The following is a 60,948-nucleotide window of genomic DNA, read 5'->3' as shown; positions in this document are numbered from 1 at the left end:
TTATGATGAATTACCTTCTATTTAATTTAAAAATATGTTTAAATTTCAACTAAAATCTTAGATGTTATTCTACTCCACCAATATTTTTTTTATAATTTAAAACTTTTACTTTTTAAAAATTTATTTGATTGATCAGTAAATTCGATGTTAGTTTATAATATTTATTTATAAAAATTAATAAGTTAAATATATCCGTTTAAGATTTATTAATTTAATTTAATGAATTGTTTGAAATTTTCATTGAATAAATGTAAATAAATTTGAAATGCATAATAATATTAAATTTTAAGTTAATTTGACAGTGTCACAACCCACTAAGTCAAAGTAAGCACGCGCCTCGAAACATCACGAGCGAGGGGACCTTCCTAAATTTTTTATTTCTTAAAAGAGTTGAAATTTCTTTTCATCGTCAAACTAGTACCACATATCCGAGATCTCATTTTAGTAGCTGTTGGATGATCATCATATATTCATATGTTACATTACATACTAGACGACCCTGGGACAGGATCTGAGATTCAAATTTTGATAAAATCAAGATAAATATTTCTTTTATGTGTTAGTCATTATTCTAAAAGTTAATAGCCGTCCATAATTTATCTCCTTCGTATTGACCATGAGACAGGTTGACGAGGACGCTAGGGACGAATGTATTCATCTTTTATCATCAATTACATACAAGACGATGGATTAATTTGAACAGGAAGGTAAAGCGATTAAGGTCAATGATTTCTGTAGTTTTTTTTTGAAATATTTATATTTATTTATTTGTATTTCATTTTTTCCTAATTTAATAGAGAGGACTAGATTGAAAATCCGGATAAATTGTGGGTGAAAAAGAAGTTCCCCGGTCATTTTATTTCGAGAATAATTCGCATCAAGGATTTTATGTCTCTTTTTGTTCACGATACAGGATTCGAGTCCCTACCATAGCAATATGGTCCACCTAAACAGGTGGTGGCCACTCTGATCTAGATGGGTCTGACAGATGCAACCAATAAAAAGACTCGATCCTGTTCAGCGGGGAACGTTCCACCGTCGTGCTCATCGAATTGTTCAACGTCTCTTTCTCTATGTATTTTTATTTATATTTAAAACGTTTTGTTTTTCTTCTCCTATTCGTTTTTCTTTCTCTATGTATTTTCGTGCAGAAAGAAGAAACCACACAGAAAAGGAGAGGCGGATCAGCTTGCAAAGTTCGATAATCGGCGGCAGGAGCTCCGTTGCACCGCCGGCCGGCGGACGCCTCGACGCTGTCCTCCACCCCCGCTTCTGAGGGAGGAGGAAGTTTTGATAGGGGCTGTTTCTTTTGACTGTTCGGACCTGCTTGGCTACTTGTTCTTCTTTCTAGGGTTTCTGGTAGTTTGACGTTTGTGAGGGTACTCCCTTTGTTATTGTTCAGCTTTTTGATTCAAAATTTGCCTCTTTGTTTTTTTTCCAGACCGGTGGATATGTCAGGGCCACTTGACCGATTCGCGAGGCCTTGTAAGTTGTTGTTAGCATAATTTTCCCTATTTTCAGCTCGTAAGTTTGTTTTTTTTCCTATTTTCTTCTGCTAAACTTCCATAGCTAAGTTCTTGTTGTCGTGGATTTGGTAGATCTAGAAACATGAACAGAAGGGGGAAAACATGAGGTCCATTGGATTTCCTCTAAAAGATAGAATAATATGTGTTTTCCTCTTCAAATAAATTTAAAATAATTAACTGAGCTTCTGCTTCCTTGAAGTGAAGAATTTCATATCTAGTCTAGCACGGTGGTCCTGATAGTGCTAACCTTCTTAACTGCCTCTGCTGCAAATTTTGGATTAGGAGTTTATTGACGACCATAAGTGAAATTGTCTTCATTTAGGCCATGTGCTTCTGTTTGTTTGACCTCCTTCATGTGTTAGTGTCCCCTGTTTCAACCTATAGTTACTTTGCTTTCTGAACCTTTTTGGTGGTGGCAATCATAAGTTTCATCACGGATTTGCACTTGATCAACTGAAATTTTAAATAATTTGCTATACAGTGCACCAATTTGGCCTGTGATGCTTTCAATGATTACTGGATGCAAAATTTTATCACTTTGATGAGCTTGAAGATAAGGTTTGACTGCGCCACCTTTCAGCAGTTAATATAGTGGTCTGTGATTGAAGCCCTTGTTGCCTGGGCCACTATGGGCATCATTACAACACCTGTGGACATAATTAGATGCTACTAAGAACATACAATCACTAACCAGTCACGATTCAATTTATTCATTGATTATAAACATAACAAAGATCTTGATGATTTTGCACACTTTGTCAAAAACTTAGATTTGGTTTAACTTCTCGGATCAAAGAGTTAGAAAGTTGGTTTGGTTGCTTTCTCATCCTTTGCCGACAAATCAGTTTGACATTGTTGACATGTTTTCTGGAATTAGACTGACTTAAGCACCATTATCAGGTAAAAGGGTTATAAAATATGATGCAGTTTGGTATCTATACATATCTGCATACTTTGCTTCTTATGAAATTTGTTATGTTTGATGCACGAGTTTCCTTCCAATGGATAAATGTATTTTGACATAGACATTATCACTGATTTTTGTTGGACTTGCAGGTTTTGAGGGGTTCTCCAATCATGAAAAGAAATCAGATGTCGAGAACTCAGAAGATGAGAGGAAGACAAAAATCGGATCTTTGAAGAAAAGAGCAATAAGTGCATCTACTAAATTCAGACATTCTTTGAGGCGAAGGAGTAGAAAGAAACTTGATAAGCTCACTAGCACTATTCCAATCGAGGATGTTAGAGACATTGAAGAGCTACGAGCTGTTGATGCATTTCGCCAGTCCTTAATTCAGGATGAGTTGCTACCATTGAAGCATGATGATTATCATATGTTGTTGAGGTAACCTACCTTATCCTTATAAACAGTGCTAATACAGAAAGGGAAGGTTCTTTGCAATCAACAATTGAACTAGGGTATATAGTAACTGATAACAGTCCCTAAAATATGTGAAATGACATGTTCAAGTAAATTATATATGATTATTCTCTCTATAATTTATTTTTCTCTATGTGTCCCCTATACATGTATCTAGTCCTGTCTGCCATTTTTTAAGCTAGGGTTTCCTATTCCCTTGTTTCCTAGGAGCACTCTGCTAGCCACTACTTCTATGCTGTTGAGCTTTGGTGATCTTCTTCCAATGCAATTGGCTCCTACGGTTGCCTTCCAACAAGTTTTATGTAGTGTCTCAAGCTAGAGCAGGTGTCTTGATGTTGTCGACTTCTTGACACATGGCATATAATGTTGTCTCAACCATTTTGGGGCTAGAAGAAATGAGATTTTGATAGTTAGAATAAGTAAAATTAATAGACTGAAATCCTGGTCAAGTTCAGATATTGACATTATTTTGCTGTGTTTTCTGGAAACTTTCAGTTAGTGTTGTGCTAATTATACTGCAAGAAGTGACATTATACAGTCATAAAATTGTTTGCCGTAACTTGAAACTGCCAATCTTATTGCTGCTGAAACTGATTCTTCTATCCTTAGTTCCTTACTGTCTTATTTTCATTTTGAAGTTATTTTTTATTTTCTTACTTACTAATGGCATGTTTACCTTTAGATTTCTGAAAGCACGGAAATTTGATATTGAGAAAGCGAAGCGCATGTGGTCAGAAATGCTTAAATGGAGGCAAGAATTTGGTACCGATACTATTATTGAGGTAATGAGCAAATTGATCAATTCTCATGAATTGGAATTTTGAATCTATAAAGTCAATACCTTCATAAAATCATATGTATGTTCCTTCTCCTATTCAAAAGTGTTTAAATATTCAAAAGTGTTCAATATTACTTAGGTCTAGACATCTGAAATTGGAATCTTGACGAGCAACAAAAATATTTTCCTCTGTTTTCAACTAAATTGGCTATTCAGATGTGAATTTTATGTTAGCAATAGTTAAACATGTTTAATCATAAACATTGCAATCTCTCTTCTCCTTCACCCTCTTCTAAGAAGACCATTGTTCTCTTCTCCCATATCTATCCTCACCATAGTATTCAATCCTTGCTATTCATAACATGATGAATCCCATTTTAAACATTAAGATGAAACAAAGTGATCTTTTGTTTAGATAATTGTAGGTGACAATTTACCAGAAGTACAAAATTGATTAAATTCTGTAAAAGCAACTCATCTGATGACACTTTCTGCCTCATGGAACTTTCATGATTTATATTAATCTCCAAAATGCCACTTTTCTAGTTCAAAGATTTTCTGTCAAGTCCTGTTGTATTATAGCTAATTATGGAAGGTACTGTTGACCTTTCTGATCCACATGGTGATTCTTGTCAATCCATACTGTGCCTATTTGTAAATTTATATGCCAAGCTATTTGTGTCTACTTAGCCTCCTTTGATTGTTTATGATTGGATGAAAAAATGACACAAATCTATAATATTCTTGACATAGTGTACAATTGTAATCTAGAGTTGCAGGCCATGCCCCTTCTATCCATTTCCTCTTTGTTTTTTCAGCCTCTTGCTTCAACCCATATTTAATCTTTGCTCTGTAACAAATATTAAGGTGGGAGGTCTGGTTTAGTTTATCAGTATGTGGATGTTTGTTGAAAACCGCAGTTATTTGATATAAATATCTTCATCAGGATTTTGATTATTCAGAGATAGATGAGGTTTTAAAGTACTATCCACAAGGTTATCATGGCGTGGATAAAGAGGGGAGACCTGTTTACATTGAAAGGCTTGGAAAAGTTGATGCAAATAAGCTAATGCAAGTGACAACTATGGATCGATACATAAAATATCACGTGAAAGAGTTTGAAAGGTGTTTCTTAATTAGGTTTCCAGCTTGTTCAATTGCAGCAAAACGCCACATTGATTCAAATACAACCATTCTAGATGTGCAAGGAGTGGTATGTTTGAATATTTTACATAATTAATGATATATTACTCCAGTTGCCTACTTATGGTTTACTGAGAACTTACCTGTCAATACTTATGTTATATTTCATTAGGGTATGAAAAACTTCACCAAGGCTGCACGAGATCTGATTATACGTTTGCAAAAAATTGACAACGATAATTACCCAGAGGTATATAAATTCTTTACACACTTATGCACCACGCACTATCATGCTCAAATTTTATTCTCCTTTCTCATTTTTCTTAATACACTGCATTTTAACTTAGAAATCTATTTGACAACTGCTTTCTCATTTTGTCAATTTATTTCATTTTAACTTTGGTTTCAATTTAACAACCGTTAATTTGCTGCAGACATTGTGCCAAATGTTTATCATTAATGCTGGTTCAGGTTTTAGGCTATTATGGAATTCTGTGAAATCATTCCTCGATCCTAGAACGACTTCTAAAATTCATGTAAGTGAAACGAGACAATGCAGCAGCTAACACTAACATATTGTGTTTAGATCTGGGTATATAAATTGCATACTCTTCTTCAGGTTCTTGGAACTAAATACCAGAACAAGCTGCTTGACATAATCGATTCGAGGTCGCTTTCCTTGTTTGTGAATTATTAGCCCTGTTTATCTTAATTTACAGTACTCTCTCTCTCTCTCTCTCTCTCTCATGTCCTGAAAAGTGGTTTCTGGATTCTCTAGGGAGTTGCCAGAATTTCTTGGTGGTAGCTGTAGTTGTGTTGAACATGGAGGATGCCTGAGATCTGATCGAGGTCCATGGAAAGACCCTGACATATCAAAGGTTCTTTTCTATTATCTTTCTATTCACACGCCCATGCGCACACTTGTAAGAATTAAGACCCGCTAGGTTGTATAACATTATTTGATGGTTTGGACTTTGGATTTTGAGCAGATGATTCTTCATGGCGAAGCACAATGTGCTAGGCAAATTGTAACTGTTTCAAATAGTGAGGGGAAGATTATTGCCTATGCTAAGCCAAGATACCCGCTTGTAAGAATTAAGAACTGCAAAAAATACCTGCCTTTGTCAGCATGTTTTCAGTTACTAAAGGTCTTTTGGTTTAAATTCCAGGTAAAAGGAAGCGATACATCTACTGCAGAGTCTGGCTCAGATGCTGAAGACACAGCTTATCCAAGAAAGTCTGGCAACTATTTTAATAATCCTCCGCTAACCCCTGTTCGTGAAGAGGTAAGCTCTAGTTTCTTGCAGGTTGACTAGGTCCTGATTCCTTTTATTTCTAAACACCACAAACAAGAGAATTCCATGAATTTTTCCGAGACTTGAGAATATATTATTTTATAAGGAATTTTTATGCCAATCTATTATGAAGAATTTTTATGCTCAGAGGAACTAGAAAAGAATAGGATAGGTGATGTGATGGAATACAGGAAAAAGCTCAGAGCACAGGTTTGTAACATTGAAGTCTAACATGATTTGACTAAAGGGGAGTTAGAATAACAATTTGTTGGTGGAAGGTAGCAAGGCATAATAATTGATGATTGGAGTTAAAGAGTCAAACATTAGCTAATTTGCAGCAGACTAAATGAGAAAGGCATAACAATAAGTGAAAGAGTGACTGGAATATTTGAGATTTAGTTGGGGTATTGGGTTGTATTAGTAATACATCTAATTTAATCACTCAAAATGATAAAGCTATATTTAATATTGTTTTGAAACTGAACTAGACTGACAAATTGGAATCACGTAAGTTGGAGAGAGTAGTTCTGATGAATTGCAAAAGAAAAGGAAAAGGTATACTTTTTTATTGTTGCCAGCATGATTGCTTTATGGTTTATCTTTCAGGTTCCAACATACGTGGTATTATTGTTTGCTTGTAGTGAGAGAACCTTTATGTTACTATTGTGCATTTATAAATGTTTTCTGTTACTTGATTAACACTCCTGGGACTGTACATATACTCAGAATTAAACTATTATCTATCCCTCCATAAGAAAAATCTCTATTCTGTTGACATCTGCAGAATATTCTCTATTAGGTTATTAGTTTTTCAAGTCATGGCATATTGTATATAAGAAATCCTTGAAAATCTCTTGATTAAATTTATATTCTGAGTCTTTGATTAAAAAAAGGGTATAGCTAGCATGTTTAAGAGTGATACATGCATCCATAACTCTATATAGGAGGTCCTAGGTCTAGAGGGACACACTCAGTAATGCCATTATACTACTGTACTAGCTCTATACTTGCTACTTAACTAATGGCCTTCTTAAACAATAGCAACCATGCATTAGCCTCTTTGTAAATAATCATCTCTAACTTTTGGTGTTGGCACAAATTAATTAAGTTACTTTAAAATAATATGCAGGCAAAAATTACAGGAAAGGCAAGCACCACATCTGGTGTCTCTTCTGAGTACGAAGACTGTGTCCCAATGGTTGACAAGGCAGTAGATGTAGGATGGAATAGTCAAAATTCTAGTTCAACACATTATTCAGCTAATGGTCAGTGAGCTAATTGCTAATCTCAAAACTATTTTTAACAGTGATAGTATCTTATGTTGTTCAACAATGAAAAATAAGCATTATATATTAAGTTCAGAGGTACACGATTATCCAATATGCCATTTTATATTTGTATTGTGAAAAATCATTTGAGTTATTCCCTTCCCCTAACTACTCCCTTCAGCGTATATATATGTGTTATTTTACATCATTTTACAATGTTACTTCCTTGTGATGTTTATATTTATGAATAGACCCTATATTTATGAATAGACCCCATCTATTTATAATTAGATCTCTGTCACAAGCTAGTTTTAAAATGTTGTAAAACCTCAGCTTGTTACATTATGTATTTTGTTCTAAGGCCTTTCAAAGATTTAGTCAATGAATATGCTAACTGAAACTATTCTACACCATATGTAATTAGGGGCCTAACATCATATGTAGTCACTCATCAAATATGGTAACTGAAACTATTCTACACCATATGTAATTAGGGCCCTAACATCATATGTAGTCACTCAACAAATATGGTAACTGATTTTACATTTTGTCACATTGTGTATTTAGGTTCCTTACTCCATATGTATATTTTGACCTATATCTAACTATAGTATTAACTCTGGATATACCCCTTTAATAGTCCTTTCTTTTCATATTCTTGTTGCAATTTGAGCATAACTCCCCTTAAGGTCAATTAACACATGCTTAATTCAGCTATGTATTAATGTAGTTTATTATTTTCCCATGCAATATAAAGTCTTCTTGGCTAATTAGAGTAGCTTGCTTGTTCCAGGTAGATTCCCATTGTTGGACAGGGGGAAGACTTCAGAAGGATTAAAGGCTCAAATTATCACATGGCTTGCTGCCTTCATTATGACACTTTACACTATGCTCTGTTCAGTCATTAGTCTAAACAAAAAGTTTCAACATAAAAGGGCAGAGTTTGATCAATACTATCCTGAATTTGATCTGGATCCTATGACTAAAGAGGAATTTCGACCCCCTTCTCCTTCCCCTGCTTACAAAGAAGTAGATCTGCTTTCATCAGTTTTAAAAAGGTTGGGAGAACTGGAAGAAAAGGTTGATGAGCTTCAAACAAAACCTACTAAAATGCCTCACGAAAAAGAGGAATTGCTTGATGCTGCTGTTCGTCGTGTGGATGCACTAGAAGCTGAGCTCATTTCTACTAAAAAGGTGCGTTTATACTTTTTGTTCTGGATTACCACAACTAGCATATCAAAATAAATGTAATCGAACTTCGGTTTCAATTCAAGCAGTAGGCACAAAATAAATGTTTCTTGGAGAAAGCTGTATCATCCAACATTTCCCATCTAATATTGCATAGTAATGCTTCTCAGAAAGTCAGGTTGATTAATGAATATATGTTGTTCCAGTACTTGAACCTCCAGCAGTGTTTCACCTTATGCTTATATCTTCATGTTCTTCTCTTTCTAATTCATCCTCCTCCTTCGAGTCATGCTTGTCCCAATTTTTTATCTTATTCCTCCAATGAGTTTTATGTAAATCTACATTACTAGTTCATATTCTATTTCTAATTCAGTCATTCCTTGATAAACTTTGGCAGCAGTTCTTTTTTTTGTTGTTAAGGAAAACAATACTTACATATACTTGCTCAAATAGGGATTTGAGGTGATTAATGCATTTAATACTCTTAAACAGGTATTTGGCATAATTATTTATTAAAATGCTTGTTTATAATGTTTCTTCCAATCAAAGAGTTGCAGCTGAGAAAACAAATATGATTGCTGATGTTTTCTAATCCCTAATCAAAGTGATGGCATGACCTATCTATCTATCCAAAGTGCTGATGCTATGACTCCTCCATCTAAGAACTCACTTCACGTATTTTGCTTTAATATTTAGATTCTAATGCTACAAGATTTTCTCAAATTCATGCAGCATTCTGTTTTATATTTGGTGGTCATGCAATCAAATTATGCATCAATATACACATTTATCATCATTAATTGTGTCTGAGCAGGCTCTATATGAAGCTTTGATGAGACAAGAGGAGTTGCTTGCATATATTGACCAGCAAAGGGAGGCTAAGTTTCGGGTAAGTTACATCGTAATATGGTCTGCGCCTTTAAAAAATTTACCTTTTGGCATCTATGATCCTCAAACTAATTCAATTGTGAACATTCTCCTCAGTGTACGACATTGAGATGTTGTATTCTATCCTTGTAAATTTCCAGACAGATCTGAGCATTGGTAGTTTCTATGAGTTATCAAGATATAAACTGGTGTCTGATTAGATGGAAAAATATTCACCAACTCTAAGTGGAATCAACATTTCAAAACACATGGTCGCTCATTCATTTGCATTGTACTGCTATACTTCTTGCGATTTCCTGACCGTAACAATTCCCCTGTTTTGCAGAAGAAGAAATTTTCATTGTGTTTCTGAAGCCCGACGTCAGCTTAGATCGAAACACAGGCGGAAAAGGACCACTGCAGTTTGTTCAATATCTATATATAATAAATACAAGGCATATGTATATGATATATTTGATTAAGACTGAACTCCTTAATGCCGATATATATGTAATTTATAAGCTTGTTCTCTCTTCTGACCCACGGGAGTTGCCTATCGTAACTAGTGTGAAATCGTGTACTATGCATCCTACGTGACTACGTCAAGTAAATTCTACCTTCGATCTGTAGTTGCAGCGCGATTGTGTTTCGTACAGATGCGTCTCAAGTGATATCCCTAGTCTCCTAAAACTTCATCCTTTATGTTCTTATTCAACAGATTAGAAATGATATTTCCTTGTGCCCTCGAATAAACTATAGTTGGGATGAGCACAGTTGGTTTGCGAGGAGCTGGAAGCGGCCGAGGAGGCCATTCATTGAGACAGTTTGCAGAGGGCGACAATCGAAATGCTTCTTTCCTCTCAGAGGTATATTCGAAGCTTTTACTTCTCTGTTTACGCTTCTTACAAGGATGGTCTTCCTCGTTTATGGTTCACATGTGACAAACTATGTATGATAATAATTAAGCTTTTATCTCACTAAGTGAGGTTAGTGAAGTTGATTATATTGATCTTTTTACGGACTGTGACTTTACACATGTGTAGTGTCGTTTGGTAGAAGACCCGCAGTAGATCCACATAGAGGCATGTGAAGTGTAGGGCTACCTAATTATTATACTATTTGGAATTGTACCCATCTAATTAAAAGGATGTTTGACTTATTAAACATCTATATGAATTTTTGAGGCATTTTGAACAAGAAGTCAACTGTTGGGTTGTTCGTCCAAAGTCAATTTCCCAACTGTGTTGGGTGCAACCACCTAACCACTGTTTAGGAGAAGGTGAGGGAAGGTGAGGGAGGATAAAAAAGGAGAAGGAAAATTGAAATTTAGGAGGAAGTGAGCTATGGAAAGAAAGATAAGGTAAGAAAGAGTAAGTTTTAATCTTTTTTTACCCATGAAATGAAAGATTTTTTTTTACATTTTGATTTGGGATCCAAGGAAGGGTAAGGGGAACTATAAAAATTTGTATTCTAATTTTATTTCTATTTTATTATATTATTTCTCAAAATTATTGTTTTAGGTATTTTTTGCGCTGCGATGAAAAACACTTGCACATCTCGACTCACACTGCCCGACTCGCACCGTCCGACGCTCGCATTCCATCGACGTCGATTTTGAGGCTGACGTTGACTTTAATAAATGAGCTATAATTGTTTGAATGCGTAAGTTTTAATCAATAAATGTATGTAAGATGTACTAAGTTATTGAATGCGTAAGCCTTTGTCCCCTCGGATGGGTCTAGTAGCTAGCGCATGAGATGTTGCCACAATGAGGTCTGAGGTTTGAATCTCGGCAAAGCCGAGGTAAATGTCTCCCTCATGTGCTAATCACTATTCCAAATGCTAGTAGCCGCCCGTGATTTATCTCCTCCGTGTTGACCCTGGGACGAGTTGACGGGGGGTTGGGGGCGAGCATATTCACCTTTTGCCACAATTGAATGCGTAAGCCTTTAACAAAAGTGAGGATAATTTTATAACTTTATATATTTAACTTTCATTATGTTCACTTTCCTCCTAAATACGGTTACACATTATGTTAATGAAACTTTCCTCCCTTTATAATAAAAAGAATATAAATATTTTACTTCCCTTTCTTTTCCTCCCCCTCCCCTCTCTCTCCTTTACTCACCCCATTCAAACATAAGGTAAATCATAACTACCTTTATCCATACCTTTCTGCATTTGGTCATTGGGATTCGCTACTCTTCCATCCTCATCGCCTTTCGCGGCAATAAAAATATTCGTTTGAGGAATCTCTAATATTTTTGAAGTTTGTATTTGCGATCACCGTGAAATCTCAGACAATTGATGGTAAAATTGTGGCTAATAAAGATTGCGACCACTATGAATTGCTTGCGGTTTGCTTGCAAAATCATAACGGGACGCGATGGTGAAATTCCAAGTGTGGGTGCGAAATTACGGTCAGACATGATCAGTATTTCATAATTATTTGGCTTAAACGCCTTTTACCACACGAATACTACCATATTAAATATTTTTTATTCAATTCTAGTAAAACAAAATGGATGCAATAAATGGAAGATATTTTTAAAATAAGTATATTGTTTTATATAAATAGAGAAGTTAGGTGTCCTATTTTATATAAATAGGAAGGTCAACATTAATTATTTTTTAAATATAAATTATATAATAAAAATAATTTCCCTATCCATCTAAGCCATTCCAAATCTCCAGCCGTACACTTGTCAAAATTGATGACCAACAGCTAAATCATTCATGGCGTTGACTATGCTGACTTCCTGCACCGGTCCTATGGAGAGTCAACGGGTCCCGCCATGAAGATCGTACGCGGACGGTTTCAACTGGTCGGACAAGCCGCCCCGTCTGCTCGTCTGGAGTCTCTTCGCCGTCAACCCTCACCGCGTTCTCCACATGTGATCGATGATAACTCGTCCTTCCGCCGCTCCGCCGACCGCCAGTGGGAAAGATCTCAGAAAGTCAACTTTGTCTGGTATATAAACGGCTCTGCTCTCTGTCGAGATCCAAATCGACTCACCGAGTTCCGGATTTGATCCTGATATGGCCGTCGGAGAGTGGCGTCGAGGCCCGACCATCGGCCGTGGCTCCGCCGCCGCCGTCTCTGCGGCGGTGGCGTCCCCCTCCGGCATCGTATTTGCCGTCAAGTATGCCGACGTGTTCGCCTCGGCTCCTCTGCAACGAGAGCAGGGGATCCTCTCCTCCCTCCGGCACCACCCCAACATCGTCTCCTACCTCGGCTTCGAGGTCGCCGATGGAGTCTACAACCTCTTCCTCGAGTATGCTTCTCTCGGTTCCCTCTCCGACCGCATAGAGGCTCGCGGCGGCCGCCTCGAAGAGCCGGAGATCCGCTCCTACGCCGGCGACCTCCTCCGCGGCTTGGCCCACCTCCACGCCGCCGGCGTCGCGCACCGCGACGTCAAGAGCCGGAATGTCCTCGTCTTCGCCGGAGGCCTCGCGAAGCTCGCGGACTTCGGGTGCGCGCGGCGGACCGCAGCGCCGCCGCTTTCGGGGACGCCGATGTACATGGCGCCGGAGGCCGCGCGCGGGGAGGCGCAGGGCTTGCCCGCCGACGTGTGGGCGCTCGGGTGCACGGTCATAGAAATGGCGACCGGGCGGCCGCCGTGGCCGGACGTCGCCGACCCGGTGGCGGCTCTTCACCGCTCCGGGTTCACCGGCGACGTCCCCGAGTGCCCCGGGTGGTTGTCGGCCGAGGCGAGGGACTTCGTGGGGAAGTGCTTGAAGAGGGACGCAAAAGGGCGGTGGACGGCGGAGCAACTGCTTCATCACCCGTTCGTGGCGAAGACGATGAACTCGCCGGAAAACGCCTCCACCCCAACAGATCAAATCCGGGTATCCCCGAAGAGCACGCTGGAGCAGAGCATGTGGCCGGACTCCGAAGAAGAAGAGCACCACTACGACAGCCCGGAGGAGAGGCTCCGGCTTCTCGCCGGCAGCGCCTCTCCGGCGATCAACTGGGGAAGCGACGACAACTGGATCACAGTAAGGTCCGACGAGATGCAATCTCCGGCAGCGACAGCAGAAGATGACGACGAACTCAGCGCATCAGAAGGAACCGAACCCTCTTTCTTCGATTCAATTCAAGTTCCAGATAACAGAAACGATCCATTTCTTGTAGAATCGATGACGAATGAAATTGTAGAACGCAGTCAATCCCCTGTGTTCGTCGTCAACAGTGATAGTAAAAATTCAATCTTTATGTCAAGCTTGCCGCACTTGTTCCTTTTTTTGTTTTCCTATATAGTTATGAATTCTTTCAAGCGAATAGTGAAAGCATATTCCGGCGAGCCAGCTAAAGAGGAAACAGAGCGTGATTTAGGTGATTAGCTTAAGTTGGAATTAATGGTCCGTATAATTAATAAGAAAAGGTGTTAACGAGGAAGACCGACCACAACCACAGGCCACAGCAGGCGTAAGCTGGACACAGTTGGAGATGCGCCGTCGGCGCACGTTTACCTTTTGCTCGTGACCAACTTTGTTTCCTTCTTTTTCTTTCTTTGATAATTCAAGTTTTTTAAAATCCATCTGACAAATCCGGAGTACAATTGGCGTTGATGGTGTCCTTCATCCGATTGGGTTGCTTCTTCCTTTAGAGCTATGGCAGTAGCACCAAATTAAAGCACGTCAGTTGGAGGTCAACATTATCGGCGTGATCCTCCGATGATCAAATTTACGTGCATATGCGAGAGAGCGAGCCATTAAAAAAAGAATAATACCCTTCGTGTGATAGAAGACCTATCTAGTCCTAAAAGAGCCACTTAAGTGACTACATGAGTCAAGTATCGTTCGACCGTAAGCACAGGATATCACATTAAGGACGAAAACCATTGAACCGTACCTCTAACTTTATGGAGTCATTAACCAGATGTCGCCCTTAGAATGGACAATCTTGTTAGAGTTGGTCTCACGTCAAGGTCAAGGGATGTCGAAGGTTGAGGTTAAAAAGAGTTCACTCGATGGAATCATTATGGATGCATGGTTAAAAGAGGTTGGGGCTCGATGGGGCCTATAAATACGGAGGGTGCTGGCCAATGTGGACGACGACCCGATAAGATTTACCCGGGATGCATCTTATAATTAACCTTTAGAATATTCATTATATTTGAAATTCGAGCTTTATTCTATATAGATAATTGATTGACAAAGTCTTCGACTTGATTTATTAGTTAAGTTTAATGGCGTTCTTCTTTCATATTTTCCTTTCAATTTTGATTATAAGTGATCATATTGTGCGTGTGAAATGATGCATCTTCACGAAACACGAATTCATAAGTCAACGTCAACGCGTGGGCGTTGACGTTTGGTACGACGTCTAGAAAATTGGGCAGGTGGGACTTAAAGGAATTGGAAGCTCCTAGTTCGGATTGAGCCGGAGTCGAGCGTTCACTTCAACTTTCTTTCTTTTCCCACGAGTCGACGTTTGACACGAAGCGGGGGACAAGGTCAAACAATGTCAGCGAAGCAGGTCGTTTGGCCGGCGATCTGGCTCCTAGAGTTGTCGTCGCGACGGTGTAAATCCGCCACGTGTACATCAACGACGACAAGACAGATCCGAGATGGATTTGCTCTCTTCCGGTCAACTGCATGCCGCGTTTGCATTGCCCGAGCAAGTCGTCGGTGTTGTTGCGGGAAAGCTGAGTTGAGAATCATTATCCTTTAAGAAAGTTTACACAATATAATAAATTTAAAATTTATGTATATATTTATTATTTATAATATCATAATTTTTCACACTTACTTAAATTATTAAAAATGATTATAATTTTAATTTATTAATTGTTATTATTGAATATTTTTGGTTTTGGTTAATAATATAAGTCAAAATTAGAGATACACAAGCATGTAACGCATGCCTCGTCAGCGATTGGTTGCCTGGTTGGTAGCCACCTCATCGAGCGTGCCGGCGCCGACCACCGGCTGCGAGTTGCCAGCTGTCCTTGTCCTCGGCCTTCCACTATTCAAATTAATCACACCCACACCAACCTCTCTCTCAATTCAAAATATCGATTAAATTAAATATTTTTAAATAAGTTGGATCGAATTTATTTTATCTTGAAATTGAATAAATTAAATCGATATAAAATCCATTAATCTATCGAATATTTGAATTAACTAAAAAATTATGGAACCATCGCAATAACGACCTCCCAAATTGTCCACTATCATTAAGAGAGATAAAACGAAAAAGTCTCAGTGGCAAGTGTCTATGCGAGGACACTAAAATCCTTTATTGAGTTTTAATCCCTAACCATTATAACTTTATTCTACGTACTTATCACTGAACTATGCCCCAGAAGGTAATATTCGGATCAACTAACTATGAATCAATTGATAACAACAATAATTAAGGTTTATTCTACACAAATAGGTCAGCTATATAATCTTTTTACAATATGAACTCTATCTCCTATTATATCATCATCTATATTTAAATAAATTTTTTCTTATTTTATTATTACTAATCAAGTTTTTTTTTGTCATTCTCTTTCTCATTTGATATACATGTTTGTCATAGTTTCAAATCGTCTAACTGGAGTATTTATTGATCGTCTAAGTACATATTCATATCATTTTAAACGTGTCTCTCGAAATTTTTTCTCAATAGATATAACTCTAATTTTTTTTTTCTAATGTTTTCATTTTTTATTTTGATAACATCAACAATTAAAAAAAAATTACAAAAATGAAATTTGACCAAATTTTAGGAGGGTAACCTAGAAAACACAAGACTGGCACCTAAATAAAAGTGACACCCTCAGCAGCCCAACTAATAACACAATTAACAGCCCAAAAGCAAAAAACTTAAATTCCAACGTAATTTTACCCCCCAAAAATTACACCTTTAACAGCCCAATTTTTTTTTAAAAAAATAATAATAATACAAGAGGAAAATTTAGTAAAATTGGATTTTGTAATTTTATATATAATAATTGAATAGTATATGATTTATCAGTCAAGTTATAAGTTATATAATCTGATTCAAATATATCAATCGAATATTTAAAATATACATTTTGATTTAATTGATTTATAGATTAAAAAAAAGCTATTTTGTTAAACAAAATTGAAATTTTAAATTAACTAAAACCGAACTTTTAAATTCTATCAGTTATATCGATTAATTCAATTTAACATAGAATTCCGAAAAACATAGAATACAGTCACCATGAGCAGTTTATTTAGATTCAGCATGATTTCATAAACTTGTAAAAGGTTAAAATTTGCAAAACTATGAGCAGTTTATTTAGATTCAGATTTGCTTTTATTTTTGTTTTGAGGAACAAAAACTTGCATTTCAGTAGAAAATTTCTAATTGTTGGAGACTCTTTGGTTCCTGCAACTACTCACTCTCTTCTACCGTGATGATCCAGTTGTATTGATGATTGATTGGAATTTTGAGCCCCGCTAATCGTTATGGCTACTGTGATTACTGGATGTGAGCCATTCGTGTCCGGCCCAGTAAAGAAAAGGTTGGGCTCGGTACCTGATGTGTTTAGAGCTCGAATTCAGAATCGAGAGGTGCTCGGGCGGTGCTGTGGTCAGATGTTGGGTTTTTAGTTCAGATTTTTTTAGTTTTTTTTCCTGATGTCCTCTTGGTATGCCTTTCATCATGTGAATTCATCGGAAAAAAATTATCATCTAAATTATCTCAATTCTGTGCCTAAAATATTTTTTTTTAATATTTTTTTATCTTACCAATGTATTTAATTAGATTTTTTTCTTTATAACTTTGATCCTGAGTAAAGAAAAAACTTAATTAAGTACATTGATAAAGTAAAAAAAAATTGGAGACAATTTAGATAATAATTTTCTCGGATGAATTCACTCGATAAACAAGATCACGGTTACGCCGGGACAAGGCTGGTAAATTTATTTCTAAATTTACCGGGAATAACTTCTTTTCTTAATGTATTTTCAAAAGGTTTTAAAGCACAACTACCAACTGTTCCAGTAAACTACCAGTTTCAATAGATTCTGTAAAATCTATTGTATTCATCGCACGTGCTTAAAATTAGAAGCGTGTTCTTCTCTCTTATTTTCTATAAGCATCCTTCAAAAGGAAAGAAAATTTACAAAGTTTTCGGAATCGAAGAAAAAACTAAACAACTCTTTATTATGTTTTTTTAAAGAATGATCTTCACAGAACTTACCTTCACCAACTTAGACCTAAAAAATCTAATAAATTCATCACACGTGCTCTGTTTTTTAAGCGTATTTTGCTCCTGTATGTTTATAAACATCCTTTAGATGAAGAACAGCAGAGAGCCCAACAAAACTTTGCATCAAACAATTGTCTATCTTTATTTAATTTCTTCAATGTTGCTGAAGAAAGAAGAGTTGGAAACGTACAAAAGTTTATGAATCACAGAAGAAACTAACGACTTTGTAAGGAAGATTGAACTACTGCTGATAATTCAAAAAGCAGCGGATTTAATTCACCGGCAGCTGGAAAAGATTAGTTCTTTAATGGAAGCTCCATCTGTTTCATCCTGCAGATCGATCAAGGTGAGATTGATTGGATAAGCACGCCGGCTCTGACTTCGATCCAGCCGGAATCTGCGTCGGGAGGAGAGGACGCCCAATTAGGCGCCGCCGGCGACGAGAGCTCCAGGATTCGATCCGTTGGAGACGGATCGCATGAATCTGCCGGAATATTCTCCTCTACCATCGGGGAAGATGAAGCGTGGATTGGAGTAGAACTGGCAGGAGGCGGGGAAAGCAAGGAAGGTATTTCCAGCACATTCGTCGGAGAGGCTCCGAGCGGAGTAGTGCATTGCCATGGTGCACCGGCGATGTCCTCGACGGCGTCGGTCGAAGTAACGAATGGATGTCTCAGCAGCATCTCGGCCGTCCATCTCTGGGCAGGGTCTTTGGCGAAGCAGAGTCTGAGGAAATCCTTCCCTTTTTGGGATAAATCCGCAGGGATCTCCGGCGAAGCGTCGCTGAAGGCGATTTTGAAGAGTAACCCCCACGCGTCCCCGTCGGGCGGATTCGGCCACGGCGGCCGACCGGTAGCCATCTCCAGCACCGCGCACCCGAGCGCCCAAATGTCTCCCGGCGCTCCGTGCTCTTCTCTGGCCGCTGCCTCCGGCGACATATACAGCGGAGTGCCGCGGAAACCTTTGGCGCGGTCGTCGGCCTTCTTGGAGAGGCCGAAATCGGATATTTTGACGGCGCCACCGTCGAACACTAGAACATTCTGCAGCTTGACGTCGCAGTGGGCGTAGCCGCATTCGTGGATGTAATTCAGCCCGAGGAGTATTGCTCTGGCGTAGCGCCGGACGGCGGGCTCGGGGAACCGGCCGCCGGAGCGCAGCAGGAGGTCACGGAGCGAGCCGCCGCCGGCGTACTCGAGGAAAATATTGTAAGACTCCTCTGTGCAGGAGGAGACCACGTCGGAGTAGAAACAGCGAATCAAGTAAGGGCAGCCGTCGAGGCGGGAGAGGACGGCTTCCTCGTTGCGGAGGACGGCGGAGGCGGAGAGCGGCGTGGACTTAACGGCCATCAACGGAGGCAGAGGATGATCCCCTGAGAGCAGGCGGACGTGGGCGAGGCTGACGGTGGCGAAGCTGCCGCGGCCGAGGACTTCTCCGCGGCTCCAGTCCATGATGCCAAGACCGACGAGACGCCGAGTTAACAAGTTTGCGATGGCGTCTCTTCTCCATGGAGGCGTTTATATATATATACGTTCGGAAACGAGTCGACGTCACTTAACTGAAAATGAAAATTCGAATAATCAAATATTTGCTAGATTTGTTTTCCAAGATATTTAATTCGACAAATCCAATCAGGATTAGGAGTTCCAAAAATAGAATGAATTAATTCCTAAAATGATTAGGAGACGGTTCCTTCGTTTATTACCGTTAGGAAATCTGGTAAATCTGTCCGATTACAGATGGAATTCCTGGATTCTCAGGCAATTTGGATCGCGTTAGGATTTAATTAGGGAATTCTTCGAATGAGTTCCACTCTGTTTGGGATTGGCGGAATTCTCCCTATAAATAATGCTGCCGCATTCACTCTGCAATTCCATTCGCAGCTTTATTCTTCTTCTTCTGCTTCTTCTTCCGCTTCCGCCGCTAGAGACAGAGATGGCCACCGGCTTCCTCCAACGCACGCTGCCGGCCCTGTGGACGCCTAAGCGACAGCGAACAGAGCGCCCTCGTCCTTCGCCTCCGCCGCCTTCTTCTCTCCTCGACGAAGACGAGCAGGACTGCTCCTCGGGCTCCTCTTGCTATCGCGCGCCTTAGATAGCGGCGGAGTGTTCTCCTCGTACAGAGCACTCGGAGGCCACAATTCCAGCCACCGGAAGCGCCCAGCGGTGATATCCGGAGCAGTGGCGAAGAAGAAGCCGCACGAGTGCTCGGTGTGCCGCGTGTCATTCCCGACAGGGCAAGCGCTGGGTGGGCACATGAGGTCCCACTTCAATGGCGGCCGCCGACAAGCCACGTCGAGGAAATCGTTGGCCATTTCATAGATGTTTCGTCTGAAAATACAATTCATATCTTGTTTTGTTGTTCGTTGGTAGTTATGCCATCTGAAGCGAATGCCTTCAAACAGATAGATACATTAATTGTTACTTTTGTGATCTTCATATACTCCATTAATTGCCTTTTGTTGTTTGTTCCTATTTGATACAGACATTTATTAGCTACTGTAGCATTGTGCTTGCTTAAACTTCTGTTGAGTTTATAAGAATAACTGCCGTTGTCTTTGATTATTTCATTTTAGGATGTTAATCATCTGATGAGTTTCGTTAAGCTTCTTAATTTCTTGCTAATTAATTGCATAAATCTCTTGTTCATCGATGCTAATTTGAGACGTTTGATTAACTATAAATTCAAAATTATAGACAAAAGAAAATCTCCAACTTATAAAATCAAGTTTGTGAATAGATTATTTATAAAAAAATTTCACAAGTGTGTAGTTATCTTTGCATATAAATATATCATACCTTTTCTATTTTCTTGAATTAAATGAATATAATCATAAATGAACGTGTTTATTTTATAGGATCACAAAACAAATGGTTCATTTATAATCTTAGAAAAAACATAAAAATTAAAATTTTACTATGTGGGTTCTAGAGTATCTAAAGGTCACAAAGGGACCGAGAAGAATGTCAGGTTCAAGTTAGTTTTAAGTCCTCTTTCATTTTAAATGCGAAGGCCACGGCCCGTGGGCTTTGGCTTATTTAGTTGAATGGTGTCTTGCTATTCAAACATGAATGAAAGAGATGGCTGGTTTTCCTCAGTTCCGGATAAATTTGAAAGTGTTTGCGATAATTCGCGAAGCTTTACAATAAAAAATCTACTATAAATGATAGAGAAATAAACTACCAACCTTCCAAAGAGAATCTATAGTTCGATTTGATTTTAATCGAAAATGGAAAATAATGTCATCCTAGAATCTTGGAAAAGACGGCACAGGAGTATTCCTTGTAATCTCTATAGTGATCAAAGAAAAAGTTGAAAAATTGCACATGAATTGGATATAAAGTAGTTGTTCTTTATTGCCCTTTCACCGTCAGTCATTCCCTTTCCATGTAATTGATCCACACAGTGGTGATGACCTCAATGAAAGTGGAAAGGAGAAGATCAATCCACAATCTTTCTTTATCTCATTGCCCTTTATTCGGTCTCCGGGTTGGAATCGGTTGGGTTGGATTGGGTCGGGTCGGTTCGACTACGGTTAGAGATGGAACTATCATTTTTCGAACTACTCTCGAGCAAGTTCAATTTGATCAATTGGTCCAATGCTATATTCAAACTTTGCGAGGGATTTCCATTGAAAAGATCCTAAATAAAAGTTGCACCTAAAGTGTTTTGGAATATTTTCGCCGATCTTATCCTCTTCAAAATATGTTGACACATTATCTTTGTTCTACTCTAATCCTAATTGCCTGTCCATTCTATCTATAAATATGTGTCCTGGTTATCCTCCATGTTACTACTACTTTCGACACGCCTAGCTAGCTATGGAGAAGTTAGCTAGATCTCAAGTAGCCAAGGGGTTGCTCCTCCTCATTCTAGTCCTCGTCATTCCCTTCCTATCCTCTTCGCTAAGGAGATTCTATTTGTACATCCTTCTTAACATCCTTATCGTTGTACTATGCGTCGAGGCTGGATTCCTCAAGGCCATCTCTAGGCATCATGAGGAAAAAATATCATATGGCAATGCAACAGGGGCTCCGATGGCGGGAGAAGCCATCGCGAAGCTAGCAAAGAAGTCCCCAGTGCTGAAGGCCTCCAAGGTCGCGCCAAGAGCTCAATCTCTAAAGCGTTGCTCGTCAAGACCAAGTCTCTTCTTCATCGGAGGATTTGAGGGATCAGAGAAGAGAGTGCATGCAACGAAACAAGAAGAAAAGGTTGAGGTCGAGATCAGGGACATCATAAGCAAGCAAGAGCTGTTTACTAAGGCAGAAGCTTTCATCGGCAACTTCTACGAGCAGCTCAAGATGCAAAGAGAGGAATCATGGAAGAAGATTCATGAGCTCTACCATAAAACTTTCTAAAAGTTAGCTAGATATCGCTGGATCATGTTATTTTAATTTCGATATTTCCGGTGATTAAACAAGAAAAGAGATCAGAAGCACCAATAATTTTTATTTGGTGTTCTAATCTCATTCTTTCACTATAAGATTAGAATGAATGGTACAAGCATATTTATGATGCCATAAAAACAATACTTTTCACAATACTTAATTATCTTTGATTATGCAAAACTGTTTTGTCCTTGATCATTACACAAATAATTTACTTAACAAGAATATTATGAACGTTATATAACCAACAAAGCTTAAATGAACAAATTTCCTTCTTTCCTAGGTACAAACTCCAGAGAGCAGACACCGAACCGATCTAGGAAGTGAAGCTGATCGAGATTGTAAGAGCAGATCGTGAAACATTTTAGCCAGGTTCAATCTTTCAACGCAATTACAAACACTTGCTACACACACACAGATTATGCACAGATCACTATTTTATAAAAATACTCTACATATTTCATTGGAAAAGATAGTTTTGTAACCTATAGTCGTAATGGGACATCGACATCGGAAGGTGGCGATGATCGGCCATGTTTGCTGGGGATCGGAGTGTTCCTGCGAGACTGGCGCTTAGTTGGTACCAGTACGCTATCACAGTCTTTCTCGTCATCGGATGCTAAAATATCTTCATTCTCCTCGTCATCTTTGAACACGGGGTGAAGGTATGCATTTGATAAGTATGCTTTTAAGTTTAGGTTCGGCTCCCGGGCATGTTCTAATGTATCTTTCATCATTGCTTCCTGAAAGGAAAATAAACACGAAAATGTCTTGTCAGAACCGTAAAGATTGAGCTGTTAACTGCATTGTGAATATTGTGAGCAAAACAATAACATTAAAGAATCATATGATATCATAAAACAAAGAAGATTTGTTCGTTTAGTTTCATTTTTCATCAAATTGACATGGTAACACCAGTTGTGACAAAAGAGTTGTCTATATATTAAGAGGGTGGGTATCCACTCCCAAATGACTAAGCATTTGGAACGGACTCCATCTCAATTCAACAGATACAAGAAAACTTAAAATTGTTGATCATAATTTCATACCCTATCAGTTTTAACTATTGTTTCTTCTTAATGAAGAAAGCAGATCTATATATAGCCCAATGAACGACATGACATTTCTTGAGGAATGCATCTGAAAATCTAAAATGAATTTTCATTAGTTAAAGTCGTCCTTTTTAAGGGCGCATTTTCAGACCCTGCACTTTCCTAGTTTTTTCTTCAGCATGCCTCAGAAAAGCACACTGACCCTTGCCCGGGAAAGCATGGCAAGATTATCCATTATAGTATGCAATTTCTCATTTTTATTGAGTGAGCAAGTTAAATTGGTAGGAGGAGATTTAGGTTGGTAAATTTATCAAGTACAAGTTTTTTTTTTCAGAGCCTTAACCATGATCTGATGAACGATTGAGATCTATAAATGAATACTGCCTGTAAACAATGTAAATTTGCAACAAATATCAATTGAAATGATTCAAGCAATCAAAAAACTGCAGGTAAAAGATACCTGAAGTGGATATCTAACAAAAGCAGGTTCATAACGATTCTTGCAATATCTATGAAACCATATAGTCAAAATAGGAAGCGCAATGAGGAAGGGTGTTGAATCAACAGCTTTCTTTGTACTTAAGAGTCCAAATAGAAGAAGTTGAGATATGATCAGTGCAGTGATAATGCGTCCATGAACATCTGGCCAAAATGCTGCTGCACTCTCATATTCTTGGTTATACACATTAATAATCTATATCACAAGAATAATATACATCAGAATAAATTTAGTAGAGTAATGAGATGGAAAATTTTTGATTGAATAGATACAAAATATGTATTCTAGGAAACAGAAAACCACTAGCTACAGATGTGTAAATTGTAATGCATCATACAAATTGAAGAGACAATTATGGTCTGGTTTTGTAGTTTGTAGCTCGCTCTGTATCAGGACACTGACATGAGTAGAAGTACTTTTCCCCCTTTCATAGTGGCAGGAACCCAATTGAAGTTGACAAGTCAAGTAATTAATTAGAAGCAAGAGCCAAATGATAAATAATAAATAAGCCTCTGTAAGTTATTTGATCTCATGAATACTTAGACAGGGCACTTTATTTATAATGATGCTAAAAAAAGTGTTCGAGGGATAAGAGGAAGGGAAGGTTGCTAAATTATGGTAGAAGAGGGAGTAAAGTGGGCAACTGTGTTGTGCAAATAGAAGCAGTAACAATAATCCAGTTATGTTCTCTTTCATCTCACTGAGAGGTTCCCCCCTTCTCAACAATGGTAGGAAAAACTTTCGAGACAGCAGTTGGGCAAGTAAAAAATCTATGTGCGGATCTTGGTCCTGCAGTGCAATATCCTCATAAAATTGGCACAATGGCTCTTCCATCTTTCCACCAAACTCTCCCTTAGGTGTATTCAAGGCTGCTCTTAGAAAGTGTCCATGACATGCTATGCCTCTCATGGGCAAGCTTGTGGCTCATTGGGTCCAGACTGCTGCCACCCCTAACAGGAGGAAAAAGAAGCTTTGATGACTGTTTTTGACATCTGAAAGTTCCAGATATAGCCCATATACATAACCTCTGAAATGCCAACCAGCTCAGTTGATAAGGAGGCTAAGAGTTGTTGTCAAGGTCTTGATTTCAAAATCTACCAGCCCACCTATATCTTTGAGTGAAATTTATACTTTTTTCTTCAAAAAAAAATTCCTACATTTCCAGTAAATGGATATGTAGAAACGGAAAAATGAGGAAAAATATCATTCTCCAACAGCTGGCATTTTACTGGATTTCTGATGCAGTCATGTGCCTAACTGAGAACCAGAACATATAGAAGTATTTTTGCAATATGCCAGTGGGCCAAAGTACTATCCGGAAGCAATTAAACGAAAATCTAATATATGAAGAAAAAAAAAAGATATAAAATAAGGTAAGATGGTATAGAAATGTTCAAAGGATCAATATAATTTATAGTTTGACAAGCTCTTTTAAAAAAAAGGTACATCGGCTACCTTAGCGGCCCCCCTAGTGCCGGCCCCACGGATATGGAGGGAGGTTCATGCAGATACACAGGTCATAGGCGCATGGCGTGGTAAACCCTAGGTCGTCAGTTCCTGAGAATCGACCCCTAGCCATTACGCCAGAGATACCATGCGCCCACCGTCTGCGCTACGCCCTGGGGGCTTGACAAGCTCTTTAAAGTGGAAGGTGTGAGTGGAGGAGAAAAACCAAAGAAAAATATAGTGGAGGAGAAAAACCAAAGAAAAATATGGTGTATGTGATTAAAAGTTCATAGTGATAAAATGTTGCATAAAGTTCAATGCAGGTTAAAGGACATGTTGCTAACTCCAAATATGCTGGCCTAGAAGACTTGATATTGATCATTGGGCTGCCTCAGTAACATATAACCTTTTTTTATTGTGCCTTGATAGCCTGACATTCCAGGACGAAATCATTTGAGATCTTTGTCTAAATAAAATATTCAATGCATGTTACACCAGTCCCATTTTATCTCATCTCTTTCTGCTTATATATCCTCATATCCTGATGGAAGTGAAACAACACAATAGACAGCAGCTACCAAGTATATTATTGAAGATGGATAGTGCTACTTCATTGTTAAAGAGAAGATCTCATGTCCCAAGTTCATGGGTCTATACTATATATCATTTTGTACAACGGAAAGAAATTAGTAATGAAATTGAACATGATGTAGAGAAAATAACTAGTTAATTGGCATAAACTTAACAATAATAACTTCACAATTGCTCACCTGATGACGAAAGACAACATATGCCAGAGCAAAAAATACTAGTATGAATGGAAGTAAGAAAGGTGTGACAGCAGAATAGACAAGACCAAGCAAGAAATACAGCTGTATCTGAGGCTCAGATGTAGAAAACTCAATGCTTCCTGGATCCATTGCTTCTTCTCTGTCCTTTTCTGTCTTTACCAAAAAGAAATTCTTCAAGTGGAAGATTATAAGAGACTTCAATCTAAGAATCTCCCCAGCAATTCCAGCCCAACCATCAGCCATGATAAAAGAGATGAAAAAAGATGCTTTCTGTGGAATGGATACACCTATAGTCTTTGGGATTCTGCATAGCAGAGCATGCTTCAACTTAGGTTCAGAAAAATAAAGATTTAAATCTTCAAAAGTGTCTGATACAACAAGAACTAGTGGATTAAATTGCAGCATGAACAGATTTTCAGAATTTTATCAGGTTGGCCAATTAATGTCAGGTGTCATGTAGAATGTACATTGCATTCAAGAATAATTTAATATACTTTTATTCAGTGAGACCTAACACTGGAATTGTTAGCAGAAAAAGTCATAATATTGTACACGGTACACCGCATAGACATGTAATTCACGATTACAGTATCATCAAAATGTCAAAGCAATAGATGTCCCTTTGTTGATTATGCACGCCCAAGAGAGAGTCATTTCACAATGTGGGGCTAAAGGGTGGAGTTTCTTCTCCTCCCTTCCTCTTTGCTCCATCTTAACATACTTCCTCAAACCCAACAAAGTTAAAAGTGATGCTTTTTAGCAAGGAACTGTCTTGTACCATATCAAGCACTAAGGGAGTATAATTCCAACCTCAAATGCCAAGCCAATAAGGTTGGGGTCCTTTTTACAACCAAAAGATCCTTAATTAGCAATGAAGGAATGTAGAAGGTAGAGTTTCATCCTTTCCTCTCTTCCTCTTTACTCCATATAACGCATAATGCATACTCATATCAAATACTAGTTGGCAGTTGGATTAATAGTGGGGCCAGTTGATGCAACAACACAGGGTACTTGTTGGTCAAAAGGAGAAAAATAGGGGCGTTATGCAGTCGAGGAGAAGAGAAGTGAGGTGCAATCAGCAAAGAAGATTACTACTGAAGGGGCAACAAAGAGAATTATTACTGAATGGCAGAGAATAAACATAAAGGCAAGCAAGTAAATGAAAACAGACAGAAAGATCAAATCGTGGAAGATAGGAGACATATAAAAAACATAGATATCAAAAATGAAAATAAAAATCACAAGGCTTTTGACTCATATGACTAGTACACCAGTGTGTAGATTAATTCAAAACCATGCACCAGCAAATAACAGCACCTGTGATTTGAAGGATTGACCAATGTTTGGGAAAACAATTTGATTGGAGCCATTTCATTCAATTAAATTACTTTTTTATTATATTAACTAAAGCTTTCTTTGAACTCCTCAACCATGCCAACCTTATTTTCTCATGTTATCATATACTGAAATTGCACCTAATTTCTGTTGAATACTAATTTTTCATGTTATCCTTTTTAGTACTATATCCATCTTAGCATTCTCATCTCTGCTATATTATTTATATTTGTAGGTGGTGCTTCTTAATAGTCCAACCTGAATCAATTAATATGATGGAACAAGCATTTTCCTTCTAGCCAAAAGGGAAGACAACATGAATCTATTAAATATAATGGATCCCACATTTTCCTTTTAGCCAAAGGAGCATATAAAACTCTTCTTGTTTCAACTATCATTTGTTTCCAATTAATCATATATCCATAAACATTTTCTTGTTGAACACTAGATTCAAGGTAACTAGAACTCTTACAAGAATTTCATGTTTGTCTTATTTATTCTCTTGATTGTTTTCTTATTATTGGTCCATGTATTCAATTTTAGTTCTACTTAGCTTGAAACCTTATATTTCTTAAGTTTAGATCAGTATGTTTAGTACCTACTATTTTAGGTTCATCAATAACTTAATGTGCCAGTGGTATGCAACTTTAAAGTGCCAGTTCTATCAATATAAAAAGATATGCAAAAACAAAATATAATTTTACAGAAACATCATTGAATTGATTTTTAAACACAAGTATAGAACATACTCAGTTGCTGACTGATGAATAAAACTACGCAGTTGTTGCATCGCTGTTCCAGCAATTATGCTCACTAAGAATACGTTCACTATCAGAAAGAGGTAATATTTAGATGCAGCGCGTCTCTGGAGAGAGGACAGGGAAACAAGTCCTTCGAACTTTGACATAATCATCAATATTGTTGGCAGAAGTATAAGAAAGATCTTCAGAGCAATTCCTGGGAGAAAACCTTGGATGAATGATTTGATGACAGGCCTGTGTAATATCCAACCTGATGTAAGTAGAAACAGAAAAAGCATAGTTTCACCATGAATCTACTCAAGCTAATACCTACTTCATTTAAGTTGTAACTTTTATCTAGGCAAGTATTCTGCACAAAAATTTACATTCATGATAATCCTATTGACCAGAATAATATTTAGAGATCCAACAAATAATAACAACCAAGCCTTTATCCCACTAGGTAAGGTCGGTTATATGGATCCGCCTACGTCATTAGGCTCGATCCCCTACTATATCCTATCTATATTTAAATGAATTTTATCCAACAAACAACTAGAAATAATTTCAAAAAATATATATAACATCAGTGGAGAAGAGGTGGAAATGACTTTAACTCCATAGGCATGTGTCAAACCTACAAACTGAAAGAACACAAAATTACATGTCCAACTAGTATATTCGAAGTGATTCATAAAGTTCCTTTTTCCGCATCCCAAAAAGTCTGAAAAATAATCATCTATGTTAACTATACATTGTTAATATGATGTCCGGCTGAAATGTTAATGTGTATTCTATGCATGCTTGGTGAAAGTTTTGATTCATATTCAGTATTAATGAGCAATGACTAAAACCACAATACAAAGACCTCCAACTGAAGTTCTAGAGTTTATCCTTTCATTCTAGTTTCAGTTTAAGCAATCACAGATACATATTAGAAATCATAAACGAGGAACTTATACTTCTAAGTTTTATTCTGTTAACAATGCATTTTAGGAAAAGAAGTTTCATAATTAAGTCTAGAAGCTTGTGGTTTAGAGATTATTATGTTCACATCTCAAACTTAAAATTTCAAATTCAACTAAACTATGACCATCTCCAATTCTTGGAGATCTCCTAATGTGTTTTTTAGGAGGAATATTAGAAATCATAAACAAGGAACTCCATATTCTAATATAGATTATGTTAACGATGAATAAGTCTGGAAATTTATGGTTTAGAAATTCTAGGTCCATCTCTCAAGCTTAAGTTTCAAATGCTTCAACTAAACTATGATCACCTCCAATTCTTAGAGATCGCCTAATGTATCTGTAGGAGGAATAAGATGGCTTGGGTTCTTTCATAACTGTGGAGTATGGTGTATAATAAACCCAAAATGACTAAATAGCCAGAAAGCCAAGCAGTAATTGTACTCACACTTCAATTAAAGGCTTCAAAAATGGAGCTACCTTCTCAATACCCTCAATATTTGCGAGGGATTGAACAAATGCAACTGGAATTGTAAAGAAGAATATAAGAAAGAAGAAAGCAACAGCCACTATCAATCGTCTGACTGTAATGGAAACAAAAGGAATGGCTAGGTTATGCCAATAAACATCGCGTGGTTCTGGAGCCCATTCAGTCAACCACAATGTGGGATTTCTAGTTTGTTGTGTCTGTGCACAAACAGCAGCTCCCCATCGTGTTCGGAAGGAAACAAACGCAGCTGGCATGACAAACTTGGGCATCTTTACTATCTTCTCACGTTCAGCAGCTTCCTGAGAATATATATTTAACAGCAAAAGAGGCAAACTAAATTAAAATGAAAGAGCAGACGCTCTATTGAATTTAATTGGACAACTAAATTCAACAAAAGTATATAATATATTTTAAGATGATAGAATAGAATCCAACAGCATGCAACATTTGTTAGTTCTCAAAACACAAGAATATCAATCTTATGAATTTCAAGCAATATCAACCATATTGGTCAATACAATTACAAACTAGTATTTTATTGAAGTTTATTAGCTGTATATATATGTGTATATATTAGCTAATATAGCTGTCAATTATATTAATTATAGTTTCCTAAAATAGGCTCTTCCCTACGAAGATTCCTAGTTTTGTATATAAATATGCCTCACTCTTTAATAAAGTAATAATTTTTTTTTCAAACAACATAGTATCAAAGCCTTACAAATTCGAAATTAGGGTTCCATCTCAGCTGTAACCTTCATCAACTCGCCGCCCATTAGCAGTTGTGTCTCAATCTTCCTCCTCCTTCCTGATTGATTCGCTAATCGTGGGGTTCACAACTTCTGGCAGGGACGCGAACGTACACGCCCGTGCGTAGGTTTGTCCGTGTCTTGTTAGTTTGAAGCTTCCTTCGGATTCTTCTCTTATTTGACTTCTTTTGGATAAAGTCTTATGGCTGAAAATAAGTCTTCCATTGTGATGGATGTGGTGTCTGTGATGTCTAAAATCACTGACTATAAGCTAAATAATTCAAATTGTTCGTCTTTATCTACTAAGTATTGATAAAGATGATCGTTTGACTGATGATTTTCCTAAAGATAATTCGAAGCAAACATGGCTTAGAGAGGATGCTCACTTGTTCCTTCATATTCGGAATTGTATTGATAGTGAGATAATTGGTTAATCAATTACTGTGAATTTGTTAAAGAACCGATGGATTATTTGGAATTTTTATACTCTGGAAAAGGGAATCTCTTCTCCCGCATGTATGAGGTTTGCAAAGCCTTTTACAGTGTGGAAAACCAAGATAAGCCTATGATCAATTATTTTAGGGCGTTCAAGAAAACGCATGAGGAGTTTAATACGCAGCTGCCATTTAGCCCTGAAGTGAAGTTCAACAACACCAACGAGAGCAGATGGCTATCATGAACTTTCTCACTGGCCTATCTCCGACTATGAGTCTACTAAGTCACAAGTTTTCTCCAGTTCTAAGGTCCCCACTTTACAAGATGTACTTAGTCGTCTTTTTTGTATACAAAGTACCGTATCCGTTCTGCTTAGTGGTGCTTTAATAAGTCGTAATACTAATTATGTGCCTAGAAACTAATATCAATGAAAACAAAGAAGGTGACTCACAACACTTCGAAACTTGGCCGCCGAATTCTAGTGGTATTGTGTGCAACTACTGTCGCTACAAAAATCAACAAAAACACTTGGCTCATATTGCGTCTACTAATGATGCCTCTGATAAATTGGTCCTTATCTCTAAATGAATTTGTCAAATTCTCACAATATTAAGAATCACTCAAGTCTTCATCTTCCTCAGTCACTACTATTGCTGATTCAGGTAAACATATCTTCTTTTCTCATCCTCCAAATGGGGCATTGATTCTGGTGTCACGAATCATATGAGACGTAATCCTAGTCTCTTTTCTACTTTTCAATCCAAAGCTCACACTCTTACCGTTACTTTAACTGATGGGTCTCCATCATATGTTCGTGGGTATGGTACTATCAATCCTACCCCTTTACTTCTTCTTTCCTCTGTCTTACATTTACCTAATTTATCCTTTAATTTGCTCTATGTTAGTCAACTAATTCGTAATCTTAAGTGTTGCATCTCATTTTTTTCCTGATCATTGTTTATTTTAGGAACGTTTGACAAAAAATTATTCGTAAAGGACACGAGTCTGGAGGCCTTTACATTCTTCACACATCACTCCCAAATTCTTTTATTGGCTCGAGTGTCACTTCTCCGTTTGAGGCTCATTGTAGGTTGGGTCATCCATCTCTCCCTTTACTCCAGAAGCTTTATCCACAATATAGTAAGGTATCTTCATTATATTGTGAGTCGTGTTAGTTTGCAAAACATCACCATCTTAGTTCGAGTCCTAGAGTAAATAAACGTGCTACCTTTTGAATTAGTTCATTTTGCTATTTAAGGTCCTTGTCATATTTTGTCTAAACATGGATTTAGATATTTTGTTACTTTTGTGAATAATTATTCTTTTGTAACTTGGTTATATTTAATGAAAAGTCGTTTTGAGTGATTTTCTTTTTTGTGCATTTTGTGCTTTAAAACTCAGTTTAATATATCCATATGTACTTTACGAAGTGATAATGCCCAAGAATATACATCTGATTTATTCCAATCTTATATGGATCAAAATGACATGTTTCATTAAACCTCTTGTGTTAGTACTCCATCCCAAAATGATATGGCAGAACGTAAAAATATACATCTTTTTAAAACCGCACTAGCCCTTTTATTTTAAATGAATGTTCCCAAACTTTTTTGGGTTGATGCAATTTCTACATCATTTCTCATTAACCGCATGTCATCCTCTCTTCTTCATAGTGAGATCCTTTACAAAATCTTTTTTCCCAATAAGTCATCATTTCCTATTAGCCCTATGATATTTAGTAGCACTTGTTTTGTTCGGGATGTTCGTCTGCATATCACTAAATTAGATCCTAAGTCTTTGAAGTGTATCTTCCTTGGTTATTCTCGAGGTTATAGATGTTATTGTCCCAATATTAACAAATATCTTGTCTCAATTAATGTTATCTTCATAGAAGACACCTTATTTCTAGTCCTCACCTAGTCCGACTCGTCAAAAGAAGGATGATGATTTGTTGGTGTATTCTATCACATCCCCCGCATCCGTCTCGAAACCGACTCCGGTTAAGCCTCCTATTATTCAAGTCTACTCCCGTCAACCTCTTGATTCATGTCCTGCACCTACTCCTTCGTCATCAGATCCATTCCCAAGTGATGATCTTCCTATTGCGTTACGAAAAGGTAAACGTCAATACTTATCCTACTTCTTTTGTTTCTTATAACAGCTTATCGTCTTCCACTTATTCTTTTATTGCTTCACTTAACTATATCTCTATTCCTAAACTATTCATGAGGCAATATCTCATCCTGGTTAGAAAGATGCAATGATAGAGGCGGTGAATGCTTTATATGACAATGTCACTTGAGACTTAGTCGATCTACCTTCAGGAAACAAACTATAGGATGCAAATGGATATCCGCAGTTAAAGTCAATCTGAATGGGTCACTGGCCACTTGCCAGATTGAAAGTCTATTTTATCGCAGGGGCTATGCTCAGATCTATGGTGTGGACTATTTTGACACTTTTTCTCATGTTGCAAAATTGACATCTATTCAATTGTTTATTTCAATGGTCGCTACTCATTATTGGCCTTTACATCAACTTGATATCAAGAATGCCTTCATGAGGTGTATATAGATCAACCTCCTGGTTTTGTTGCTCAGGGAGAGTTAGGGCGAGTTTGCCGTCTTTGAAAATCTTTGTATGGTTTGAAACAAAGTCCTCGTACTTGATTTGGAATATTTAGTCAGGTTGTTGGAAAATTTGATATGATGAAAAGCAAGTCTAACCATTATGTGTTCTACAAGTAGTAGGAGCTTGTATCATTCTATTAGTTGTATATGTGGATGATATTGATACTACAAAAATCTCATCTCTTAAATCTTTCATTCATACTCAATTTCACATGAAAGATTGAGGTACTAAAGTATTTCTTGGGTGTTGATGTTATAAGGTATAAAAAAGGTATATTTCTATCCCTATTAACTGAGACAAAAATTGGGGACAAAGTTTTGTAATGCTCCAACCTCCAAGGACTCAGAACATGCACCTCACATGAGATGGGGAACTATTTGAACGTTCTTGAGATATCGAAGGTTAGTTGGGAAGTTGAATTACCTTACCGTGACTTTTCCAAATATTGCATATTCGATTAGTGTTATCAGTTAATTTATGTCACCTCCAACAGTTTATCATTGGGCAGAGCAAATTTTGCGTTACTTAAAAGGAGCACCCGGACGGGGTATCATATATGCAAATCACGGGCACACTCATATTGAATGTTTTTTAGATGCAGATCGGGTAGGTTCCAAAATGGATAGAAGATCTACTTCAGTTATTATATCTTTCTTGGAAGGAATTTAGTCGCATGGAAGAGTAAAAAGCAAAACGTTGTATTACGATCCAATGCAGAGTCAGAATATAGGGATATGACATAATCTATGTGTGAGATAATATGGATACATCAACTCTTGACTGAAGTACGAATTAAAATTTCAGAACTAGCAAAATTATGGTGTGATAACCAAGTCGCTCTTCATATTGCATCAAATCCTCTATTTTATTAGCAAACTAAGGGCATTGAAATTGATTGTCATTTTGTTCATAAGAAAATTCAACAAAACTTGATTTCTACAGGATATATAAAAACTGGAGAGCAACTAGGGAACATCTTCACAAAAGATTTAAATGGGGTTTAGGTTGATTATCTTTGTAACAAGTTGAGCATGATTAATCATTGTGCAAAAGGCGGGTCCCGCCGCCCAGCGGCCCCCTAGGCCTGGCCCCACAGGGATCCTAGGAGGAGATAAATCAGCGGTGAATGCTGGCCCGGATAAAGCGTGGTGTCTCCGGAATTTAACACAGCCGGCCCAGATTATTCATCCAGTGCGCGTCCGTGGACCTTCGACCCTACGACAGAGCATGATTAATCATGCTCCAACTTGAGGGGGAGTATTAGTTGTATATATCTGCATATATTAGCTAATATAGATATCAATTACCTTAATTATAGTTTCCTAAGATGGGTTCTTTCCTAAGATAAATTTTTAATTTTGTATATAAATATGCCTCACTCTTCAATAAAGTTATGAATTATTTTTATCTCAAACAACAAATTTCAACGAATGATAGGCACACCATACAAAACAGGGTGGACACTATCCACAGTAGTTTATCTACCAGGTAGCACCCTAATATTTCATGCAAATTAGTTTATTACTTAGTACCTCAACTAGATCTATGTAGTTGTGCTTTGCATTTAGGGAAAGAGAGAGTTGTCAAGTTTTTTAACCTTTCTAAAGGAAAATGATGTGTGTAAATTATGCATATTTATAGGCATTGTTTATCCTACATTACTTATATTTTATGAATATAATTTACATTATCGTACCCTATTTTATTATTTTGTCATTGCTTTTACTCCTTTGATTCGAAGATCTAGTCTTTTCGTATTTTGATTGACATGATGTATTTTTAGAGCAAAAATAGAACATATTGAACATTAGAGCAAGCTTGGAGAGACTTCAGCAAAGCCAAGGTCGTGTCTTACTTCACCAAGGTCGTGCCTTACTTCACGAAGGCTTCCATGGTTCGGTCGTGTCTCAAATGCACGATCGTGTTTCTCGAATGAAATCAGGGCTAAAACGATGCTAAAACTAAGCCAAAAGCCTCCCACACGGACAGACCACGCTAAAAAGCATGGCTATGTCAAAAACAAAGTATGCCCAGAACTAATCATGGCACAGCTGTGCATCCCAGGCACAGCCGTGTCAAATTCTAGATTGCAACTAAAAGTAAAATGGTCATAACTTTCAGCTCAGTTAGAGTTATGAGTAGTGCAACCTATCAAAAGTTAGATCATTTCAAGATCTACAACTTTGTCCAACTCGAGAAAACCGGATGTAAGGGGTGAAAAATCCATTTTAGCGGAGTCCAACAGATGGAGTGGATCTAGAAATTTTGGGAAGGTATAAAAGGGTCAAGCAAACCCTTGCTTGACTCATCTTAGACCAGAGGAGCCTTCCCCGGAGCAAGAATTTTATCCGAAAAGATTAGCAACACATTGATAAGAATACTCTCCTCTCTATTTCATATATTGAGTTGTAGATTACTATTTTTCTATTTGTATTTCCTTCTCCATGAAGTAGATATCTGGATTCTAGGATGTAGACTATGATGTGATGTTAATGTGTGAACTATGTATTTGGTCATTTCCCTATGACATGTTTATGCCTTGTTCCTATTTGATGAAATGCGTGTATATGTGAATGTGATGAATTGTGGTGGATTGGTCACCTTCTAGAGGAGAAGCTCTAGATTGTATGACTGTGGGCCAAGGAATCCCAAAAAGCGGACTTTCTAGAACAATTCTCTTGAAAGGAGGTCAATTCGCTACAAGGGGATTACTAATTAGAGGTTAATGAGATTTTTCCAATTTAGTGTTAGAAAGTGAATTGTGTAATATAAACTGTATGGCAAAGGGACCCTATCTGACAAGGGGTATCCCTTAACCGGACTTTCTAGTGTTATCTCTTTACTTAATAGCATTGATGTTAGAATTTTAATGGTTTCCCAATTTAATGTTAGAAAGTGACTTGTGTAATCTAGACTGTATGACCGGGGGCCCTCATGTGACAAGGATATCTCTTTATCCAGACATTCTATGTTACCTCTTTACTTTATAATATTAGAAATGGTGTAAACACTCCGGTGCAACTTTCATGGGTTCATATTAGTAATTTGGTTAAAATCCCTACAAGTGTGTAGACATGGAGGTAAGAAAGTAAACAATACATAGGACATCAACTAGCAATGTAGTGAACCTGAAATCCTAGAATCATTCCCAAATCTAACTTGTCCCTTCGACTGCTTGCCTTCCTAGACCTTCTCTGCTCTAGGCCCTCTCTCAAACCTTTTTCTCTCCCCCTCTCACACACACACTCTCTCTCTCTTAATCTCTTGCTCTCAAGTCTTCACACATCCTTTGATTGTTTTGATAACTTACTTTACGAACTTGACTAGTGCTTAATCAACTGGATTTGATATTTTATTACTCGACAACATAACTATGCACTTGCGGTTACAAAGAACAAGGGGAAAAACCTACCTGAAGAAAAAGGTTCCTTTGCAACAAAAAAAAAACACCAATATATATCCACAAAAGTGAGGCTGAAAAATCAGAGAAAAGCAACAAAAGTTAGCCTATATTGTTGTCAAAAACAATGTGATCTCTATCCAACCAGATAGACCAGATGAACATTAAGACCGAGGAGAAACAAGCTAGCTGATTTAGATGCATGATTTGTCAGAAAAGGTGATTTGTCAGGGAAGCCCACAGATCGCCAATGCACCAAACAAGTGGATGCATTCCAAGTTTCCAACTATCCAAGAAAAGGTGATCAATATCCTTGGTGTCATAAGAGAAAAAATAACAAGAATAACAACCTGCTAATAAAAATTCTTTATTGTTTTAAAAATTCTAACAATCTCCTGATAAAAAAATCTTCATTGTTTTAAAAATTCTAGCAACCTTCTAATAAATATAAAAGCCTTTTATTTAAAAATAGCAAGAATAAAAATCAAACATAAACTAAGCCACAATGGTTACTGTAATCGGAGAGTAATGAAGGGAGAGAAAGTACTAAATCCACACAAGCTATATGAGAACAGTGTAAATTCAATGAGACCTAAATTCAACAAAGCAAAGTCCTGTGATATATCAAGTTCTTAGGATGAAGCAGGGAAAAGGTTAGGGGACAGGTGACATGAGGAGACAAACACTGGAGAAGTAGCATAGTTCATTCCAAAACTTTATAGGCCCATTGTTGTCGACTGAGTAACTTACACTGATGTTGACAGCTCTGCTTGGATGCCTACAACAACATAAGTGAGAGAGAATCCATGAATGGATTGCTAAGGTCAAGTTTTGTCAAGGATTTGGGGATGTTGACTTAACAGTAGGTTTATCTCTCAAGATGAGTGTTTAGAGAAAATTTGGATCGTATCTGCCCACAGAAAGGCACGTATCATACTCTCCTGGTTATGTTTGTCTGACAGTTGGATTTTCTCAACTCCAGACTATACATGTCCTATTTATGGAGCTCAAATCAGAGTGGTGGCGTGACCCATGTAACTATCAGTCTGCTGAGTGCCAACAGCAGGTTGGAAAATGTGAGGAAGCATTAGAACATCGGGTTATTGTCAGGAGGTCTTGGTGAGTTCAGTTATGCAAAAAGTAATCTGGGAAATGTCTTGACATGAAGATTGGAAGAAATTGCTTACTGATTTCCTTGAACTGATCTCCACATGATTGTATGTGATTGGTCTGGCTCTAAGCAACATCTACCAAGGTTCAAAATCTTAAGCCGTGTCAAAGTTTCGGTGTTTGAATTTTGGTATTGTGCCGACGTTCCAATGCACGGTGCCAGCAGTGAATTGGAGGATGAAGGAGATAGAAGATGAAACCAAATGAGAGATTATTGTTCCAAATATCGAGTTTTGGTAACTTATCAGAATCATACGTTTTGAATGTTTTGTCCGGCATGGTATGAGATTCCAAACCACGGGATCTACAAGCCACATGTCATTATCTGCACCCTTAAGTGTTTCCTCCCGCTACTTGCGGTTTGTAAAGCTTCTAAGATGATTGATAAATAAAATTTCATCTGCAATGATACAAATGAATTCTCCTCTTTCTTCCTCCACATTTTTCTTCTTTTTCCTATCTCTAGCCAATCAAAGTCAGCAGCTAAAGTATGCCACCAATAGCATTTTCAGTGTGTTCATGACACTCTTTAACATGTCTACTTGCAGGGGACTAAGACCTTCAAAGTCAGCAGATCAGGGATTCTACCAATAGCATTGTAACTGTGTTTAATTGCACCCGGACATGTCTACCTATCAGGACTAAGACCTAAACATGGCAAGGTTGCAACCCTCAAGATAAACACCACAAGACCACTGCAGTTGTTGATAAGGGATTGTGTGCAGAGCACCTTAGCTTCAAGATAGAGTATGAACTTGGATAAACATTTACATTCAACTGAAGTATGGAATGATCAATATGACAATATTTAGACTAAAGCAACCAGACATCTTATTACTCAGTATCTAAAAATTAGGAGAAAAATCCTAGTTACAGTAAGATATCATTATTAAGCAAAAGTACTATAATAAAAGAGAAGCATCCAATAAAGGATCCAATGAATATCACTTACTTTGTCAGAGAGCTTATCGATCTTAGATGTGTAATATTCAATTGCATCCACCTTGTCACCCCACAGTCCCAGAAAACCAGTCTGTTAAAATGAGAACAAAAAGTGTCATGGATCCAATAACTTCTGGATGCATGTGTTTATACAGACGCAGCTAAAATAAAAAAAATCAGAATTCATTCAAAAGAAAAGGAGTGAAACCATCCTTCAAATAACCTTGCAAGTAGGCCTTTGTGATGGATTGCGTTCATATCTCAATTGATAGAAGTCTAGCCAGTTAACCATTTTTTTCTTCTCTTCAACCAGCTTAGCAAGGGTATTTGCATTATACACAACCTATACAAACAATAAGATAGAAAGTTTAAAACTTTTTTCACAACGAGATAGCTTCATATAATTCTTTTATCAATCATATGGTATATACACTCATCTTCTCTTTACCATATTTGTATCACTGCACTTCTGTAGATTTCTAATGAGCCCAGTGAACCAAAGTCAATATCTTCATACTTAGTGCTAAATTTAAGTGGAAGTGGAATGTGATACTTCTAGTAACAAGATGAATCCACAATTAGTGTCTTCACTGGGGTATCCTAGGCTGAAATATTTAGATCCAAAAATCTGGTATTTTGACTTTTGTTGGTCCTCTAGGCATTCATTATACATCTTATTAATCAGTATAAAAGTCAAAATTAGCAACAATTTATATGAGCAGAAAGGAATTAATTGAACTCACATGTTCATCATGCATGCATGCATGCACTCCCCTCAAGTAATTATTTTCAGGTCCCTTTTTTTTTCACTTTGTGGCGACATATGATAGGATTTCACTTATCCAACTAATTTACAAATTAATTGACATATGTTAACCATACAACAATGAGGAGAAAGCTAAGAGCAAAAGATGTTGAGATTCAAGAAAACAAAATCTCTGAAAAAGAAAACGAGAATGATTACCAATTTTTGGCAAAATAATAATTATCTCTCTCTGATATCACCATGAAATAACACATTAAATTTATGCTTAGATTACTGTTAATCCAGATAGCTGATATGCCACACGAAATGCACATTTCATCAAAATTTGGACCATTTTCAGAAAACACAGTTAATCTATGTAGTTTGAATTGATTCTATCATCACTATACAAAGCTCCTATACATAATCTAGAGCTACCCAATCAACAAGGATTTAACAGTTTAAAGGAAATGCGACCTCAAAGATCATTTGACCAAACACATCAAATGATCAAAGCTATAATTCACGCAATACACAATCTTTTGAGCATCCATGATGATGATTAAAGCACCAACTCAAAATCTGCAAAACCATAGGTGCACTTCCTAGTTCTAAATTATGGATCAATGACTCAAATACAACAGCAGCACCAGTTATGAAAGTTGCCTATAGACATGTAATGGCCAAACCCGAATCTCTTTATTAACTCATACCAAACACTTTAATCATCAAATTGCATCAATTGCATCAAACACTTTAAGGCATATGCAGATATTAGTTACATAAAGCTATGCACTACATCATGATGATGGTGCTCATCCATATTCAACAAGCTCAGTTGTGTTAGGAATACCTGATGGGTTAAATAGTGATCACGATGATTGACAAGGAAAAAATGTTCAACAAGCTCATCAACTGACTCATCTGGATCAGGTGGCACATTACGAACAAGGACCTGAAATGTTTAATTCCAAAGTCAATTTCCAAGTAAGAGAAGAAAACAAGGGAACTCACACTAGTGAAATTTTTATCTTTTGGTCTCAACCATCAATATTTTTAAATGTTACTGCAGCACTCCGAAATATATAAATATATAGGTCGAGTATGTACACAAACATGTGCTCATGATCAATGGCAAAGTTACGTAGTACCACAAATAATGATACATTTACTAAGTCACTGCACATGGCTAAATCAACATGAATGACCATCAACTTTTTCTGGTAACAATTTTTTTTAAGCTGGATTGGTCAACGAGTTAACTAGAAAACTAATTGTCAATCAAAACTGGTTGAAACAATAGAAAACATCCAGATGACATGGATTTGTTACCCATTCAACCAGGAAATAATTAGAAAACATCCAGTTGAAATGGATTTGTGACCCATTCAACCAGGAAAATCATTAAAAAAGCATCCAGATGAAATTGATGAGTGACACATTCAACCAGGAAATCATGACCCAGGGGAGTTCATGGTTAAACCGTTCAGTCAGATTTCAAAACACAATAAAAAAACCTTGACGTGTTGCTAGAGATTGAATGAACTTCAGAAATGCAGAACCCCATTTAAACATGAAAAAAGACAAATTAGATAATGATGAAATGGATTTGTTACCCATTCAACCAGGAAATAATTAGAAAACATCCAGTTGAAATGGATTTGTGACCCATTCAACCAGGAAAATCATTAAAAAAGCATCCAGATGAAATCGATGAGTGACACATTCAACCAGAAAATCATGACCCAGGGAGTTCATGATTAAACCCTTCAGTCAGATTTCAAAACACAATAAAAAAAACCTTGACGTGTTGCTAGAGATTGAATGAACTTCAGAAATGCAGAACCCCATTCAAACATGAAAAAAAGACAAATTAGATCATGACGAATATTGGCCAACAGAACTAAGAATTTCTGCTAATGATAATTAAGAGACACCAAGTGATTAATCATCAAAGACTAGCTAATAGCAAAAACAGAGACAAAATGAGAATTTTCTCTAAGATATCAGTACTCAAGAAAATTGTGTGGCAAAGCAATTTGAAGAGATCTTGAATGTGCTTACAGTGAACTGATCAGGACGGCGTTTCACTGACGCAAGAAAATGTAACCTCATTGATGCAACAATGTCATACTCCTTATTCAAAACATAACATGTCCAAAACGTAAAGGCATATGCCATAACCACATGGGCCCAAAACCTGTAGCAAAAATGTGCATGTTGAAGACAAAATGATATTGTCAACCAAAGGCAAACATAAACTCAAAGGTGAGTCAAGCAAAAAACTGGCAGTTTCTACAAGCAAAACATGCATTGTAAAGTAATCAAGAGAAAAGAAATAAAGGTATATCTTCGTGATAACAATAGAAAGATGGATGTTTGATTTGCGACTAATTGTAAATAAATACAAATAGTTGACAGAACGCATGATGTAATTCTACCAGCTTCAAGATAGAGCTTTCATTGGAAGCTGATTTGCCAAAAAAGCTGATCCGGCTTGTCATCAAGGCCATAGTTTTCGAAGGGTACAAACAGCATTTCTTTCATATCTCAAATTTGTGACTAACATAATGTGCTGAAATTGGCAGGCATTTCTTACATTTAAATTAGTATCAAGGTATAAAATATGATTTTGTGCATTACTTTCATGCTAAATTCGGGTGCCCTAATGGGAATAGTACGCTTCCATCATCGTATTGTGCCGACACTTGCACAATTTGACATGCATTGGGCATGTTCGGACACACTTCGGCACGCATTAAAGTATATTGAGATGAATTTAGATGAGTTTTCCTAGTTTATTTCCTCCTAAAACTAAGATTACAACAACTAATAATTGTACCCAATACTCATCATGCTTCAACATGTATTAAAGAATGGTGAGATGATTTAGACAAGTACTACTCATATGATCTTTTCTACTTTTTAATAAGATTATCAATAAGATAGCTAAACTAAAAATAATTTGTTCTCTTTTTTTGATTTGATGCGCGTAGAGATGAAAATATAAAAGTTTTCCTTCTATAATCTTTTAAATAAACATAATACAAAAAACTAAAAAATGTTATTTGAATTCATCTTGACACATGTCGAAGTATATCGAGCCACGGCAAGATACAGTACGCATCAACACAATTGACACGGACTACACAAACTACTAGGTCAATAGTATCAAATTTTAATAATTTGTCAACACAGTGCATTTCCACTGTGCCCTAGCACGACATGAGATTTTAAACCATATTAGGATTATGATTATATAATTAAATTGTCAACATTATGATATGGAACCACGCAAGCTTTCATATCATAGGAACTCTATGGGAGGAGTGGAGTCTAATTGATGAGCCAGTTATCTTTTATACTCCTTGAAAGTTATTCACCATCTTTGCAAGCCTTTGGTTCCTGTGATATCTTCAAAAATAATGTTCTATTGAAGACCAAATTATGCACACGTTTCATCAAATGTTCCATTTGGTGGGACTGGACCATTTATTCTAAAGCTCTCCTTCAAGCCGAAGCATGGATATCAATAGATATAGTTCAGTCTCACCAAAAGAAAGTCTCATCAAAAGAAAAGCTAGTCTTACAGGCATGTTTGATGAAACCTTATGAGGTATGATGATTGGTGTGTGTGTGCGCGCGCGCGCGTAAACTTTCCATTATCCCTTTCTATTGAATTAATTTGTATTTTCCTTTACATTCCTTTAACCAGTCAGATGTAAAACATACATAAACTAGGAAATTTTAACTGATATGTTGATAGAATCATAACTTCTCACCTCTGTGACCCTGAAGAGACATTGGATATTGATAGTTTGTCAATGTCACTGTACTCTAAGCTCTTCGAATCTTCTAGTTCAGTACTAGTCCAGTTTACAGGCACAAGAACACCAAATGCCAGGACTGCAATGGGAATAAAGATTTTAAGTCTGCAAAAAAAAAAAAAAAAAGGAAAACAGATGAGCACTTGAAAGGGGATTGAAGACAAAAGAAACTAATACATAATATAAGTTGTAAGCAATTGTGTGAAAAATAGTCAAATAATACATCACAAAGCATCAGAAATACAGAAATTTTGAAAATAGGAAAGTTGCCAAAAAATGTGTTTTACACAACGTAATGTGAAAATCTGAATCATGCAGTCTCATGCAAACCAAACGTCCTAATCTTATGTGCAACAATAATTAATTAAATATCATGATCCAAAATGTGATTCCCTTTGGTAATCTAATGTTCCATGAACAAAATGTCTCCTAGGGTTGGAAGACAATGATGAACCCAGTAGGAATATGATCCATGACGCATGATTGTGACCACACATACCATTTGAAGTACTTAAAACCAAGGCCAAAAAATGCACAAAGTAATCTCATGACCTTTCCTAGCAAAAAGAGAAAATAAGATGAGAAAAATTTATATTTTTTTATGCAAAAGAAGACGAAAGTCCTCTTTAAATAATCTCATGACTATTTTTTTTGTGAAAAGTCATTTATATATATAAACAGATTTTTGTTTGCTCAATTTGTTTAACGTTGAAGCTAAGAGGCTCCATGTCCTTTGGTCTCACATGGGCAAATGTGGTGGGACATTATAAATATAAATACAAATTCTTCTTTTTTCTAAGAGCTCAAGGTCTTGGGACAAGCGGTTAGTCAATCAACAAAAAAAATGGTATCAAAGCAGGGAGAGAGAATAGGGTTCAAATCCTACCTATGTCAGACAAAAGTCCATACTTCTAGGTCACGATGAGCATGATGGGACGTGGTGCATCTTAAAAAAAACTCATAGCACTCACAAGTCACAACTTGATCTCTAATTGATTTAATATATCAACTGTAAAATCTGTGTAACATTAGATAGCATATTAATTCACAAGTATCACACCAGATATAACTATATTAGTATTATAATGATAATCAACAATAACAAATGAAATAAATCCAAAACTTAGCTGAATACCCAATCAAGTATATTCGCAAGAAAACAGCAGAGTCAAGTCCTGCATGGTCTATAAGCTCTGGTTCAGGCATCTTGAGAGCGGCAGGTATCCATTCCAGAAATCGCAAGTATGACCTCCAATTGAAATTGACAAACTTTTGGCCAAATGTTCCAGCATGGGTTGGGCTGCTTCTTGAACCTTTAAGATACCATTTTGAAAAATAAACCCTGTCATTTACTGGCTGGAGCCTTAGAACAGCAAAGGCCACAAGGAATGCAAAGGCGGTTAGCAAGTTAATGGCTGCCGCAAGCCCTATGTCAGCAATTGTGGCCATAACTAACTCCTACGAGACTGAATTCCTGTGAATATATGTCATTTAAAAGTAAATTTAGAAAGCATTTCATTAACTATATATATAAAAAAACTAATGATATATTGATTCAGCCACAAACAATATATAATTTTTCTCCCCTTTCAATAATAAATACTAGGACATTTAGCGTACAAATATTCACATATGATATTTACTATAGCTACTTTAGCATTATAAAATTTGAAAAAATAAACAAGAAGTAACATTCGGTGGATGGTATTTGTGTAACAGTAGGTGTTGCTCCATTGAAAGCTGCATTCTAGTATCGAAATCAGCCTTTTTAATCCAAAATTCCAAGGAGCTACATTGTTGTTCGTCAGCCCAAATTAGTGCAAGCCCAGCACAATGGAGCCGCCTTTTTAACAAGTTAATAGACCAAAATCAAAATAACTAGCCTGATTTAGGATATTTACTTTATTTGCATAAAAGGAAAAGGCAGGAATTATAAATCAACTTCTACAAACAATACATCCAGAAGCATGAACACAAATAAAATCAGATAAAAACAAGCAGAGTTAATAAATGGCAATAGTTTTATCCAGAGATAATGCACTGCAAGTATAGCCTGCTTCCACAATATTTGACACTAGATAAGTACCAGAGAGAACTATAACCCCACAAATACTGATAATAAATGCAGACCCATTGATACATTTGATGCCAAAGAACTGCGAAGACTTTGTTCGAAACTCCAGATTTTAAAGCCATAAAACCCTGAAAGTACGACACAGATCAGACAGAAAGAGAAGGCTTCACTTGGATAGGTCTCCTTTGCTTGTTAGACTTTGAAAGTAGCTTATGCTTATTAAACAAATTTTGACTCATATTTGATTTCCTGTTAGATATCTTATTATTCCTACTCAGAAACCTTGCGTCTATTAGAAATATTAGTTTACTACTCAATTTGTTTAAGTAGTATGAGGTCTCTGTTAAACCTAAAAAAATCACCATTGTTTGCTTTCAAGCTATTAATTTCATTAGACACTTTCTTCTCCAAACAACAACATAGAAACGAGAAAAATCAGAAAGGGGAAAAAACATAGAAAGTGATTTGTAAAGCTGCTGTTCTTGAAGTCTGTCCAATAGGTTCTTCAGGATTTGCAGTTGGGCAAGAAATTATGCTAAAAGTTCTTGAATAAAAGACATTTGAAATGGAATCTATCATGTAAATGTCTACTAACAATTGCATTGAGGACCTGAGTATTTGTTTGATGACAGACATCAGGACACGGAAGATTTTAAGAACACTTTCTAAATTTCTTCAAACACAAACACAGAAAAACATCATAAACCTCCAAAACTTATGAGTCATTTTTTGCCAAAATGCTTTTCAGTATAACAAAATGCATAATGAAGACTTATGCTTTCTCATTATTTGCTGGCACAATATGTTAACCTCAGCAATGACTACAAACAAAAGATTTCAGCATCCGTCAAATTCCTATTTCGTATTTGTTTAATAGCTTTGGGTATAACCACGATATCAAGGTTGCTATCTGGACTTAGAACCTTAGAAATGATCCAAATTGACATAATTCTAAATAGAATCTAAATTAGACTAGGATCTTAGATCATATGAACATGCGATGCAATCTAAGTCTACTTGGAATTCTTACAAAGGATCTTTGTCCATTCAGCTATTCATTCTGAATCTTGATATTTATCATAACAAATATTTTTGTCATATTATGTGAAAAAATCTTCCATTATGTAAGATTCTTTTTATCTCCCACGTCGAAGAATCATTTTAATTATTATCGTTATCATTCATTTTATAACTATTATTAATCTTATAGAAGTTATTACTTGTTATATAATTATAGAACACTAAGGATTCTATTGTATTTTTATATAACTGCAATTTGTATGATTTTTTTATGGTCATGATATTGGAATGGTAGTGTCCCAACTGTTCATACTAATTCTAAATATATATATTATATAAGTAAATATTAATTAAGTTTAGGATCTGAAGATCCTCCAATCCGAACCTTTGGACCTTTTCAAGGTTGTCAAGATCAACATCTTCCCTAGAAACGGCAAAGGATTATAAGTTCAGATTATATGAGCATAAGATCATAAATTGAAATAAAGTATTTTTAGAACTATATTTGGCATTTATAATTTCTCATTTCTATTAAGTTTTAGTATATGATAATAATATTATCTACATTTCATTAAAATACAATAAGGCCTAATGAAAATTATTCATATGGTAGATAAATTTAACAATGGGATATAATTCTTGAAGTGTGATATCTTTATGTAACAAGTAGCAATTATAAGATGAATGATAACTGTACAATAGCTAAACTAAAATATATAAACACTTTTTTTAGTTAGTTAAAAGAATCTCATAATTATTTTTTTAAAAAAAAATATGCCACTAAAACATTGCCTAATTTCAGTAAATAGAATTTCTACAAGAAGGTAATTTATTCCATTTAGTTGAGCGTCATCAGAAGTGAGATCCTACAACCGAAAGATGAGGAATCATAGAAGAATTGTAGATTCATAAGATCCTAGGCCAATTTAGATCCTACCTAGATTTAGATTGTTTAGGTCAATTTGAAATCGTACGTCCTAAGGTCCATATCACAATTGTGACTACCATATTGTTGTAACTTTCTATGGTGATAACACATAGTTCTTATCCCTATGCAATGAGCACAGTGCTGAATCACTTACTGGTTGCTGCTAGAACAAAACTATAAATTCTTCCTACAAATCAAAAATTTCTTGAAGGATCTTAACCAAAGACAATCAGCATGAGGCATGCACATGTACCAGTCAGGAATGTTATCATGAGGCATGAGGTATGTACTCATGTAGACACGTAGGTCTCATCACACTTACAAAACTGCTAAAAGTACCAGATGTCTCATAATTCACACTTCACAACCCCACAATTGACATCAAATGTGCTTAATAAGGAAAAAGATTACGGTCAAAACTTCTGAATTAGTGTTGACAGTTTAAACCTTTCAATAAGCACTTTGAGCCATAAACTAAATGTAGTCAGGACTCAGGACTGCTGTCACACTAAGTAGTTGTACTTCTCTTGAATTGATTATCCAATCACTAACGGAAAGGGCAATGGTTGAAGAAATTCAATGCTAAATTCAGATTAGGTGAATATTCCTACAAATATGAAGCACTGATGGTGACAGATAATTCACAAATATCAGTCTTTCCAATATGACACGAAACAGTGTCTCTCATGTGCATTATCTCTTGCTGTACTTCATGTATTCTTCATGTGTGAATACAGGTAAGCATAGACTCACAGAAACTATTCTTAGTCATTCACTCAGACAAATTCTAACTCCGAGAAAGGAAATTGAGAGTCAATTTTCAAAACCTAAACCAATCACCAAATAGTATGTCAAATTCCCCAACAAAGAGTCTGTCAACTTTGGCTCCTACTTTCATACAAATTCGTTCCGAAAAATTCCTTCCTCGTGTCCGTAAGAACAAGCCAATTTTTTAGATATTCTGCACACGTAGGTAACCGAATATTATAAACATATCATTATATCACCCTCAAAGCTATAAACCAAAAAGCAACATCTGCATACTAAAAACATCAAAAACTGGTTTGACTTTTTTTTTCATTTCAATTTTTTTTTTCAAAAATTTGAGGAGGCAAATGGGAAACACTGAAAGATCCACTACAAAACAAGATGCAGAGAGCGCGTAAAACGGCCGCGTACCCTAGGATGAGTAAATCGGACGCGCAGAACTCAGCTTCCTCTTCCAAACCAGCCGCGATCTGTTCTTCCCCAGCACCAAACCTTTCCTCCTCCTCCAGCAACTCGCCAGAAACTCAAATCCGATCAAGAACAGCGCTTGATGGCGTTCCGTTCGACAAAGAAGAAGAAAATGGGAAATCAGTAAAGTAGAGATCTTCGGGTTCGGAAAGTCGATTTGGTAGCCAGCAGAGAGAGAGGAAACCGAAACAGATATTTAACGCCGTCAATCCATTTGGACTCCCATTTGAACGCTTTTTACTTTCCATTTATTTTGTTTATATCGCGTGCAGTGCCAACAATTTATCAATTGCTATTAAATGATCGAGTTGCGTTAAATATACTCTTTTTTTTAAAAAAGTTAATATTAATTAAATTAACGAGTTTAATGTCGGCAGGAGATATCTGAGTAATTTCCGTGAGGACACGTGGAAAGAGAGTATAAAAGAGAAAAAATAAAAATAACTTTAAAAAAATTAATTCTATTTTATTTTATTTTTTAAATCAAAATTCTTCCAGCCATTCTCCTAAATAGGCAGATGGTGTGATAAATAATAGGTAGGAGTGTAATTGAGTCGAGTCGAATTTTTAGATGTTTGAGTTTGATTCGTTTATAATTGAACCGAGCTCGAGCTTTATTTAACGAATATATTCATGACTCATGAGCTTATTCGAGCTTTTATCAAGTCTAACGAACATAATAAATATAAATTATAAATTTAAATATTTATTAAAAATTAAATTATATATTTTAAAAAAATTATAATATTCTGGTTAAAATTTATAATTTTATTCTAATAAATAAATTTAATACATTTGTCTATATTTTTCATAAATAGAGTGTAAAATCTATAAAATCAATATTAAAATTATTATTTTTTTATTTAAAAGTTGATTTATGAGTTTAACGAACATGTTCACGAGCTAACGAGCTGAATATTGTGAAACTTGAGCTTAATTTGTTTATCTAAGCTAGTCTCATTAAACGAGCTCAAACAAATTTTTATCGAATCGAACTTTGAATAATTTACGAGCGGTTTGACTTATTTACACCCCTAATAATAAGACGTTTTTATCCTGTAATCAAAGTTTAAAATCTACAATGCTCATGTACGTGATATTTAAACAACTAATGATATTGGTAGGTCACGTCAGAAGCCATCTGACTTATTTTATTTAGTAGCCCCAATAAGAAATTGAATCATCAATCTCAAAATTAGTGAGTGTAAATTGATTCCTCCTAAAGAAAGCAAATGATACAATGCTCTTAACTATATATTATATTTAAGAGGTGTTGTAAGATAATCGTTTTATGATTTATATTTATTTATTGAATAAATAAAATTTTATTAATTGAGTATATGTTTTTTATATGTATGATTTAATCTTAAACTCATTTATTGAATATTCACTGATCCTGTCTGAACATTGAATCAACGGACGCTGGGCACGTGGCGCTCTCCGAACTGCTGACGTGGATCTCCGACTGGCCGTATGGACCTTCAGCGAACCTGCAAGGAAGTCGGGCCGGGAAGGGGTTCCCGGCGACGACCCTCCGACGCTCAAGTCAGGCAAGTGGACAACAAAGAAGTGACTCTCAATGTTAGAGAATGCATACCTCTGGCGAAGTGTGAGGCTCCTTATATAGAGCTGTGAAGGGGCTCAAGCACACATACCGAGGCGAATACGTGTCCTCAGCTCATACCTCAGTATGGGCTTGTTAGAAAAGCTTACCTGACACCATACTGCTACAGTCCGAGTACATCTCTGATGGGACAGCGGAACCCTCTGTCATAAGATCCTGTGTATGGCCTGATCGTCGAACATACCCGCTGTCAGAAGATGTTCCCTTGTCCTTTTCCCCTTTTACCCCATACCGAGCGTCCGGCCGGTAGGCGGTTCCCTCACGTCCGGTCGGTCGTATGCGCTGGTCCACTAGGGAGATTCCCGGTCGTGTGCTCTGTGGATTGTTCGCAGTGTTGCTACTTTATGTCTTTGGCCGAGCGGGCTACCCGCTCGGCCATATGACCCTGTTAAACATGAGCGTCGGAACCCCGACTCCCTGCCGGGGTGCCTTTGCTTTCATTTAGACCCCGGTCTGCAGGTAGGTCCACCCTTTTCCGATCGGCCTTTTGACCTTTTGACTTCCACGTGGCGTTGACTTCCCGGAACGGGGGTCCCCTGTTCTTACCGCCGGATCATCCACAATATGATTCATAGCATAAGAAAATTTGTGCTTGGATCACAACTTGTGAGCATCTTTACCTGTATAATTGTGAATATATTAAAATAATTTCTAATTGATGAGTGAACATTATCAATTATGTGAGATTCGTATGGATTACATTCCTTGGTCTAACCAAGTAGTTGTTCATCACTGGCTGGAGATATTGAAATGTTGCGAGTTAAATGTGGATGTTAATTATAGTAATTAGTTCATTGGAGTGACCTGCTATGAGACTTCGTATGGTTCTCTACATATATAGATATATCAATGATGATCTCATTGCAACTGAAGTGTAAGTTTCCTTCGACTTAAGATATTCAAGTCACCTTGGTCATGGAGACTTAGACTTTAACATCTTAACCAACATCTCTGTAGAGATGTAGACCTGGGATGATTAGGTATAAGTTGAATTGCCTGAAGGTGTTTGGATAGCGTACATATGATTCAACGCTCCTTGAGAGAAGATGTATATCCTATGGTCACTTATTAGAATTATTACTCAAAGTTTTAGCTAAAGCATCATATATTAAGAATATTTTTGGGCACATGTATGAGTAATTTGAATCCGCAGGAAAAAAAATATTTCTTATGCTAGGTGTGACGTAGTCAACCTAGTGGTAATTGACATATAGCTCATATCCTGAACCAAGTGGGTATAAAACGAGTGAAATGAAGAAGACACGACTCACTATACCTTCTGAAAGGTTCAGAAGTAGTTCTGGAATCAACCGTTTGATTTTCGGTCAATTGAAAATCATGATGTACTATGATACGGCGCATGTTTGTGGGGTCGGTAAGATGATGTGGTTATGAGTCAAGACCACAAGAGGGTCAGAAGTCAAGCTGACCTGGAGGTCAGGAAGGTCAAAAGTCAAGCTGACCTGGAGGTCAGGAAGGTCAGAAGTCAAACCTCTGTGGCCGGTCAAGAGTCAAGCTGACGTGGAGATCAGGGAGGTCAGAAGTCAAGCCTCCGTGGTCGGTCAAGAGTCAAGCTGACATGGAGATCAGGGAGGTCAGAAGTCAAGCTTACGTGGGCAGAATCAAAGTCTCAGCTTACGGGGTGGTCAAAGGAGGGGATTATAAGCCGGACAAGGACCAACCCTGATAGTGGGCAAGGACCGGGCCCGCGGGCCAGATATAGCTGACTGAGCCTACAAGCCAATTAAAGGTAAAGGAAAGAAGGCTCTTAGCGTAGAATAAACTCAATGAATAGACCTAGCGTGCAGGTCAGGAAGTGTCAGCCTTGGATAGCAGCGGATAGAAGCTTGATCCCGTCCGGAAGCTGAGTCGGATGAAGGCGGGCCTTGATGTACTGGAAGTTGACGAAAAATCGCCGCGAAGTCAGATCCACCTGGCACCCCTTGGAAAGGCTGACACGAGCGGCTGGAGACGGAAGATGCCCAGGACCATGATGCTGCGGCTCTGCGCACACTTAGACGAGTCCATCAGTCGTTAGAGACCAGAAACCAGGGAAAAAGTCCCTGGGTCAGGCCCTCCGACGCTCAAGTCAGGTATTTTTTCCCTAGAAAGCACGGAGAAAGGATGAAAAGTAAAGACTAGTGAGAAATGACGAGTGAGCGTACCTGCGTAAGGGACAAAACCTCTCTTTTTATACTGCAATGGAAGTTTCTGGGTCTGACGGGTGTCAGAGAATGTCGGCTGTCAGACTTTGTCTGATGGTGAATGACAAGTGACACCTTTTCATAGGCTGACGATGGAATCAAAAGGGGGTAATGAGCCCCGACTGTGAGAATATTCCCTGACACGCTGATTGCTTTCTGACATTTTCTAACGAGCAATTACGATTCCCTGGCTTGTTTGTCCTGTAGTGTCTAAACGTTGGGTCTATACGCTAGGCTTGCATCCCGACCTACTTCTGTCCATGCATCCCAACCTGCTTCTGTCCCTTATTATCCATGGCTTGCGTGCCCGGCCTGTATGCCAAGTCTGTGTCCCGACCCGCTCCTGTGTACCTGTTATCCTTGCCTAGTACGTCCCGACATACACGCCAGGTCTGTGTCCAGACCTGCCTGTATACCTGTTATCCTTGGCTTGTATGTTCCGACCTGCACACCAGGTCTGTATCCCGACCCGCTCCTGTGTACCTATTGTCCTTGGCTAGTACGTTCCGACCTGCACGCCAGGTCGGTGTCCCGACCTACTTCTATCCGCTGCTGTCCAGGGCTGGCACTTCCCGACTTACACGCCAGGTCTGTGTCCAGACCTGCTTGTATACCTGTTATCCTTGGCTTGTATGTTCCGACCTGCACGCCAGGTCGGTGTCCCGACCTGCTTCTATCCGCTGCTATCTAGGGCTGGCACTTCCCGACCTGCACGCTAGGTCTGTTCGTTGAGTTTAATCTACGCTAGGAGCCTTCTTTCCTTTACCTTTAATTGGCTTGTAGGATCAGTCAGCTATATCTGGCCCGCGGGCCCGGTCCTTGCCCACTATCAGGGCTGGTCCTTGTCCGGCTTATAATCCCCTCCTTTGACCGCCCCGTCAGCTGAGACTTTGACAGGTCAGCAACGGAGTCAAAGTCTCAGCTGACAGTGCGGTCAAAGGAGGGGATTATAAGCCGGACAAAGACCAGTCCTGATAGTGGACAAGGACCGGGCCCGCGAGCCAGATATAGCTGAGGACTGAGCCTACAAGCCAATTAAAGGTAAAGGAAAGAAGGCTCCTAGCGTAGAATAAAAACGAACAGACTTGGCATGCAAGTCGGGACGTACAAGCCATGGATAGCAGTAAATAGTAAACAGGTCTGGACACAGACCTAGCGTGCAGGTCGGGACGTACAAGCCATGGATAGCAGTAAACAGTAAACAGGTCTGGACACAGACCGGGCTTACAGGTCAGGAAGTACAAGCCATTGATAGCAGTAAACAGTAAACAGGTCTGGACACAGACCTAGCGTGCAGGTCGGGACGTACAAGTCATGGATAGCAGTAAACAGTAAACATGTCTGGACACAGACCTAGCATGCAGGTCGGGACGTACAAGCCATGGATAGCAGTAAACAGTAAACAGGTCTGGACACAGACCAGGCGTGCAGGTTGGGAAGTGCCAGCCATGGATAACAGTAAATAGCAGGTCGGGACACAAACCTAATTTGCAGGTCGGGATGTACAGACCGTGGATAGAAGATGACAAAGGCGGGTCGGGATACAAGCTTAACACACAGATCGAGACATACAAATCATGGATAATAGTATATAAAAGCAGGGCAGGTACAGATCTCGGAATACAGACTCGTCGTTCAAACACTACAGGACAAACAAGCCAAGGAATCCTAACCACTTGTCAGAAAATAATCAGAGTGTCAGGGAATATGCTAACAGTCGGGGCTCAATACGCCTTTGGTTTTGCCGCCAGCCTATTAAGAAGGGTCACGTGTCAATCACCACCAGACAAAGCCTGACAGCCGACATTCCCTGACACTCGCCAGGTTCCAGAGACATCCGTTGCAGTATAAAAAGGGATGTCTTGTCCCTTATGCAGGTACGCTCACTCGTCATTTCTCACTAGTATTTACTTTTCGTCTTTTCTCTGTGTTTTCTGGGGAAAAAGTACCTGACTTGAGCGTCGAAGGGCCTGACCCGGGGACTTTTTCCCTGGTTTCTGGTCTTTAACAACTGGTGGACTCGTCTGAGTGTGCGCAGAGCCGCAGCATCATCGTCCTGGGCATCTTCCATCGTCAGCCGCTCGTGTCAACCTTTCCCAGGGGTGCCAGGTGGATCTGACTCCGCAGTGATTTTTCGTCAACTCCCAGTACATCAAGGCCCGCCTTCATCCGACTCAACTTCCGGACGGGATCATACTACTAGGTACCACTCATGATCGATCTATAATTTATGATTAATTATGGAAGGTCAATATAACCAAGTACTTATTAGGTCATACGCACTACAAGTTTATCTGAAGGATTTAAAACGAGTTTGAAAAATGAATTCTCAAATCAAAAGAGAGATAGAATTTGATTGGACCAAACAGAAAGGACAAATATGAAAAGATATTTGTTGGAATGGAAGCGCGGATGGGCCATGACTATTATAGGAGATATGGATTTATTATAATTTGATAATTAACAAAAAGGGGTTTAGTTAGTATGAAATAGCTTGGTTTAATAATAAACCAAAAGGGTTTGGTTTCATTATAAACCAAAATAGTTTGATTTTAAACTAAACTTAATCTTAATGGTAATGGATCATGTTGACTTTACTTATTGAGTTTAGAGATGACTTGCTTCCCAAGTAATGTAGAGGTGTATAAATACCTCTCTATAAAAAGAGATGAGTGGTTTTATTTTTTGAGAGAAAACTCGAATTTGATTAGGGCTTCTTCTCATCCTCTTCACCCTCTCCCTCTCTTTAGTTGTCGCCCAAGCTCTTGCCGTCCAAGAGTTACTACCAACCATCTCCAACCACCGAATTTGGTGTCGACAAAGTTAGTGCAGACGAATTCGGTGCCGACAAATTTTGCACCAATGAATTCAATTCCAACGAATTTGATGCCGACAAAGTTGGTGCCAACAAATTGGGTCCCATGCCGCTCACTAAATCGCGTCGTGGGAGTTCTCTCGAATTGCTTCATCTTCACGCTTGGTTAGTACCGATTGGAGACGAATGGCTCGTGGCTTCGTGAAGTCGTCTTGACAAAAGCTCGACATGGATACGAATAGAGGCGAGGCTCGAGAGCGTCGTTTTGGTTGATGCTCTTTCCATTGCATGTTATCCTTCATGTATACCTAGCGTAAATTTATTTTTTGTAAAATTTTATATTGTAGCCATGTTTGCATGAGATGTATCTGTTGGTGTGGTTCGCACTAATGGTCTAACCCAGGTTTTGATGAATGACAAGTAAGTTAAGTTAGGTTCCATTGTGATCTAACCACTTGATTGAGTGTGCAGGAAATCTAGCTAGGTCGACGGGCCGACCGGATAATTGGTACGAAATCTAGCTAGGTTGACGGGTAGATCGGATAGCTGGTACGAAATCCAACTAGGTCAACGGGTCGACTGGATAGCTGGTATGAAATCCAGCTATATCATGAGCCGACCAGATAGCTGGTACGAAGTCTAGCTAGGTCAACAGGCCGACTGGATAGCTAACACGAAATCCAGACAAGTCGACGGGCTGACCGGATGTCTGGCAAACTAGTAAGTTAAGGTAAGTCGCTAGAGGAGAGTAACCAAGTGAGGACACATCCCAGTTGGAGGGATAGTAGGCGTCGATCCAATTTAGGTCTATTTGGGATCCCTAAACTGAGACCTTGACTAGTTTATGGTCCTGAAAGGACAGAAACTAATTACTACTCTGTATTATTATTAAATTGCCCTAATACTTATTTTGTAGGATATTTTTTGACTAACATTGTTTTACAGGGAAAAAGAAGAAAATTACCTTTGGATGAACAGTGTCCGAAGGCGCCTTCAAGCAGTGAAGGCTCGTTCATACTATTCATAAAAGACGCCTTCCATGGCTATGGAAGACGCCTTCTATAGGATAAAATTTTGGCGTTGCAGCGGATAATTCCCGGATTGTTTGAGATTAAACTTGCCTCATTGGAGGCATCTTCCATGCTCTATTTAAGGTTGATCGCCCAAAGCTTCTTCAACAACACCTATACAAGCTACCGCGCATCCGATTGAACTTCTGACTGCTCCAAGTTTCTGCTACGACTCTGCTGCAAGGATGTTGTGCCCGATGACTACTCGAAGGACTTTCGATCGCGGCAGACCGACATCGACACAAGCGCTCCCACTTTGATCTCCAAAGTGTCGGTAAATTTTTTTGTGTAATTAAATACTGCAAAAGGACAAGTGCAGGGTGTTGCACTTATTCTAACATTACTTGTACTTCGATTCTCTCTCCCGGAGGTACCAAAAGATATTTATAGTGAATTGCCCATTGATAGGTCTGCGGGACCTGAGTCTTGGAGTAGGAGTCACCGAAGGCTCTGAACCAAGTAAACCGCTTGTGTTCTTCTCGTGCCTGCTTTTCGTGTTTTTTTTTCGCTGCGTTTGCACTCTGATTTTAAAATAATGAAAAGAGAATTCTTAAAAATCATGTAATTCACCCCCTCCCTTTCACATGCGACTCAATCCAACAGTATCATGTGTATAGTGTGTGTGTTGTAATAATTAGGAATTATTATTTTATCTTCCGTTGTGTATGTTTACGAAGCATGTTTTAGCACGCAACTACATCGGACATTACTTAACAGTGGTATCAGAGTTTGATCATACTTCGACATGATCATAAAATTATTTTATGAGTCATAGTTGGTCATAAATTAATTTATAGAATTTTAACTATTTTATTACGAATTTCTATTTTTTTAAAGTTTCTTAGTTTGTTAGAAAATTCTAATTTTGGAAAGTTTAGGAATAATTTAGAAAATTTTATTTTAGAAATATTCTGGAAATTAATTTTTAAATTTTTCTTACCTTATTATGAATTTTTAATTTTGGAAAGTTTCCTAATTTGTTAGGAAATTCTAATTTTGGAAAGTTCTAAAATAATTTTAAAATTTTCAATTTTAGAAATATTCTTTAAATAATTTTTTTTGAAAATTATTTTGGAATGTTTCCAAATTTATTTAGGAAATTTTAATTTTAGAAAGTTTCTAAAATAATTTAGAATAATTCTAAATATTAAAGTTTCTTAATTAATTAAGAAATTCTAATAATTAATTTCTTAATTTGTTAGGTAATTAAAATTAGGAAATTATTTTCTAATTAATTATATTTTCTTGATTGGAAATAATTTTCTATATAAAATATGTAATAAAATTTTTTAAAAATTGTTTGCTAATTTAATTTGAGGAATCTTAATTTATAAAAATCACATTAAATAAAAATTATGATAATTATAACAATATTTAGTAATGTCATATATATATATATATATATATATATATATTAGATGTATTAGATGTATATGTTATGTGAGTGATATGTTATATTATTAATTATGTCATATGTGTACTGTGACATGTTATCATTTATGTCATGTGTGTGATGTCATATAAATGGTACATTTGAATGATGATGATGAGACATAAATCCCTTACATTAATATTAAAGTATACACCTTCCATTAATATGGTAAGAACTGGAGTCTAATTTCTTGTTTGGGTTGTTGGACTCACTCCAAGCTCGACTTGAAATTAGATATGTTCGAACCATTGAGATATGATCTCGTGATTAACATGTCGGTTTTAACTTGAAGCATTAGCTTGTTGGACTCACTCCAAGATTAATACATATAGGGATGAAGTTGGGTGATATACATATGATATATACTTGTTAATTAGTTAACAACCCAATGTTTATGTGAATATTTAAATAGTTGATAACATAATGTGATAGTTATATATAAGCGAAACATAATCAGTATTTGTGATACCTACCCCTGTAGCTAAGAATGACTTGTTGGACTCACTCCAAGGTTGTTCTTATCTATGATGGATATCAGCCTATTTGGAGAAAAACCTACGATCTCTTGAATTCAAAGTAAGGGCTCTTGAATTCGTTAAATGAATGAGATTCTAAAATATATGTAAATTATTTATAAATACATTGTAAAATCATTTCTCTGGTATTTATTCATGATTTTGCATTTCTAGGTTAATCATTTGATCATGACGTCTTTGAATTCGTGTTCAATTTTAGACTCAAATAAATTAATCGGGTCCAACTTATAAGACTGATTGAAACCTAAAAATTATTCTCAAGGTTGAAAAGTCTTCATATATCCTTGATAAGCCTGTTCCCACTAATCTAGGAGATAAATCAACTGCGGACCAATTATTGGCCCATCAGAAGCATACGACTGATTTTGAGCTTGCTTGTTGCATCATTCTAGCCTCGATAACTCCTGAGATACAGAAGCAGCATAAGCACATGGATGTTATATTAGGACCAAAAGAACTAAGATATCTCCACAATGAGATGATATTGTCCACTTTGGGTCTAAGCCCTTATGATTTTATTTTTGAGTTTTACCCAAAAGGCTTCATACCAATATAAATATGTTTTCCTCATAAGTCAGTGATTCTTTCCATGTGTTTTCAATATGAGACTTTGTTTGCAACCATTGCAATCCAATAACCCCCCTCCCCTCAAACGAAGGACTACCACCTCAAACCTATCTGTTTGATGTTATCTGATTCTTGACCCATCAAGACTTTCCTGCCCCTTGGTCCAACCAACCTACTAGGACTTCCTTGGCCCTCGGTCCACCTGAACTGACTTACTAGGTCTTCCTTATCTAGTCGCAACTACGACTTCTTTGCTTAGTGTCTGGTCATCTTAATCTAAACATGGGAGGCCCCACTTTCTTAGTTAGAGGTCAATATTTCACCCACATGGCTCGATTAGACCATGACTCTTGAGCACAATCGACAGTTAGTCCTTCTGATAGTCTAGGCTCTGATACCAATTATTATGACTAAAAGAATTAAGATATCTCCATAATGATATGATATTATCCACTTTGGGCCTAAGCCCTCATGATTTTATTTTTGGGCTCTATCCAAAAGGCATCATATCAATAGAAATATCTTTTCCTCATAAGTCCATGATCATTTCCATGTATTTTTAATATGAGCCTTTGTGTGCAACCATTGTAATCCAACAACGATGATTATACTATTATCTATCATCTTTGTGAACTTTTTGATGAGCAAGCTAGATCTGAAAGGTTCAAGGTCTCCAAGCTTTTCTTTTGCTCAAAGATGCAAGAAGGTTCATCTGCGGTGTAATATATACTAAAGATGAATGACTATATTGAGCAGTTGGGGTCACTCGAAGTATTGACTTAATTTTGTATAGTTTGACCAATAGTTATTCATAGTTTGTGATGAACTATCGGATAAACAATCTTAAATCTACCATTTTCAAAATGATCAACATGCTCAAGACTGTGGAGTTTTCTATTAAGAAAGAGCAGAAGACTTTAATGTTAGTTGACTTCTCTAAGAAAAGTTCTAAGAAAAAGTCAAAACATCAAGCTAAGAGGAAGAAAAAAGCTAAGAAAGAAGAACTAACACAAAAAGACCCATGTCACTATTATGGCAAGATGGGTTACTGGCAAAAAAACTGCAAGATATATCTAGAGTCGCTAAAAAAGAAATAGGCATCTAATGCCCCATCTGCTTCAGGTATCTTCATTATTGATTGCCATGTTATTTCCTATGACACTTGGATATTGGATATTGGGTGTGACTCATATATATGTATTATGTAATGACATATAAGGGCTAAGAAATAGCCGAAGACTCACCAAGAGAGAAGCAAATCTGTGAGTTGGCAATGGAGCAAAAGTTGCAACTATGACTATCGAAACATATTTGTTGAAGCTTTCTAGTAGACTTATCTTAGAACTGGATAATTATTATTTCGTTCATGTATTAATAAAGAACATTGTTTCTATTTCTTATTTAAATAGAAAGAGTTTCTATTTGATATTTATTAACAATTATTGTTATATAGCCTTGAATGACATTCTTTATGGTACTAAAACTTTATGCAATGACATTTATATATTAGATACATCCAGTGATGTATTTAATATCGAAGCAAACACCACACGTGTTTGAAAAGATGATCAAATATACCTTCTACTTGTGGCATTGCCATTTTGACTACACTAGCAAAAAACACATGTCCGAATTACAAAGACTTATAATTATGGAATGATTTGAATTAGATTCATTTAATACATGTGAATCATACTCAAAAGGCAAGATAACCAAGTTACCTTTTTTAGAAAAAGGTAAACAAGTGGGAGAGTTGCTCGGCCTTATACATACTGATGTATGTGAACCGATGTCAACTCAAGCACGAGGAGGTTATAACTACTTCATTACTTTTATCAATGATTACTCATGATTTTAGTATATATATTTAATGAAATACAAGTCTGAGACCTTTGAAAAGTTCAAAGAATTTCAAAATGAAGTAGAGAAATAACTTAGTAAAAGTATTAAGATACTTCGCGGTTCGATCGAAATTGTGAATACTTAAGTCAAGAGCTTTAAAATTATCTGAGAGCCAATGGAATAATATTGTCTCAATGGGCTCTACCTTATAAGGCACAATATAATGGTGTATCTGAAAGGCTAAACCGAACATTGTCGGACATGTTGGATCATAATAGATGAGAGAGGGGGTGAATTTCGTTCGTTTGAAATATTTCCTTTTCGTAAAAATGGATCAAAGTAGCAGTAGAAAATAAAGAACACCTTTATTTT

The 60,948-nt window shown here is 37.3% G+C and overlaps 5 protein-coding genes across 5 annotated transcripts; 3 read left to right on the top strand and 2 right to left on the bottom strand.

Annotated features, from left to right (window-relative positions):
* Positions 1 to 1,115: 1,115 nt before the first annotated feature.
* On the top strand, positions 1,116 to 9,982 carry LOC122046697 (phosphatidylinositol/phosphatidylcholine transfer protein SFH8-like). The gene is made up of 15 exons (XM_042607508.1): positions 1,116 to 1,359; positions 1,442 to 1,485; positions 2,583 to 2,871; positions 3,590 to 3,689; positions 4,632 to 4,898; positions 5,001 to 5,078; positions 5,263 to 5,364; positions 5,448 to 5,497; positions 5,607 to 5,706; positions 5,818 to 5,916; positions 5,998 to 6,114; positions 7,253 to 7,388; positions 8,185 to 8,585; positions 9,394 to 9,468; positions 9,793 to 9,982. The coding sequence occupies exons 2-15, from the start codon at positions 1,452 to 1,454 to the stop codon at positions 9,817 to 9,819; spliced, it is 1,875 nt and encodes a 624-aa protein (XP_042463442.1). The 5' UTR covers positions 1,116 to 1,359; positions 1,442 to 1,451; the 3' UTR covers positions 9,820 to 9,982.
* Positions 9,983 to 12,388: 2,406 nt separating this feature from the next.
* On the top strand, positions 12,389 to 13,790 carry LOC122048547 (mitogen-activated protein kinase kinase kinase 18-like). The gene has a single exon (XM_042610101.1). The coding sequence runs from the start codon at positions 12,486 to 12,488 to the stop codon at positions 13,788 to 13,790; it is 1,305 nt and encodes a 434-aa protein (XP_042466035.1). The 5' UTR covers positions 12,389 to 12,485.
* A 4,174-nt stretch (positions 13,791 to 17,964) lies between these two features.
* On the bottom strand, positions 17,965 to 19,071 carry LOC122048546 (mitogen-activated protein kinase kinase kinase 20-like). Its single transcript, XM_042610100.1, has one exon. It carries the CDS (start codon positions 19,069 to 19,071, stop codon positions 17,965 to 17,967), a length of 1,107 nt encoding a protein of 368 aa, XP_042466034.1.
* Positions 19,072 to 21,434: 2,363 nt separating this feature from the next.
* On the top strand, positions 21,435 to 21,978 carry LOC122048545. Its single transcript, XM_042610099.1, has one exon. It carries the CDS (start codon positions 21,442 to 21,444, stop codon positions 21,976 to 21,978), a length of 537 nt encoding a protein of 178 aa, XP_042466033.1. The 5' UTR covers positions 21,435 to 21,441.
* A 369-nt stretch (positions 21,979 to 22,347) lies between these two features.
* LOC122046696 (calcium permeable stress-gated cation channel 1-like) lies at positions 22,348 to 48,734 on the bottom strand. Its single transcript, XM_042607507.1, has 12 exons — positions 48,430 to 48,734; positions 44,364 to 44,702; positions 43,184 to 43,333; positions 41,466 to 41,601; positions 40,255 to 40,356; positions 38,880 to 38,999; positions 38,667 to 38,747; positions 29,288 to 29,628; positions 27,881 to 28,126; positions 25,776 to 26,100; positions 23,521 to 23,754; positions 22,348 to 22,751 (listed from the first exon to the last, which is right to left on the bottom strand). Exons 2-12 carry the CDS (start codon positions 44,675 to 44,677, stop codon positions 22,494 to 22,496), a joined length of 2,307 nt encoding a protein of 768 aa, XP_042463441.1. The 5' UTR covers positions 44,678 to 44,702; positions 48,430 to 48,734; the 3' UTR covers positions 22,348 to 22,493.
* Between the last annotated feature and the right edge of the window lie 12,214 nt (positions 48,735 to 60,948).

This window comes from Zingiber officinale, chromosome 2B, assembly GCF_018446385.1.
Source record: "Zingiber officinale cultivar Zhangliang chromosome 2B, Zo_v1.1, whole genome shotgun sequence".
Taxonomy (NCBI): Eukaryota; Viridiplantae; Streptophyta; class Magnoliopsida; order Zingiberales; family Zingiberaceae; genus Zingiber; species Zingiber officinale.
This window is presented reverse-complemented; position numbering and strand designations above follow the sequence as displayed.

Coding starts and splice junctions, on each gene's coding strand:
- LOC122046697 (XM_042607508.1), top strand. CDS start 1,452: ATGTCAGGGCCACTTGACCGATTCGCGAGGCCTT. Junction 5,498..5,606: donor CTTGACATAATCGATTCGAG/GTCGCTTTCCTT, acceptor TGGATTCTCTAG/GGAGTTGCCAGAATTTCTTG. Junction 6,115..7,252: donor TAACCCCTGTTCGTGAAGAG/GTAAGCTCTAGT, acceptor AATAATATGCAG/GCAAAAATTACAGGAAAGGC.
- LOC122048547 (XM_042610101.1), top strand. CDS start 12,486: ATGGCCGTCGGAGAGTGGCGTCGAGGCCCGACCATCGGCCGTGGCTCC.
- LOC122048546 (XM_042610100.1), bottom strand. CDS start 19,071: ATGGACTGGAGCCGCGGAGAAGTCCTCGGCCGCGGCAGCTTCGCCACC.
- LOC122048545 (XM_042610099.1), top strand. CDS start 21,442: ATGGAGAAGTTAGCTAGATCTCAAGTAGCCAAGGGGTTGCTCCTCCTC.
- LOC122046696 (XM_042607507.1), bottom strand. CDS start 44,677: ATGGCCACAATTGCTGACATAGGGCTTGCGGCAGCCATTAACTTGCTA. Junction 38,748..38,879: donor CACAAAGGCCTACTTGCAAG/GTTATTTGAAGG, acceptor TCATTTTAACAG/ACTGGTTTTCTGGGACTGTG. Junction 23,755..25,775: donor ATGTTGTCTTTCGTCATCAG/GTGAGCAATTGT, acceptor CTTGTGATATAG/ATTATTAATGTGTATAACCA.